Below are 72,089 nucleotides of genomic sequence, written 5' to 3'. Positions count from 1 at the left end.
CGTGTGCAGCCCCGGACATCTGAGGGCATCACACACCTGTTATTGCCCGATCTCGCGATTGATCGTGCAATGTAAGGGGTTATGAAAGCCTCTTGGGTACTGCTGATGCCTACTCCTGGCTGCTCCTGTGTCTTACAGGAACTACTTGCCTTCATGATGCTTCTGGGCTTGAATTTTAGGATTTGTGAAATAGATACATACATGCTTAGTTAAAATGTCAACATGTATGGTGCAATGTATGGGGTTATTAAACCCTCTTGGGTACAGTTTTTTTCAAATTTTCTGATAATTTTCTCAGTAATAAACTTGAATTTTCCAGAATAATAACCATTACACCATTGAACGCTTGTTGTGTGTGATTTTTTAATTACAATTTTCAAAGATAATACGGAGATGGATGAACTCTGCTTCTTTTTTTCAGAAAACATTACTTTAGAGAAGAATGTCTTTTAGTGGTCCACCGTCCTGCATTATAAAGTCTTCTGGACTCTTGGATATGCGCTTGTTCTTAAACAAAGGAACAAAAAAAAAAAAAAAAGGGCCGGTCAGGGCAATGGAGACGTTGCGCCTACATCTCACGGCTACATGAGCCCTGTGGGGGCTTGTTGGATTTGGTCCTTCGTACCCATACGCTGGGGTCCGGGACTCTCAAAGTTTGATTTAAATTTCTAATTAAAACATCAGACATTTCAATGGTCTCCTCATGCATCAGCCAACTCCAGGCTATGTAATTCAGGCAATGTGGGAAGCCTATCAGGCTGAATTTGTGGGAGGGGCTTTGGCTATTTAACATCCATCGGCCCCTCCCTCTGGGCGTATGCTGGGTTGGCGAAATTGCGGGGGTTCTTTCGTTGCGTACGCTGGGTCAGGTGTGTGGTGGTGCAGGTAAGTGCCGGGTGACCAGCAGGTTCCTTTACTGGGGCCCTGGTCTGTTGCTATTGCTCCCCTCGTTTGGCGGGCAGGCTCCGGCACCCAGCGTGTTATGTTAGGCGGCGGTCCGTCGGTGCAGCGCATGCCCGGGCTGGCCGCAGCGCATACGGTCTCTGGGTCCAGCAGCAGCTGGCGGCATGGCAAGCGCGGGGAGACGCGACCCACGTGGGTCTCCCTGTGCCGGCGTCTCACGTGCAACACGGGGCTCTGAACGGGCGGAGTCACAGCATGCCAGTGAGCCGACGGTATAGCTCCACGGATGGCCAGCAGGTGGCGCGAAAAAAAAAAAAAAAAAAAGGTGTGTGTGTGAGGAAATGTTAGGCTTACAGAGAGTATTGGTACCATACAGTAATAGGGGCTGGCTCATGGTGCACCGGTGTCAGGCCACGGTTCCTGACACATGCACTATCACAGACAAGGGGCAGCTTGTAAAGTTTATAATACGATAATTCATATCACTGGGGCTCGGTTTAGGGGGGGGGGGAGGTCATGCATATCGGGGTAACGGGTCAGAAGCGTGGGGTTGGGGGTAGTTTCAGGCATAGGGGGGGGGGGGGGTAAGGGGGGGTCAGCAGGTATGGGGTCAGAGGTAGTAGGTGGCGCGTAAACCATATGGTTAGTACACTATTAGTTTCTCTTGCAGTTTAGGTGGGCTGTATCCAGTTAGGTGGTCGTTACGTTCCTGGTCATTGCAAATTCGGCTACGGTCAGTACCAACCGTACGGCGGTTGTTCATGTTATTTATTCACGTTTCACGGTGGTCATCACTTTCGCTAGCAGACGCTAGTTCACGTCATTTCAGTCAAATGCTTGATACTCCTGTTACATTAGTTAAGGTTACGCACTACTGCTGTTACACATAGGCCCTGAATTACTGTATATCTGACTCGACATGTCAGATAGGGTTCAAGGCGTCATTGCTACTGTCACGCATACAGTGCATTTCGTTTACACAGGTAGTGGTCACTGCGATCTTGACTCTTCTTCAAGGGTGACCACTCGCCTGCGGTGGTTGCTGACACGTCTTCAGAGCCATCGCTAGTTAGTTAGAAACGGTGCACACTGTAATCTTGACTCGCAGTCAGGATGTGTTCACGGTTCAATTATTCATGACTATACGCGTCATGCACACATTCTCGGTCAGACACACGGTCAGGCCTCGTTTCATACTATTCAGGTGGTACTCTGGGGTCGCACTGGCACTACGGTCAGCACTCTTGGGTTCGGCCACATTTCACGGGCAGTCTGCAGCTGTAAGATAACATTAAGTATGTATTCGGTTGTTTGCAGGGTTACAGTCGATTTGCTGTTCGTTCAGACGTCTTACTGTTGTGTTACAGTGGTGGTAAGGTCAGTCAGTACTCAGCGAGGGGGGTACACGTTTCTCATATCTGTCGACTCACGATTACCGTTTTGTTTCCCCGGCACCCGTTACGGCCCGGACAGGTCATGTCTCACGTGTCAGACATAGAGGACCCGATGTCCATCCCTGATACACCAGCTAGAAGCTCCGTGCGAGGGACGCCCTCCTCTGCAGCTTACAGGGCTTGGACGATCCCTAAATTGATGGAGGAGTTGCGCAAGAGAGCAATTCCATTTCCAGCAACCGCCCGAAAAGCAGAGTTGTACAAACTCCTCATGGCGGATCAGGGGGCTGGCGACAGTCAGGAGGGGACCTCGAGCCAGTCCACCCTCTCTGAACTGCATGCAATGATGACTTCCATGTTGGGCAGGCTGGATTCTCTGGAGAGAAGGGGCATTCAGGGGCCTCCAGCTCCAGCAGTATTGCAGGCGCCAACGCCTACACAGATGTCTGCCCCTGTTCCGGTAGGCAACCCAGGTAGGCGCTCTGGGCCACCAAGGGTGTCACCAGTCCATTTTGTCCCAGCGGCCCTGAGGAAAGACATACTGGAAGGGAAGGACATCAATTTGGCGGCCCTGTTGCTATCTGCCTTTGACGTTGAGGACACTAGAACGGTAGCATGCGCTGACTTATCTGTTGTCCTTAAGAGTAAGGACACCAGGCTGAAACGGAAGCTAAATATCCACGAGTTTGTCATTGCCTTCAGCAAATACAGGGAGGTGATATGCTCAGCCAGGCCGGAGCGCAGAGAGGAGCTCGACCTGTATTTGCTGAGGGTTACGGAATACGCTTACAAATACGGTGGTACCCATTTCTACGATTATCATAGAAGTTTCTCAGCCATGGCAGCGGCGGCCTTCAGCCAAGATGGGTATCTCACAGACTGGAGCATCGAAGATTCACAGATGTTCTGCAGCCACTTCGCAAATCTCAAATTCCCCGCATGTGCCGCCTGTCAATCAATCACGCATACTACGGCGTGGTGTGTAGGGCTGGCTCAACAGGGCGAGCAGGGCACTATCAGACCGTCCACTTCCACGGACAGTTTCAGCAGGTCCGCACCTGCCGTGGATAAGTTGGGCCGTCCAGTACACTACCTCGGAGGCTCACAAATTTGTAACAACTATAACATGTCTTCGTGCAACTTCAGCAATTGCAGGTTATTACACGTCTGCTTCTACTGCTTCAGGGCACATCCGGGCTCTGCTTGTAGGCAGAAAGGGCCAGCATGACTAGGCGGGGTACGTACCCCAGTCCTGGCCGCTCTGCTCGCGGATCACCCGGACCCAGATTGGGTCCAATGGTTGATTAATAGTTTTGTTAGAGGCTTCCACGCCGGCATGGTCACACTGCCGCAGGCCACATTTGAATGCGACAATCTGTTATCTGCCGTAAACGATCCCGCTGTGGTCACTGAATTAATAAATGCTGAGCTAATGAAAGGTTATATGATTGGCCCCTTGTTAGTTTCTCCATTCAGGTCTTGGAGGGTCAGTCCGGTAGGGGTGGTAACAGGCAAGTTCAATGGGAAAAAGAGACTGATATTTGACTTGTCGGCTCCTCATGGGTCACGTATTCCCAGTATCAACTCTCTCATTCCATCCGAGGAGTTTAGCATGCATTATTCTTCCATAGACCAGGCTATTCAGGTCATCTTGGCGCTCGGCCCAGGGACTTGGATGGCGAAGGCGGATATCACTGACGCCTTCAAGTTGCTGCCATTGCACAGGGACCAGTGGCAATGGTTTGGGCTCAAATGGCAAGGGGCAGATTACTTTGCTTCCAAGTTGACGTTCGGATGCAAGAGCAGCCCGTGGCTGTTTGACCAACTGGCCCAGGCATTGCACTGGCTGCTGGTTAATGTCTCTGGATGCAGCCAGGTCATCCATTACTTGGATGACTTTCTTCTGCTCAGTCGCCCGAGGGAAGAGCCGGACCAGTTGGTCAGATTGCTAAAACTGTTCACTGATATTGGGGTGCCAGTGTCTCCCAAGAAAACGGTCGGTCCAACTAAGTGTCTCACATTTCTGGGAGTAATCCTAGATTCAGTCGCAATGCAAGTCAGCTTGCCCACTGACAAACTCAACCGTATCAGAGACACTATTCATAAGTACACGGTCTCACAGGTCACGACCAAGGGCGAGTTGCAGAGCTTGCTGGGAATGCTGGCATTTGCTATGCGAGCAATCCCGCAGGGTAGAGCGTTTGTATCCAGAATATTGTCTTTGCTGCATGGTGTCCCTCATCAACACAGTAGGGTTTGGTTAGATCGTGAAGCCCTGGCTGACCTGAACATGTGGGATAGGTTCATGGCACAATGGAATGGGACGGCCATGTTTGTCCCGCCAGCCTCCGAGTTGTCCCCCAAGATCTGCACTGACGCGTCATCTTCCATCGGTTATGGTGCAGTGTGGGGCAGCAGGTGGATGGCGGGCCAATGGTCCAAACAGGTAATGGCTCTGGCAGGCTTCAGCAGCACCTCGGCACTTTTTGAGGTTTTCCCCATGGTAGCAGCTGCAGTGACATGGGGCGACAAATGGTCAGGGCAGACGGTGGAGTTTCAGTGTGACAATCAGGCGACAGTTGCCATAGTCAACAAGGGCAGTTCCGGGCATGCTACTGTTATGTCATTCATGCGCAGACTAGTCTGGGTGTCCTTACAACACAATTTCAATTTTGTAGCCAGACACATACCGGGGGTAGACAACACGGCTGCAGATGCTCTGTCCAGAGCTAATTTCAATCTCTTTTCACAGGTGGCTCCGCAAGCAGACGCAGTAGGAACACAACCCCCTTGCCTGGCACAATTAATCTTGGACTGAATCATTACACACAGGTGGCCCGGGAGTTAATGTCGGACGCCTTAGCCCCCAATACCAGGAAGGCCTATCATGCAGCACACGACACCTTCAAGGCATATCTGTCGCAGCATAGTATCCCCTTTTCTTACGACACCACTATCATTCTATCTTTCATCGGTTTCTGCCACTCTTCTCTGCACCTGTCTCATAGCACTATCAAATCTTACCTTTCGGGCATTCAGCATTTCATTTCTTTATCTCACCCAGACAGGCCATCTATCTTATCATCTCAGGCGGTCAAGGCTGCGCTCAGAGGGGTGGTGGCTCGTAGCGCCACAGCGCCAACTCTCAGGAAACCGATCAGCGGCGAGCTGTTCCGAGCCATGTCTGACGCATTAGCCAATAACCCGTTTGGCTTCGAGCGCAGTCTGATAATCAAATCTGCCATTTATCTAGCCTTCTATGGCTTCCTCCGGCCGGGTGAATTTTCATGTGTCAGGCGGGGAGCGACACATCCACAGAAGGCTCATTTAAGGTGGCAGGGTTCTTGGTTCGAAGTTTCACTGTCTGTCACAAAAACTTGTAGGTGGGGGGCGGTGGTTAAGTATTTTCCTTCAGGTAATAACTGGTGCCCGGTGGCAGTGTTGGCACAACTGGTTGAGTTCCTCCATGATAAGCCTCCGGAGTCGCCACTGTTGCCTTTCGGTGGAGGTGCTCTTACCACTTCTCTTTTCACATCGCATGTCCGCACGCTGCTTGGTAATTTAGGACACAACCCCAGAGAGTTCTCAGGGCACTCATTCCGCATAGGAGCAGCATCGGCGGCCTCCAGGCACAAAGTGCCTGTACATGTCATCCAGAAGTTGGGGAGGTGGCGGTCTGATGCATATACCACTTATGTCCCAGATCCCTCAAGGGAAATGGCAGAAGCATTTCAATTTTTGGCACTATAAATAAATGATACTTAATTACCCTAACTGGTGGTGTATTTTTGCCCTCTATAGGCTGACCCTCGACGCGGTTTTCAGGCACACCTCAACCGCTGTTCTATGTTATAAGCAGAGTTTTGGGTTTAGGTCTTGGTAATCTAGTTTCTTGCAGGTGGCCTTGGCAGGAGATAACAGGTAAGCCCATGCACGGTTCAAAGTCCTGACCACAAGTGGGAAGCCTATCAGGCTGAATTTGTGGGAGGGGCTTTGGCTATTTAACATCCATCGGCCCCTCCCTCTGGGCGTATGCTGGGTTGGCGAAACCCACCCTCCTCACCCTTTTCTTCATCACCATACATAAGGGAATGCCCTCTATAGGCTGACCCTCGACGCGGTTTTCAGGCACACCTCAACCGCTGTTCTATGTTATAAGCAGAGTTTTGGGTTTAGGTCTTGGTAATCTAGTTTCTTGCAGGTGGCCTTGGCAGGAGATAACAGGTAAGCCCATGCACGGTTCAAAGTCCTGACCACAAATATGGTTTACTGATGCTGCTGCTGGGCCTGGGTCTGGGAATTTCAAATGTTCTCATATGTAGCACTCGCTATCCAAAATCTTTTTCAATAATTTCTAAAATGTTTTTGTTTTTTTGGGGGGGATTGTGAAGCCCTGGTGTGTAATCATGCTGCTTCCTGCTACACTCTGTCAGCCCATTGGTCCTGTGACAGTGTGCGACTCCGCCGCCACATCCTCCACTGTGTCCTTAGCCTCCACTGCCCGGACAAGTCTCAGTGGCCCTTCAGCATACCATGTGTTCAGGGCACGGCGATGTCACGCTGTCCTTCACATGCTTTGCCTTGGCAAAAAGTCTAGGAAACAATGGCCGGTCAGGGCAATAGAGACGTTGCGCCTACATCTCACGGCTACATGAGACCTGTGGGGGCTTGTTGGATTTGGTCCTTCGTACCCACACGCTGGGTTCCGGGACACTCAAAGTTTGATTTAAATTTCTAATTAAAAAATCAGACATTTCAATGGTCTCCTCATGCATCAGCCAACTTCAGGCTGTGTCATTCGGGCAATATATGGTTTACTGATGTTGCTGCTGGGCCTGGGTCTGGTAATTTCAAATTTTCTCATAGGTAGCACCCGCTATCCAAAATCTCTTAAAAAAAATTTCAACAATATTTGTGTTTTTGGGGGGGAATTGTGAAGCCCTGGTGTGCACTCATGCATCAGCCAACTCCAGGCTTTGTCATTCAGGCAATATATGGTTTATTGATGCCGCTGCTGGGCCTGGGTCTGGGAATTAAAAATTTTCTCATAGGTAGCACCCGCTATCCAAAATATTTTTCAAAAAGTTCTGAAATTGTTGTGTTTTTTGGAGGGGATTGTGAAGCCCTGGTATGAACTCGTGCATCAGCCAACTCCAGGCTGTGTCATTCAGGCAATATATGGTTTACTGATGCCGCTGTGGGGCCTGGGTGTGGGAATTTCAAATTTTCTCACCCGCTATCCAAAATCTTCTTCAAAAATTGCTAAAGTTGTTGCGTTTTTTTGGGGGGGGGATTGTGAATCCCTGGTGTGTACTCATGCATTAGCCAACTCCAGACTGTGTCAATCAGGCAATACATGTGTTACGCCGAGCGCTCCGGGTCCCCGCTCCTCCCCGGAGCGCTCGCTACACTCTCGCTACTGCAGCGCTCCGGTCAGATCCACTGACCCCGTGCGCTGCGATACCGCCTCCAGCCGGGATGCGATTCGCGATGCGGGTGGCGCCCGCTCGCGATGCGCACCCCGGCTCCCGTACCTGACTCGCTCTCCGTCGGTCCTGTCCCGGCGCGCGCGGCCCCGCTCCCTAGGGCGCGCGCGCGCCGGGTCTCTGCGATTTAAAGGGCCACTGCGCCACTGATTGGCGCAAGTGGTTCTAATTAGTGTGTTCACCTGTGCACTCCCTATGTATACCTCACTTCCCCTGCACTCCCTCGCCGGATCTTGTTGCCATTGTGCCAGTGAAAGCGTTTCCTTGTGTGTTCCTAGCCTGTGTTCCAGACCTCCTGCCGTTGCCCCTGACTACGATCCTTGCTGCCTGCCCCGACATTCTGCTACGTCCGACCTTGCTTCTGTCTACTCCCTTGTACCGCGCCTATCTTCAGCAGTCAGAGAGGTTGAGCCGTTGCTAGTGGATACGACCTGGTCACTACCGCCGCAGCAAGACCATCCCGCTTTGTGGCGGGCTCTGGTGAACACCAGTAGTAACTTAGAACCGGTCCACTAGCACGGTCCACGCCAATCCCTCTCTGACACAGAGGATCCACCTCCTGCCAGCCGGCATCGTGACAGTAGATCCGGCCATGGATCCCGCTGAAGTTCCTCTGCCAGTTGTCGCCGACCTCACCACGGTGGTCGCCCAGCAGTCACAACAGATAGCGCAACAAGGCCACCAGCTGTCTCAACTGACCGTGATGCTACAGCAGCTACTACCACAGCTTCAGCAATCATCTCCTCCGCCAGCTCCTGCACCTCCTCCGCAGCGAGTGGCCGCTTCAGGCCTACGACTATCCTTGCCGGATAAATTTGATGGGGACTCTAAATTTTGCCGTGGCTTTCTTTCTCAATGTTCCCTGCACTTGGAGATGATGTCGGACCAGTTTCCTACTGAAAGGTCTAAGGTGGCTTTCGTAGTCAGCCTTCTGTCTGGAAAAGCTCTGTCATGGGCCACACCGCTCTGGGACCCCAATGACCCCGTCACTGCCTCTGTACACTCCTTCTTCTCGGAAATTCGAAGTGTCTTTGAGGAGCCTGCCCGAGCCTCTTCTGCTGAGACTGCCCTGTTGAACCTGGTCCAGGGTAATTCTTCCGTTGGCGAGTACGCCGTACAATTCCGTACTCTTGCTTCAGAACTATCCTGGAATAATGAGGCCCTCTGCGCGACCTTTAAAAAAGGCCTATCCAGCAACATTAAAGATGTTCTGGCCGCACGAGAAATCCCTGCTAACCTACATGAACTCATTCATCTAGCCACTCGCATTGACATGCGTTTTTCCGAAAGGCGTCAGGAGCTCCGCCAGGATATGGACTTTGTTCGCACGAGGCGTTTTTTCTCCCCGGCTCCTCTCTCCTCTGGTCCCCTGCAATCCGTTCCTGTGCCTCCCGCCGTGGAGGCTATGCAGGTCGACCGGTCTCGCCTGACACCTCAAGAGAGGACACGACGCCGCATGGAGAATCTCTGCCTGTACTGTGCCGGTACCGAACACTTCCTGAAGGATTGTCCTATCCGTCCTCCCCGCCTGGAAAGACGTACGCTGACTCCGCACAAAGGTGAGACAGTCCTTGATGTCAACTCTGCTTCTCCACGTCTTACTGTGCCTGTGCGGATATCTGCCTCTACCTTCTCCTTCTCTACTATGGCCTTCTTGGATTCCGGATCTGCAGGAAATTTTATTTTGGCCTCTCTCATCAACAGGTTCAACATCCCAGTGACCAGTCTCACCAGACCCCTCTACATCAATTGTGTTAACAATGAAAGATTGGACTGTACCATACGTTTCCGCACGGAGCCCCTCCTAATGTGCATCGGACCTCATCACGAAAAAATTGAGTTTTTGGTCCTCCCCAATTGTACTTCCGAAATTCTCCTTGGACTACCCTGGCTTCAACACCATTCCCCAACACTGTATTGGTCCACTGGGGAGATCAAGAGTTGGGGTACCTCTTGTTTCAAGGACTGCCTTAAACCGGTTCCCAGTACTCCTTGCCGTGACCCTGTGGTTTCCCCTGTAACCGGTCTCCCTAAGGCCTATATGGACTTTGCGGATGTATTTTGCAAAAAACAAGCTGAGACTCTACCTCCTCACAGGCCTTATGACTGTCCTATTGACCTCCTCCCGGGCACTACTCCACCCCGGGGCAGAATTTATCCTCTCTCCGCCCCAGAGACTCTTGCTATGTCTGAGTACATCCAGGAAAATTTAAAAAAGGGCTTTATCCGCAAATCCTCCTCTCCTGCCGGAGCCGGATTTTTCTTTGTGTCCAAAAAAGATGGCTCCCTACGTCCTTGCATTGACTACCGCGGTCTTAACAAAATCACGGTAAAGAACCGCTACCCTCTACCTCTTATCTCTGAACTCTTTGATCGCCTCCAAGGTGCCCACATCTTTACCAAACTGGACTTAAGAGGTGCTTATAATCTCATCTGCATCAGAGAGGGGGATGAATGGAAAACGGCATTTAACACTAGAGATGGACACTTTGAGTATCTGGTCATGCCCTTTGGACTGTGCAACGCCCCTGCCGTCTTCCAAGACTTTGTTAATGCAAGAGGTGAAGATCCCCGGGGCTCCGGTTCACGTAAAAAAAGGTGTGTTCGAGCGCTCACTCCTGTAGAATAGCTTGGCTGGGATCGTGGCAGTAAGAAGTAGCCGGACACGGTTAAAGATATAATAACCGGATTTTATTTGTATAGATCACAGAAAACGCGTTTCGAGGGGTGGGACCCCCTCTTCATCAGATCAATGATGTGGCAGATGTGGGAGGCCACTAATTTATGCAAAAAAAGCCCGCGAAATTTAACAGCAATTACCGGGTACAGATTAAAATACAAATATGCATCTGTGCAATACAATTTCCACAGTGTTGAAGATGTCTCAAATCCAAAGCAAAACATAAATTTAAATTAAAATTTAACACATATTACAATTAACATGAATGGTGCTTGGATGGCAGATCAAATAAGGTATTACTGCTATTAGCCTGGCCTTCCGTTCGGGGAGCTGAGCAAGTAGAAAAATCAAAGCGCCGCTCTCCATGTTGCGGCGTCATCTCAAAGATAGAGGCACAACTGGACCCTGGTCTTCCCCTGTATGGGAGACCCCTCATCCAGGTGCTCGGGAGGAAATGTCCCAAATTACAAAAAAGTTCATAGTAGAAGCGCATATCCTGCGCTGGACCGATTTAACAAACACAGGCATCGGCATTGCAATAGAGCATATTCTATGCCGTAGTGTATATTGATGTCATTGATACATACATATATATATATATATATATATACATATACACATGCGCAGTTGTACACACATCCTCCCATGTATTCTTCTTTGGTTGATTGCTGGGCTGGTGGGGGTCATCTTTATTGGTAAGAGGGCAGGATGACACATTCAGTGAATGAGCTCTGTAGCCTCATTCAGCCCATGGGGTTGGAGCGATTCCAGTCTGTAAATCCAATACATCTCTTTCTTTCCCAGAGCTTCCAGGCGATTGGTAACATGTGCTGGGATGTAGTCAATGGGCAGGATGGATGAAATTCCTGTGGCCCCATTGTGTTTGGTCGTGACGTGTCGTGACAAACCTTGAAACATAAATCCCTTTTTTATATTGCATCTGTGCTGGTTGAGTCTTTGGTGTAATTTCTGAGTGGTTCGACCCACGTACTGTTTCCCACAGCAACAGTTGATAAGGTAGATGACGAACTGGGATTGGCATGTCAGATGGAATGGTAGCTCAAAGGTTTCCCCTGTATGATGGCTTCTAAAATCAGTGTTCCGGTCCGCTATGATGTTGCAGCAGAGACATCTCTTCTTGCCGCATTTGAACACACCTTTTTTGAGAGTGGTCTCAGCGGTGATGCGTTTAGCTGGCCTCTGTCTTTTCAAACGGCTTGGAGCCAGCATATTCCTGAGGGAAGGAGCTCTTCTAAATGTTAGTAGGGGTTGGGTAGGTAAAATTTCTTTTAGGTAGGGATCATTCTTGAGGAGACTCCAATGTTTTTGTAGGATTTTCCTTATGTTGTAATGGCCCGTGGAGTACGTTGTCACAAAACTGCTGTTCTTTTTACCCCAGTTGTGTTGTTGTTTCGTGTGTCTTTTGAATTTTTCTTTTTGGTTTGTCTCCTCTTGATCACACGAGGCCTCTTGGACTGAGGGTGATGACCCTGAAGCTATAGTGGCTGATGGCAGCGGTAAGGAGGGTAGACATGATTCCTGGGTGAGTGCAAGCGCTTTTAAAAAAGCATTCTCTACCAGAGTTTTAGGGTATCCTTTCACAGAAAATCTGTTCTTCAGAATTTTGGATTGATCAATGTAGGTACTGGTGTTGGTACAATTTTTCCGAACTCGGCGGAATTGGCCATAGGGTATATTCTGTTTCCATTTAGAGTAGTGTCCACTCAAAAAAGGTACATAACTATTCGAGTCGACAGTTTTGAAGAACGTGGAGGTGATGATTTGGCTATTTTCGTGAGCAATTAGTAGATCAAGAAATTCGATTTCTTTATCGGAAATGTTTGGTGTTAGGGTAATGCCCCAATCGTTGCTGTTTATTTCATGGATCAGTGTATGGATTTGTTCGGCTGTACCCCTCCAAAGAAAGAACAGGTCGTCTATATAACGTTTATATACGACTGTATGTTCCAAAAAAAGTTTGTTCTTATGGAGGAACTCTTCTTCGAATTGCCCCATGAAGAGGTTAGCATACGAGGGGGCGACTCTGGTCCCCATAGCCGTCCCTCTGGTTTGTTGAAATGTCACCCCGTTATAGGTGAAAAAGTTGTTTTTTAGGATTAATTCCAGGCATGTAATCAGGAAGTCCGCCTGATTCTCAGGTATTTTTGTGTCGCTTCTTAGGTAGCAAGCTGTGCTCTTTAGTCCCAGATCGTGTCTGATATTTGAATATAGAGCAGACACATCCATGGTTACAAACATCATGTTTTCCTCCCATGCCAGATCTTTTAGTATAGTAATTAGTTGGTCTGAATTTTTGAGGTAGCTCTGCAGATTCTGGACATAAGGTTGGAGTATTAAATCCAAATACTGTGATAAGTTGCTCGTGATGCTGTCTATCCCAGAAATAATGGGTCTTCCCGGTGGGTGCTCTTGGTCCTTGTGCACCTTTGGTAGATGGTAGTAAAAGGGCATTTTGGGGTTGGAGATCCATAGAAAGTTTTTTTCCTTTTTGGTGATAACACCCTGCTTGACGCCATCTTCCAATATGGAGGAAACTTTCTGTTTTAGTGCAGGGAGAGGGTTACCATTAATCTGTTCATAGTATTGGGTATCTCCTAAAATCTTCCATGCTTCTTGATCATATTCCGTGTAGTTCTGTATTACAATTCCCCCGCCTTTATCTGCGGGGCGAATCACGATATCTTGGTTGTCCTTCAAAGATTTTAGGGCGGCTCGCTCACTGTTTGTGAGGTGGCCCTCTTTTGTTGTGATCTTACAGGTGTCAGGAAGACTTTTGAGGTCCTCGGCTACCAAATCATGAAATGTCTTGAGAAGGTGACCTTGGCTTTCCACGGGGTAAAATTTCGATTTGGCTTTCACCTCCGGGTGCACTCCGGGTATCACCGTTTCCTCCTGTGGATGGTATTTGGAGCTGACATTCGGCAGGGCAAAGTGACGTTGCAATGTGAGACGTCTTGTGAACCTATGAAGGTCCAAGAATAGGTCAAATTTGTTGGGGTGTGATTTAGGGCAATAGGATAAGCCTTTTTGTAAAAGGGATAGTTCCCCTTGGTTTAATAAATGGTCCGATAGATTAAAAATTTTTATCATAGATTCTTTAGAAGATTTTGATTCCATAGAATTCTTTATTCGTGTTTTCTTTTTGGTGTTTTTCCACTGTGCGTTGCGGGCTCCTCCTCTATTTCCTCTTCTAGTTTTCTTTTTGTTGGTTTTCGAGGTTGAAAGTAGTCCCTTATTGACCCGGTCCGGTTGGGACCTACCTCTAAAAAAGAGGAACCTGATTGGTTGGCTGGGATCCCATCCGGATGTGCAGCGGTGGCCACTGGAAGAGGGTAAGTATTTATTTGATCGTTTTTTTCAGAGAGATTTATAAGATCGGGTTCAGTTGGTTGTTTTTGGGGAACCGGATTCCTCTCATGATAATCTCCACAGGGTTGGGAGGATAGAGGATTGCTTTTATGAGAGGATTGATGGATCTCAGCTGTGATGGTAAAAGTGTGAAGGGAATCCCTTACTGTCTTTAGGAAAGGGACCAGGGCGTCTTCACCTGCTGTGGAATTATCTACCAGAACTGGTGTAGGTCCTGAAGGTAGGTGGGGTGGACTGGTATCATGAACTGTCAGTATAGAGAGATTCATGGAATTCTCTTTTAGCGGTGACGGAGACAGTTGTAAAATTGGTGTGATCTCCTCAATGTTATATACCATATCTTCTTTCAGTTTATCTTTCAAGCGTCTGATAGAATGCCTGATGTCCTTCATATGTTCCTCGACTTGATTGTGTGAGATCTTCGGAGTTTCCAAATCTTGTGTTCCCTTCTTTGGCTCAGTAGGGAGAACAGTGGTTTTTGGTGGGGTGATAGATGGAGGAGTAATCCTATTGTTGATATGGGTTATGGTGTTCGGCTTATTAGGGATGTTGGTATTGTTCTGGTATGTTTTCTTATTCTTGTCATTTTTGTTGGGGGTGTGGTGACCTTTGGGGGTGTTAGTTGATGGTTTCCTGGTGGTATAAGCGGAATTCCGCCAGGTAGATGTTCTTTTAGTGTTAGCCCCAGGGTGTTTCTTTTGTTGATGGTCTGTCCCCGTAGTGGTGCGGTTGGAATGGATTTGGGGTCTCCATGTTGTTCTGTTGTAGTTGTGGTAAGGTTTATTAATCCTCCTGGGAGTTGGGGTGATGGTCCTAAGCGTGTTCCTGTGTTCCGTGAGAACAGGTGATGGTGATGTTGGAACCTCTTCTTCTTCTTCTTGTGGGGTTTTACTTCTGTGCCAATTCCGGTATCTATTCCTGGATTTGTCCATTCGATCCCTTTTGAGTTTCTGTGCTTTTTTTGGCTATTATTTCTTGTTGGGCTTTGGAGATGCGTGAAGAGATTTTATTATTGAGTGCCCTATATTCTGTATGTGATGAAAATTGCTCCAGACCTGTTATTAGATCTTGTATTTTGATCATAGCATTTGTTTGCAATTTTGACCTCTTAGTTTTTATGTGATTAATAAGCATTTCAGAACATTTGGTTAATAGACATTCCCATTCATTTTTATACATTACATCATCTTTGAAAGTGGGGTCAAAGGTCAAGCGGAGCCCCCACGGCGCAAGGCATTCATGTAAGTAAATATTCAAAAAATCAATGTCAACACTATGCCTTAATTCGTCTAATAATACATTTTCAAGATTATTAAACATTTCAGTCATTATCATTTTATCCTCAGATGCCAGAGAATCATGGTCACAGTCAATAGCCTGAGGTGTGACCTGTTCCGTATATTCCGCAATAAGTCTGCCACGGTCTGTGTGGCGTCTAGTAAAGTATTCCATGAGTGCAATGTGCTGCTAGTTAGTGTTTCCAGCCCAAACTACGAAAAGGTAGAGGGCTCCCCGACACTTGACTTGCAGGTGCGGTTTTGAGAAGATGCTCGATATGCAGAAAAAATTGGAAACACAAAAGGGAAGCGCAACAATGTGCCGTAAAAGTTTTCAGATATAACAAAGACAAAGAGGTGAAAAAAACTTGCTCACCTTCTGGTGTTGTGCAGTGGGCACAACACCATATCGCGCTTGTATCCCGTTGCAAATGGAATAGTGAAATCAGGGGGTGCAGCTCACACCGTGGCGTCCTGGGATTCCTGGACGTCTGGAGAATGCAAGAGGTGAAGATCCCCGGGGCTCCGGTTCACGTAAAAAAAGGTGTGTTCGAGCGCTCACTCCTGTAGAATAGCTTGGCTGGGATCGTGGCAGTAAGAAGTAGCCGGACACAGACACGGATGAGGGGTCTCCCATACAGGGGAAGACCAGGGTCCAGTTGTGCCTCTATCTTTGAGATGACGCCGCAACATGGAGAGCGGCGCTTTGATTTTTCTACTTGCTCAGCTCCCCGAACGGAAGGCCAGGCTAATAGCAGTAATACCTTATTTGATCTGCCATCCAAGCACCATTCATGTTAATTGTAATATGTGTTAAATTTTAATTTAAATTTATGTTTTGCTTTGGATTTGAGACATCTTCAACACTGTGGAAATTGTATTGCACAGATGCATATTTGTATTTTAATCTGTACCCGGTAATTGCTGTTAAATTTCGCGGGCTTTTTTTGCATAAATTAGTGGCCTCCCACATCTGCCACATCATTGATCTGATGAAGAGGGGGTCCCACCCCTCGAAACGCGTTATCTGTGATCTATACAAATAAAATCCGGTTATTATATCTTTAACCGTGTCCGGCTACTTCTTACTGCCACGATCCCAGCCAAGCTATTCTACAGGAGTGAGCGCTCGAACACACCTTTTTTTACGTGAACCGGAGCCCCGGGGATCTTCACCTCTTGCATTCTCCAGACGTCCAGGAATCCCAGGACGCCACGGTGTGAGCTGCACCCCCTGATTTCACTATTCCCTTTGCAACGGGATACAAGCGCGATATGGTGTTGTGCCCACTGCACAACACCAGAAGGTGAGCAAGTTTTTTTCACCTCTTTGTCTTTGTTATATCTGAAAACTTTTACGGCACATTGTTGCGCTTCCCTTTTGTGTTTCCAATTTTTTATGCATATCGAGCATCTTCTCAAAACCGCACCTGCAAGTCAAGTGTCGGGGAGCCCTCTACCTTTTCGTAGTTTGGGCTGGAAACACTAACTAGCAGCACATTGCACTCATGGAATACTTTACTAGACGCCACACAGACCGTGGCAGACTTATTGCGGAATATACGGAACAGGTCACACCTCAGGCTATTGACTGTGACCATGATTCTCTGGCATCTGAGGATAAAATGATAATGACTGAAATGTTTAATAATCTTGAAAATGTATTATTAGACGAATTAAGGCATAGTGTTGACATTGATTTTTTGAATATTTACTTACATGAATGCCTTGCGCCGAGGGGGCTCCGCTTGACCTTTGACCCCACTTTCAAAGATGATGTAATGTATAAAAATGAATGGGAATGTCTATTAACCAAATGTTCTGAAATGCTTATTAATCACATAAAAACTAAGAGGTCAAAATTGCAAACAAATGCTATGATCAAAATACAAGATCTAATAACAGGTCTGGAGCAATTTTCATCACATACAGAATATAGGGCACTCAATAATAAAATCTCTTCACGCATCTCCAAAGCCCAACAAGAAATAATAGCCAAAAAAGCACAGAAACTCAAAAGGGATCGAATGGACAAATCCAGGAATAGATACCGGAATTGGCACAGAAGTAAAACCCCACAAGAAGAAGAAGAAGAGGTTCCAACATCACCATCACCTGTTCTCACGGAACACAGGAACACGCTTAGGACCATCACCCCAACTCCCAGGAGGATTAATAAACCTTACCACAACTACAACAGAACAACATGGAGACCCCAAATCCATTCCAACCGCACCACTACGGGGACAGACCATCAACAAAAGAAACACCCTGGGGCTAACACTAAAAGAACATCTACCTGGCGGAATTCCGCTTATACCACCAGGAAACCATCAACTAACACCCCCAAAGGTCACCACACCCCCAACAAAAATGACAAGAATAAGAAAACATACCAGAACAATACCAACATCCCTAATAAGCCGAACACCATAACCCATATCAACAATAGGATTACTCCTCCATCTATCACCCCACCAAAAACCACTGTTCTCCCTACTGAGCCAAAGAAGGGAACACAAGATTTGGAAACTCCGAAGATCTCACACAATCAAGTCGAGGAACATATGAAGGACATCAGGCATTCTATCAGACGCTTGAAAGATAAACTGAAAGAAGATATGGTATATAACATTGAGGAGATCACACCAATTTTACAACTGTCTCCGTCACCGCTAAAAGAGAATTCCATGAATCTCTCTATACTGACAGTTCATGATACCAGTCCACCCCACCTACCTTCAGGACCTACACCAGTTCTGGTAGATAATTCCACAGCAGGTGAAGACGCCCTGGTCCCTTTCCTAAAGACAGTAAGGGATTCCCTTCACACTTTTACCATCACAGCTGAGATCCATCAATCCTCTCATAAAAGCAATCCTCTATCCTCCCAACCCTGTGGAGATTATCATGAGAGGAATCCGGTTCCCCAAAAACAACCAACTGAACCCGATCTTATAAATCTCTCTGAAAAAAACGATCAAATAAATACTTACCCTCTTCCAGTGGCCACCGCTGCACATCCGGATGGGATCCCAGCCAACCAATCAGGTTCCTCTTTTTTAGAGGTAGGTCCCAACCGGACCGGGTCAATAAGGGACTACTTTCAACCTCGAAAACCAACAAAAAGAAAACTAGAAGAGGAAATAGAGGAGGAGCCCGCAACGCACAGTGGAAAAACACCAAAAAGAAAACACGAATAAAGAATTCTATGGAATCAAAATCTTCTAAAGAATCTATGATAAAAATTTTTAATCTATCGGACCATTTATTAAACCAAGGGGAACTATCCCTTTTACAAAAAGGCTTATCCTATTGCCCTAAATCACACCCCAACAAATTTGACCTATTCTTGGACCTTCATAGGTTCACAAGACGTCTCACATTGCAACGTCACTTTGCCCTGCCGAATGTCAGCTCCAAATACCATCCACAGGAGGAAACGGTGATACCCGGAGTGCACCCGGAGGTGAAAGCCAAATCGAAATTTTACCCCGTGGAAAGCCAAGGTCACCTTCTCAAGACATTTCATGATTTGGTAGCCGAGGACCTCAAAAGTCTTCCTGACACCTGTAAGATCACAACAAAAGAGGGCCACCTCACAAACAGTGAGCGAGCCGCCCTAAAATCTTTGAAGGACAACCAAGATATCGTGATTCGCCCCGCAGATAAAGGCGGGGGAATTGTAATACAGAACTACACGGAATATGATCAAGAAGCATGGAAGATTTTAGGAGATACCCAATACTATGAACAGATTAATGGTAACCCTCTCCCTGCACTAAAACAGAAAGTTTCCTCCATATTGGAAGATGGCGTCAAGCAGGGTGTTATCACCAAAAAGGAAAAAAACTTTCTATGGATCTCCAACCCCAAAATGCCCTTTTACTACCATCTACCAAAGGTGCACAAGGACCAAGAGCACCCACCGGGAAGACCCATTATTTCTGGGATAGACAGCATCACGAGCAACTTATCACAGTATTTGGATTTAATACTCCAACCTTATGTCCAGAATCTGCAGAGCTACCTCAAAAATTCAGACCAACTAATTACTATACTAAAAGATCTGGCATGGGAGGAAAACATGATGTTTGTAACCATGGATGTGTCTGCTCTATATTCAAATATCAGACACGATCTGGGACTAAAGAGCACAGCTTGCTACCTAAGAAGCGACACAAAAATACCTGAGAATCAGGCGGACTTCCTGATTACATGCCTGGAATTAATCCTAAAAAACAACTTTTTCACCTATAACGGGGTGACATTTCAACAAACCAGAGGGACGGCTATGGGGACCAGAGTCGCCCCCTCGTATGCTAACCTCTTCATGGGGCAATTCGAAGAAGAGTTCCTCCATAAGAACAAACTTTTTTTGGAACATACAGTCGTATATAAACGTTATATAGACGACCTGTTCTTTCTTTGGAGGGGTACAGCCGAACAAATCCATACACTGATCCATGAAATAAACAGCAACGATTGGGGCATTACCCTAACACCAAACATTTTCGATAAAGAAATCGAATTTCTTGATCTACTAATTGCTCACGAAAATAGCCAAATCATCACCTTCACGTTCTTCAAAACTGTCGACTCGAATAGTTATGTACCTTTTTTGAGTGGACACTACTCTAAATGGAAACAGAATATACCCTATGGCCAATTCCGCCGAGTTCGGAAAAATTGTACCAACACCAGTACCTACATTGATCAATCCAAAATTCTGAAGAACAGATTTTCTGTGAAAGGATACCCTAAAACTCTGGTAGAGAATGCTTTTTTAAAAGCGCTTGCACTCACCCAGGAATCATGTCTACCCTCCTTACCGCTGCCATCAGCCACTATAGCTTCAGGGTCATCACCCTCAGTCCAAGAGGCCTCGTGTGATCAAGAGGAGACAAACCAAAAAGAAAAATTCAAAAGACACACGAAACAACAACACAACTGGGGTAAAAAGAACAGCAGTTTTGTGACAACGTACTCCACGGGCCATTACAACATAAGGAAAATCCTACAAAAACATTGGAGTCTCCTCAAGAATGATCCCTACCTAAAAGAAATTTTACCTACCCAACCCCTACTAACATTTAGAAGAGCTCCTTCCCTCAGGAATATGCTGGCTCCAAGCCGTTTGAAAAGACAGAGGCCAGCTAAACGCATCACCGCTGAGACCACTCTCAAAAAAGGTGTGTTCAAATGCGGCAAGAAGAGATGTCTCTGCTGCAACATCATAGCGGACCGGAACACTGATTTTAGAAGCCATCATACAGGGGAAACCTTTGAGCTACCATTCCATCTGACATGCCAATCCCAGTTCGTCATCTACCTTATCAACTGTTGCTGTGGGAAACAGTACGTGGGTCGAACCACTCAGAAATTACACCAAAGACTCAACCAGCACAGATGCAATATAAAAAAGGGATTTATGTTTCAAGGTTTGTCACGACACGTCACGACCAAACACAATGGGGCCACAGGAATTTCATCCATCCTGCCCATTGACTACATCCCAGCACATGTTACCAATCGCCTGGAAGCTCTGGGAAAGAAAGAGATGTATTGGATTTACAGACTGGAATCGCTCCAACCCCATGGGCTGAATGAGGCTACAGAGCTCATTCACTGAATGTGTCATCCTGCCCTCTTACCAATAAAGATGACCCCCACCAGCCCAGCAATCAACCAAAGAAGAATACATGGGAGGATGTGTGTACAACTGCGCATGTGTATATGTATATATATATATATATATGTATGTATCAATGACATCAATATACACTACGGCATAGAATATGCTCTATTGCAATGCCGATGCCTGTGTTTGTTAAATCGGTCCAGCGCAGGATATGCGCTTCTACTATGAACTTTTTTGTAATTTGGGACATTTCCTCCCGAGCACCTGGATGAGGGGTCTCCCATACAGGGGAAGACCAGGGTCCAGTTGTGCCTCTATCTTTGAGATGACGCCGCAACATGGAGAGCGGCGCTTTGATTTTTCTACTTGCTCAGCTCCCCGAACGGAAGGCCAGGCTAATAGCAGTAATACCTTATTTGATCTGCCATCCAAGCACCATTCATGTTAATTGTAATATGTGTTAAATTTTAATTTAAATTTATGTTTTGCTTTGGATTTGAGACATCTTCAACACTGTGGAAATTGTATTGCACAGATGCATATTTGTATTTTAATCTGTACCCGGTAATTGCTGTTAAATTTCGCGGGCTTTTTTTGCATAAATTAGTGGCCTCCCACATCTGCCACATCATTGATCTGATGAAGAGGGGGTCCCACCCCTCGAAACGCGTTATCTGTGATCTATACAAATAAAATCCGGTTATTATATCTTTAACCGTGTCCGGCTACTTCTTACTGCCACGATCCCAGCCAAGCTATTCTACAGGAGTGAGCGCTCGAACACACCTTTTTTTACGTGAACCGGAGCCCCGGGGATCTTCACCTCTTGCATTCTCCAGACGTCCAGGAATCCCAGAACACCACGGTGTGAGCTGCACCCCCTGATTTCACTATTCCCTTTGCAACGGGATACAAGCGCGATATGGTGTTGTGCCCACTCCACAACACCAGAAGGTGAGCAAGTTTTTTTCACCTCTTTGTCTTTGTTATATCTGAAAACTTTTACGGCACATTGTTGCGCTTCCCTTTTGTGTTTCCAATTTTTTCTGCATATCGAGCAAGACTTTGTTAATGAAATTTTTCGTGATCTCTTATATTCCTGTGTTGTTGTGTATCTGGACGATATCCTGATTTTTTCTGCCAACCTAGAAGAACACCGCCAGCATGTCCGCATGGTTCTTCAGAGACTTCGTGACAATCAACTTTATGCCAAGATGGAGAAATGTCTGTTTGAATGTCAATCTCTTCCTTTCCTAGGATACTTGGTCTCTGGCCAGGGACTACAAATGGATCCAGACAAACTCTCTGCCGTCTTAGATTGGCCACGCCCCTCCGGACTCCGTGCTATCCAACGTTTTTTGGGGTTCGCCAATTATTACAGACAATTTATTCCACATTTTTCCACCATTGTGGCTCCTATCGTGGCTTTAACCAAAAAGAATGCCAATCCTAAGTCATGGCCTCCTCAAGCGGAAGACGCCTTTAAACAGCTCAAGTCTGCCTTTTCTTCTGCTCCCGTGCTCTCCAGACCTGACCCATCTAAACCCTTCCTATTGGAGGTAGATGCCTCCTCAGTAGGAGCGGGAGCGGTCCTTCTACAAAAAAATTCTTCCGGGCATGCTGTTACTTGTGGTTTTTTTTCTAGGACCTTCTCTCCGGCGGAGAGGAACTACTCCATCGGGGATCGAGAGCTACTAGCCATTAAATTAGCACTTGAGGAATGGAGACATCTGCTGGAGGGATCAAGATTTCCAGTTATTATTTACACCGATCACAAGAATCTCTCCTATCTCCAGTCTGCCCAACGGCTGAATCCTCGCCAGGCCAGGTGGTCTCTGTTCTTTGCCCGATTTAATTTTGAAATTCACTTTCGGCCTGCCGATAAGAACATTAGGGCCGATGCTCTCTCTCGTTCCTCGGATGCCTCGGAAGTAGAGCTCTCTCCGCAACACATCATTCCTCCTGACTGCCTGATCTCCACTTCTCCAGCCTCCATCAGGCAAACTCCTCCAGGGAAGACCTTCGTCACTCCACGCCAACGCCTCGGAATCCTCAAATGGGGTCACTCCTCCCATCTCGCAGGCCATGCGGGCATCAAGAAATCCGTGCAACTCATCTCTCGTTTCTATTGGTGGCCGACTCTGGAGACGGATGTTGTTGATTTTGTGCGGGCCTGCACTGTCTGTGCCCGGGATAAGACTCCTCGCCAGAAGCCCGCTGGTCTTCTTCATCCTCTGCCTGTCCCCGAACAGCCTTGGTCTCTGATTGGTATGGACTTTATTACAGACTTACCCCCATCCCGTGGCAACACTGTTGTTTGGGTGGTCGTTGATCGATTCTCCAAGATGGCACATTTCATCCCTCTTCCTGGTCTTCCTTCAGCGCCTCAGTTGGCAAAACAATTTTTTGTACACATTTTTCGTCTTCACGGGTTGCCCACGCAGATCGTCTCGGATAGAGGCGTCCAATTCGTGTCAAAATTCTGGAGGGCTCTCTGTAAACAACTCAAGATTAAATTAAACTTTTCTTCTGCTTATCATCCTCAATCCAATGGGCAAGTAGAAAGAATTAACCAGGTCCTGGGTGATTATTTACGGCATTTTGTTTCCTCCCGCCAGGATGACTGGGCAGATCTTCTACCATGGGCCGAATTCTCGTATAACTTCAGAGTCTCTGAATCTTCTTCCAAATCCCCATTTTTCGTGGTGTACGGCCGTCACCCTCTTCCCCCCCTCCCTACTCCCTTGCCCTCTGGTTTGCCCGCTGTGGATGAGATAACTCGTGATCTTACCACCATATGGAAAGAGACCCAAAATTCTCTCTTACAGGCTTCATCACGCATGAAGAAGTTTGCTGATAAGAAAAGAAGAGCTCCCCCCATTTTTTCTCCAGGAGACAAGGTATGGCTCTCCGCTAAATATGTCCGCTTCCGTGTTCCTAGCTACAAATTGGGACCACGCTATCTTGGTCCTTTCAAAATTTTGTGCCAGATTAATCCTGTCTCTTACAAACTTCTTCTTCCTCCTTCTCTTCGTATTCCTAATGCCTTTCACGTTTCTCTTCTTAAACCACTCATCATCAACCGTTTCTCTCCTAAACTTGTTTCTCCCACTCCTGTTTCCGGCTCCTCGGACATCTTCTCAGTAAAGGAGATACTGGCCTCCAAGAAGGTCAGAGGGAAAACCTTTTTCTTGGTCGATTGGGAGGGCTGTGGTCCTGAAGAGAGATCCTGGGAACCTGAGGACAATATCCTAGACAAAAGTCTGCTCCTCAGGTTCTCAGGCTCTAAGAAGAGGGGGAGACCCAAGGGGGGGGGTACTGTTACGCCGAGTGCTCCGGGTCCCCGCTCCTCCCCGGAGCGCTCGCTACACTCTCGCTACTGCAGCGCTCCGGTCAGATCCACTGACCCGGTGCTCTGCGATACCGCCTCCAGCCGGGATGCGATTCGCGATGCGGGTGGCGCCCGCTCGCGATGCGCACCCCGGCTCCCGTACCTGACTCGCTCTCCGTCGGTCCTGTCCCGGCGCGCACGGCCCCGCTCCCTAGGGCGCGCGCGCGCCGGGTCTCTGCGATTTAAAGGGCCACTGCGCCACTGATTGGCGCAAGTGGTTCTAATTAGTGTGCTCACCTGTGCACTCCCTATGTATACCTCACTTCCCCTGCACTCCCTCGCCGGATCTTGTTGCCATTGTGCCAGTGAAAGCGTTTCCTTGTGTGTTCCTAGCCTGTGTTCCAGACCTCCTGCCGTTGCCCCTGACTACGATCCTTGCTGCCTGCCCCGACCTTCTGCTACGTCCGACCTTGCTTCTGTCTACTCCCTTGTACCGCGCCTATCTTCAGCAGTCAGAGAGGTTGAGCCGTTGCTAGTGGATACGACCTGGTCACTACCGCCGCAGCAAGACCATCCCGCTTTGCGGCGGGCTCTGGTGAACACCAGTAGTAACTTAGAACCGGTCCACTAGCACGGTCCACGCCAATCCCTCTCTGGCACAGAGGATCCACCTCCTGCCAGCCGGCATCGTGACAATATGGTTTACTGATGCCGCTGCTGGGCCTGGGAAATTCAAATTTTAACATAGGTAGCACCCTTTATCCAAAATCTTCGGTGTAAATTTCTAAATTCATCTTTTAATCTTAGGGATTGTGAAGACCTAGTGCCTACTCATGCTGCTAGCAACTCCGGTTTGTGCCATTCATCCACTATACGGTCTCCTTATGCTGCCAACACCTCCACGCTGTGTCATTCAGCCACTATATGGTCTCCTCATGCTTCAGCCTCATCCAAGCTGTGTCATTCAGCCACTATATGGTGTCCTCATGCTGCCAACACCTCCACGCTGTGTCATTCAGCCACTATATGGTCTCCTCATGCTGCCAACACCTCCACGCTGTTTCATTCAGCCACTATATGGTGTCCTCATGCTGGCAACACCTCCACGCTGTGTCATTCAGTCCCTATATGGTCTCCTCATGCTGCTAACACCTCCACACTGTGTCATTCAGCCAATATATGATCTCCTCATGCTGCCAACACCTCCACGCTGTGTCATTCAGCCACTATATGGTCTCCTCATGCTTCCAACACCTCCACGCTGAGTCATTTACAGTCACTATATGGTCTCCTCACACTGATGCCACCTCCAGGCTCTGTCATTGTTCTGCTGTGCAGCAGTGATTCTAAGAGCGATGCCGGTAATCTGCATGTTATTCTGAATAACAGTATTATTGCACTACCCCAGCACACTCCATATGCGTTTTAGAACACAGCAAAGTGTTCTATACCCCTATTGAGGATGTCTGTAAGCTAGGAATAGCCTTTTTAAATATAGATTTGGCGCCCAAAAATTCGGATCAAAACAATTTTTTTGGGAAAATTTATGCCAAGATGGAGAAATGTCTGTTTGAATGTCAATCTCTTCCTTTCCTAGGATACTTGGTCTCTGGCCAGAATCAAATTTTTCAAAAGTTCGCTCATCGCTAGTTATATTCCTGCCTAGCTATACTCTGACCTATTTGTTATACCCGTAGATACCCCACAGCCACTTTCTATCAGTATCACATTTCTGATAATACACCTTGTAATTAAAATACCCCACCTTCTTAGCAACACAATATCACCCCTAGTGACTACCAACGACACCTCCCATACCTTCCTGAGCCAGAGAGGACACCCTGAGCCTCATTATGACCCAATGCCTTTACTCCTATACGGTCCCCCGCCTGACCCACTTTCCTACTGTGATACAAACCTGGACCTCCACACTCTGACTTCAATAATAGCCCACCCTTCCAGTAATGACAACTTTTCTACTGTTTATCTGCTATACCTTGTGCTTAAGCACTTGCCCTGTCAGCTCTGGCTCGCCTTCCATGCTGACCCCCACAAGTGTACGGACGGGGCTGGTCCCAATCCTATTCTTGGGCTTCCTGGCCTCCCTCCATAGGCCCCTTGTATCCGTTCCCTTACAGTTCAAGGATTCAATACGGCTGAAAAATGAGCCAAACTGCTATATGGCTACCACAAACAAAAGGCGCACATTATATCCTTACAGGAAACCCATTTTAAAACTGGGCACATTCTCAACATCCCCTCACGATACTACCCGACATGGTTGCATAGTTCGAATCCCGAATCCCGATCCAAGGGTGTATCCATGGCATTTCACAAATCCCTCCCAATAAAAATAACATCCTCTCTCATTGATCCGCATGCTAGGTTTATATTCATCAACTGTGAGATAGCCCAACACCCACTTACCATAACCTCTATCTATGCGCCCAATACAACCCAGATACCATTCCTGATCAAAACTCTGTCAACATTGTCACTCTTTGCCACACACCCTATTCTTCTCAGTGGGGACTTTAACCTGCCACTGTTTCCACATGTAGACACATCCTCAGGCTTTTCCTCTTTATCACACGCCAATCTACGCGCTTTGCGAAAAAAGCTGCATGCCATGCAGTTGTGCAACGTGTGGAGGTCTTTACATCCTCTGGATAAAGATTTCACATTTTATTCCTCCCCGAGACATTCCAATAGTCAGATAGACTACATCTTTTGTCCACACTTCATGCTTCCCTCTATCTCCCATTTAGGAATAGGCACACGGATTCTATCAGATCATGCACCGGTTAGTTGCTCGCAGGTGCTTCCCTCTTTGACCAAACCCCAATCCACCTGGAGACTCAATGAGTCACAATTGCAAGACCCGCTGTGCTTCCAAGACTTGAAGGACACTCCCTGCTTATATCCACGATTAAACCTCGTACCGACCCCCCTTGCTTTTCCACACCAGACATCCTGGAAGCCTTTAGAAACTACTACGAATCTCTATACAATTTACCAACCTCCCCTTCCCCAACCAACTCGGATCCCGCATCTTCTCCCCTGGCCCAATATATGGAACGGACAGCACTCCCGCTCCTTGCCCCCTCCGTCATACAAGACATAGAACTCCCGTTCACCTCTGTGGAAATGGAGACCGCCGTCTCTTCCATGCCAGTGGGGAAAAGCCCGGGACCAGATGGCTACACAGCTACATTTTATGAATCCCTACATCCGACCCTGGCTCCTATCTTGCTGGCGGCCTTCAACTCCATAGTGGTAGATGCCCCCCACTCCCTCCTTCCTCCGAGCCTACATCTATGTGATCCCTAAAGACGGTAATGATACGATGTTTGGCCCCAGCTATCGACCAATCTCACTGTTGAACTCTGATACCAAACTCTTCGCTAAACTAATAGCAAATAGACTATCGGTGCACATGCCAGCCCTAATCCACACTGACCTAGTAGGTTTCATTAAAGGCAGAGAAGCAAGAGACCATACTCTTCATACATTCTCAGCTGTGCATTATGCCACTTCTCATAACTCACCGCTCTTCCTCCTCTCTTTCGAGGTTGAAAATGCTTTTGACAGGGTGGATTAGGGCTTCTTGTCTGCCACACTCTCTCAGATTGGCTTAGGTACGACTATGCTCTCCCGTATTTTAGCTCTCTACTCCTCACCGCATGCCTAAGTTAGAATCAACGGTCGTCTCTCAAGGTATTTCAACATTTGTAATGGCACGCGCCAAGGATGTCCCCTCTCCCCTCTCTTGTATGTTCTTTGCATGGAACATCTATGAAATGACATTAGACTCAACCCTGATACTAAAGGCCTCAAATTTTGACCTTGCCATTATAAATGTTCGGCCTTTGCAGATGACCTGTTGTTGTATCTCTCCTCCCCACTTACCTCTATCCTGTCCCTGATGTCCTCAATTCGCTCCTTCTCGATCCTTAGCAATTATAAATTGAACCAGACTAAATGCGAGGCATTAAACCTGACCTTGCCCACTCAACTGCTACAACTCTTACAATCCATATACCCCTTCAGATGGTGCACATCCTCACTCCAATACCTAGGGATCCACGTACCGGCCAAATTTTCAGATACCTACAAACTAAATTTTCCCCCATTGCTACGCTCCCTGAGGATGGATCTCTCCTGATGGGACAGAAAAGATTTCTCTTGGATTGGTAGGGTCAATATCATGAAAATGAATACCTTACCCAGACTTCTTTATCTTTTTGCCTGTATACCTACCCATCTCCCCCGACCCATCTTCAGGGAGCTATTGTTACTCCAATCAGAGTTTGGGCCAAGAAACATTCTAGATTGGCCAGACATGTTCTGATTCGGAGGAAAGCTGAGGGAGGACTGGCCCTACCTGACTATTTATCATACTACCTAGCTGCAGTCCTCACCAGAACCCTAAACTGTTGTCTTCACCACCACGACAAACAATGGGTGAAGTTGGAAGGTCAATTTGTACAGTGTGATTTGAAGGCATACTTATGGCGCTTGCGTTCTGTACCCGTACCTGTATCGAACGCTGTACCTTCGCAAAATCGACATTTTCCATTTTGAAGGGCCTTTAACTCTGCTCTTCGATGACCTCACCTTTCCGCCTACTCTCTCCAGAAATCATTTCTTAACTTACCACGGAGACCAAGGAACCACATTTGCAGATATCTTGACCCGGTCGTCCGTGAAACCCCTAGCGGAAATTATGCCATATCCCGGCCGTCTCCTGTCCACTATTTTCAATATGCGCAAGCCCACCATTACTATCGGACAATGAAAGACCAATTACTTTTACGCCTCTTAACCAAATTTGTGTTACGCCGAGCGCTCCGAGTCCCCGCTCCTCCCCGGAGCGCTCACAGCGTTCTCCTATTAGCAGCGCCCCGGTCGGACCTGCCGACCGGGTGCGCTGCGATAATGTTCCCAGCCGGGATGCGATTCGCGATGTGGGAATTTCTAAGAGATGCTAGAGTGGGGATCAAAAGTTTGGGCACCCCAGGTATAAATTTGTATTAACGTGCACAAAGAAGCCAAGGAAATATGGAAACATTTCCAAAAGGCATCAAATTACAGGTTAGACATTCTTATAATATGTCAACAAAAGTTAGATTTTATTTCCATCATTTACACTTTCAAAATAACAGGAAAAAAAAAGGCGTCTGCAAAAGTTTGGGCACCCTGCAGAGTTAATATCTTGTACTGCCCCCTTTGGCAAGTATCACAGCTTGTAAACGCTTTTTGTAGCCAGCCAAGAGTCTTTCAATTCTTGTTTGAGGTATCTTTGCCCATTCTTCCTTACAAAAGTCTTCCAGTTCTTTGAGATTTCTGGGCTGTCTGTCATGCACTGCTCTTTTAAGGTCTATCCATAGATTTTCAATTATGTTGAGGTCATGAGATTGTGAAGGCCATGGCAAAACCTTCAGTTTACTCCTCTTGATGTAATCCCCTGTGGATTTCGAGGTGTGTTTAGGATCATTATCCATTTGTAGAAGCCATCCTCTTTCTAACTTCAGCTTTTTCACAGCTTTTTCACGTGTTAGCATCCAAAATTTGCTGAAATTTATTGAATCCATTTTTCGTTCTACTCGTGAGATGTTCCCTGTGCTACTGGCTGCAATACAACCCCAAAGCATGATTGATCCACCCCCATGCTTAACAGTTGGACAGAGGTTCTTTTTTTATTAAATTCTGTTCCCCTTCTTCTCCAAAAGTACCTTTGCTCATTCCAGCCAAAAAGTTCAATTTTAACCTCATCGGTCCACAGAACTTGTTTTCAAAATGCATCAGGCTTGCCTATATGTTAATTTGCAAAGATCAAACGCTGATTTTTGTGGTGAGGACGTAGAAGAGGTTTTCTTCTGATGACTCTTCCATGAAGACCATATTTGTACAAGTATCTCTTTATAGTGGAAAGTATACCACAACTCCAGTGTCTGCCAGATCTTTCTGGAGGGATTGTGCAGTCAAATGTGGGTTTTGAATTGTTTTTCTCACAATCCTGCGAGCTATTCTGTCTGATATTTTTCTTGGTCTTCCAGATCTTGCTTTAACTTCCACTGTTCCTGATGACTGCCATTTCTTAATTAAATTCCGAACAGAGGATATTGACATCTGAAAACGTTTTGCTATCTTCTCATAGCCTTCTCCAGCTTTGTGAGCGTCAACTATTTTCAGTTTCAGATTTCTAGACAACTGCTTAGAAGAACCCATGGTGCTGATTGTTGGGGAAAGGTCAGATGAATTTGGGCATTTAAAACCTTTGAGATTGACATTACCTGGTCTTCCCAGATGATGATTGAGAACAATCCATGACACTGGCAGGTCTCAGCTTTGCAAAGGGGGCAGTGCATGTTGTAAATTCTGCAGTGTGCCCAAACTTTTGCAGACGCCAAATTTTTGTTTTCTGTTATTTTGAAAGTGTAAATGATGGAAAAAAAATCTAACTTTTGGCGACATATTATAAGAATGTCTAATCTGTAATTTGATGCCTTTTGGACATTTTTCCATCTTTTCTTGGCTTCTTTGTGCACATTAATACACATTTTTATCTGGGGTGCCCAAACTTTTGATCCCCACTGTATTTTGGAGTATCTTGATAAAAGTAAATGTGTTTCCCCATATCAGCATGGCTTTATGAGGGATCGGTCCTGTCACCTGATCAGCTTTTATGAGGAGGTGAGCTCCAGACTGGACCAGGGGCAATCGCTGGATGTCATATATCTCGATTTTTCCAAAGTATTTTATACGGTTCCACAAAAAAGGTTGGTGCATAAAATGAGAAGGATTGGGCTAGGGGGAGAATGTGTGCAAGTGGGTTAGTACCTGGCTCAGTGATAGGAAACAGAGGGTGGTTATTAATGGTACTTATTCTGAATGGGTGACTGTTACTAGTGGGGACCACAGAGATCAGTCTTGGGTCCTGTTCTATTTAATATATTTATTAATGACCTTGTAGAGGGGGTGAATAGTAAAGTAGCAATCTTTGCAGATGATACTAAACTTTGCAAAGCAATAAACACTATAGAGGACAGTGCACTGTGTATAGTAGATAACAGCATAGAGGACTGTGCATTGTTACAAATGGATCTGGATAGGTTGGAGGTTTGGGCTGGGAAGTGGCAGATGAGGTTCAACACTGATAAATGTAAGGTAATGCACATGGGGAAGAAAAATCCGGGCTGGGATTATGTATTAAATGGGAGAACACTTGGGATGACTGACATGGAAAAGGACTTGATAGTCTTAATTAACAGTAACTTTAGCTGTAGTGACCAGTGTCGGCAGCTGCTGCCAAGGCAAATAATGTTATGGGGAGCATCAATAGGGGTATAGATGTCCACGACAAGGAAATAATTCTACCGCTGTACAAATCACTAGTCAGACCACACATGGAATACTGTGTACAGTACTGGTCAGACCACACATAGAATACTGTGTACAGTACTGGTGAGATGACACATAGAATACTGTGTAAAGTACTGGTCAGACCACACATGGAATACTGTGTACAGTACTGGTCAGACCACGCATGGAATACTGTGTACAGTACTGGTCAGACCACACATAGAATACTGTGTACAGTACTGGTCAGACCACACATAGAATACTGTGAACAGTACTGGTCAGACCACACATAGAATACTGTGTACAGTACTGGTCAGACCACAAATAGAATACTGTGTACAGTACTGGTCAGATCACACATAGAATACTGTGTACAGTACTGGTCAGACCACACATTGAATACTGTGTACAGTATTGGTCAGACCACAAATAGAATACTGTGTACAGTACTAATCAGACCGCACATAGAATACTGTGTACAGTACTGGTCAGACCACACATAGAATACTGTGTACACTACTGGTCAGACCACACATGGAATACTGTGTACAGTACTGGTCAGACCACACATAGAATACTGTGTACAGTACTGGTCAGACCACACATAGAATACTATGTACAGTACTGGTCAGATCACACATAGAATACTGTGTACAGTACTTGTCAGACAACATAGATTAGTGTGTACAATTCTGGTCAGACCACGCATGGAATACTGTGTACAGTACTGGTAAGACCACACATAGAATACTGTGTACAGTACTGGTCAGACCACATATAGAATACTGTTTACAGTACTGGTCAGACCACACATGGAATACTTTGTACAGTACTGGTCAGACCACACATAGAATACTGTGTACAGTACTGGTCAGACCGCACATAGAATACTGTGTACAGTACTGGTCAGATGACACATAGAATACTGTGTACAGTACTGGTCAGACCACATATAGAATACTGTTTACAGTACTGGTCAGACCACACATGGAATACTGTGTACAGTACTGGTCAGACCGCACATAGAATACTGTGTACAGTACTGGTCAGACCACACATAGAATACTGTGTACAGTACTGGTCAGACCACACATAGAATACAGTGTACAGTACTGGTCAGACCACACATAGAATACTGTGTACAGTACTGGTCAGAACGCACATAGAATACTGTGTACAGTACTGGTCAGACCACACATAGAATACTGTGTACAGTACTGGTCAGACCACACATGGAATACTGTGTACAGTACTGGTCAGACCACACATGGAATACTGTGTATAGTACAAGTCAAACCACACATGGAATAATGTGTACAGTACTAGTCAGACCACACATAGAATACTGTCTACAGTACTGGTCAGACCGCACATAGAATACTGTGTACAGTACTGGTCAGATGACACATAGAATACTGTGTACAGTACTGGTCAGACCACACATGGAATACTGTGTACAGTACTGGTCAGACCACATATAGAATACTGTTTACAGTACTGGTCAGACCACACATGGAATACTGTGTACAGTACTGGTCAGACCACACATAGAATACTGTGTACAGTACTGGTCAGACCACACATAGAATACTGTGTACAGTACTGGTCAGACCGCACATAGAATACTGTGTACAGTACTGGTCAGACCACACATAGAATACTGTGTACAGTACTGGTCAGACCACACATAGAATACTGTGTACAGTACTGGTCAGATCACACATAGAATACTGTGTACAGTACTTGTCAGACAACATAGAGTAGTGTGTACAATACTGGTCAGACCACGCATGGAATACTGTGTACAGTACTGGTAAGACCACACATAGAATACTGTGTACAGTACTGGTCAGACCACATATAGAATACTGTTTACAGTACTGGTCAGACCACACATGGAATACTGTGTACAGTACTGGTCAGACCACACATAGAATACTGTGTACACTACTGTTCAGACCGCACATAGAATACTGTGTACAGTACTGGTCAGATGACACATATAATACTGTGTACAGTACTGGTCAGACCACATATAGAATACTGTTTACAGTACTGGTCAGACCACACATGGAATACTGTGTACAGTACTGGTCAGACCGCACATAGAATACTGTGTACAATACTGGTCAGACCACACATAGAATACTGTGTACAGTACTGGTCAGACCACACATAGAATACTGTGTACAGTACTGGTCAGACCACACATATAATACTGTGTACAGTACTGGTCAGACCGCACATAGAATACTGTGTACAGTACTGGTCAGACCACACATAGAATACTGTGTACAGTACTGGTCAGACCACACATGGAATACTGTGTACAGTACTGGTCAGACCACACATGGAATACTGTGTACAGTACTGGTCAGACCACACATGGAATAATGTGTACAGTATTAGTCAGACCACACATAGAATACTGTCTACAGTACTGGTCAGACCGCACATAGAATACTGTGTACAGTACTGGTCAGATGACACATAGAATACTGTGTACAGTACTGGTCAGACCACACATGGAATACTGTGTACAGTACTGGTCAGACCACATATAGAATACTGTTTACAGTACTGGTCAGACCACACATGGAATACTGTGTACAGTACTGGTCAGACCACACATAGAATACTGTGTACAGTACTGGTCAGACCACACATAGAATACTGTGTACAGTACTGGTCAGACCACACATAGAATACTGTGTACAGTACTGGTCAGATGACACATAGAATACTGTGTACAGTACTGGTCAGACCACACATGGAATACTGTGTACAGTACTAGTCAGATCACACTTAGAATACTGTGTACAGTACTGGACAGACCACACATAGAATACTGTGTACAGTACTGGTCAGACCACACATAGAATACTGTGTACAGTACTGGTCAGACCACGCATGGAATACTGTGTACAGTACTGGTCAGACCACACATAGAATACTGTGTACAGTACTGGTCAGACCACACATAGAATACTGTGTACAGTACTGGTCAGACCACACATAGAATACTGTGTACAGTACTGGTCAGACCACACATAGAATACTGTGTACAATACTGGTCAGACCACACATAGAATACTGTGTACAGTACTGGTCAGACCACACATAGAATATTGTGTACAGTACTGGTCAGACCACACATAGAATACTGTGTACAGTACTAGTCAGATCACACTTAGAACACTGTGTACAGTACTGGTCAGACAACATCGAATAGTGTGTACAATACTGGTCAGACCATGCATGGAATAATGTGTACAGTACTGGTCAGACCACACATAGAATACTGTGTACAGTACTGGTCAGACCACACATAGAATACTGTGTACAGTACTGGTCAGACCACGCATGGAATACTGTGTACAGTACTGGTCAGACCACACATAGAATACTGTGTACAGTTCTGGTGAGACCGCACATAGAATACTGTGTACAGTACTGGTCAGTCCACACATAGAATACTGTGTACAGTACTGGTCAGACCACACATAGAATACTGTGTACATTACTAGTCAGACCACACATAGAATACTGTGTACAGTACTGGTCAGACCGCACATAGAATACTGTGTACAGTACTGGGGAGACCACACATAGAATACTGTGTACAGTACTGGGCAGACCACACATAGAATACTGTGTACAGTACTGGTCAGACCACACATAGAATACTGTGTACAGTACTGGTCAGACCACATATAGAATACTGTTTACAGTACTGGTCAGAACCAACATAGAATACTGTGTACAGTACTGGTCAGACCACACATGGAATACTGTGTACAGTACTGGGCACCAGTGTAAAAGAAAGATATAGTTGAGCTGGAGAGGGTTCAAAGATGGGCAACCAGTGTAATACGGGGAATGGGAGGACCACAGTACCCAGAAATATTATCAGAATTAGGGTTATTTAGTTTAGAAAAAAGAGGGCTTAGGAGACCTAATAACTATGTATAAATATATCAGGGACCTTACAGAGATCTCTCCATGATCTATTTATACCCAGGAGTGTATCTATAACAAGGGGGCATCCTCTACGTTTAGAGGAAAGAAGGTTTCTACACCAGCACAGACCGGGGTTCTTTACTGTAAGAGCAGTGAGACTGTGGAATTCTCTCCCAGAGGAGGTGTCATGGTGAACTCTGTAAAATAATTCAAAAGGGGTCTCAATGCATTTTTGGAGAATAATAACATTACAGGTTGTGTATACTAGATTTATAGGGACAGAATGTTGATCCAGGGATTTATTCTGATGCCATATTTGGAGTCAGGAAATTGTTTTTACCTCTAGCTATGAGGGGTTTTGCCTCCTCTGGATCAACTCAGTAGGGACTCATTAGGGTTGTAGGTTGAACTTGATGGACTCTGGTCTTTTTTCAACCTTATGAACTATGTTACTATTTTACTATGTATATATGTGCATACTTGAAAACTTTATTATAATAAATATACCCATAATGAAAGTATATAGGCTAAGGCTATGTTCACACCTCAGAATTTCCATGCAAAATTCTGCTTGGAATTCTGCAAGGAAATCCAGCTGCAGCAGAGTCCCATTGAATTCAACAGGATTCTGCAGCACTGTGCACACGGTGGATGTTTCTGGCACTGAAATTCCGAATTCTGTGTCCGCAAAAAGAGTGAACCTGTTCATTCTTTCTGTGGACTCCACATGGAACGCATTGCCGTCTATGGGACAGCGCATTTCTGGGCGGTCCTAGTGCTGACATATTATGCCGGCACTCGCAGTCTCCAAAATGTCTGCACAGAGATTATCCATGTGGCCATTCTGTAGTGTGCACATAGCCTTAGACATGAGGACTCTTAGGAGACACCAGACAGGAGCATAGTAGAAAAAGCACCAGGTCCTTCACAAGAAGTGATCAGATAATGGGGTCTCCCAAGATATTTAGCCCAATAACTAATCTCAATGTAACCCCTTTCAAATAACGGACTCTTCACTGAGGACTTCACTTTTGTTTATTTCTGCAATTTCTACAATTTTTCAAGTCAACTGCAATAAATCTCCAGTTATATAAATAAAACATTTTGAAGTCCTTCCACTATGGTGACTCGATCCTAGAGATTTTATAGAATTACATTTTTTATTACCTAAAGTTCATTCAGACATTGGGCCTCATTTACTAAGGCTTTTCCGAGTAAATTTTGTAGTTTTTTTTTACGTCAAATATGTCTTGTGTCAGACTTTTTTGACCAAAAATCCCCCAAAAACTACTAACTCTCCAACACTCAGAGAAAACCCAAAAAAGGGACGTGGTCATCGGGGAAAAGGGGCCTGTCTCGAAAAAACCCTACATTTTCGGAAAAAACTAACTAACTATTGTTACTATATGTAGTCGATTTGAGTTCTGGAAAACCCGTCAGCTCAGAACTGGTGTGAAAAGAGTAAAAACATTGTGAAAATCGCCAAATACAAAATACAATAGTAAATACCATTGAAAAATACCTGTTGGAAACAAAAGCCCACAAAGAAAACGACAAACCCCATGTCCAGGGAGGCTTCCTCCACCGGGCGGCATTAGACCGTTTTCTGCCTTCTGGAGGAGACCAAATTCTCATCTTTTTTCCCCATGGAGCGTTGTCTGTGAGACTCCATATACTAACCGGATCTCCCCAATGAGAACCAACCCCCCGGAGTTCCCCCCGCAGTGTAATACATGGACCCTCTATGACGCCCATATGTCCTAATACTGAATGATCATTAAACCACTCGACACACAAGTCAATATGCAGGAAATTTATTGATTTAAAGTTTGATTAGAAGAAAATTAATTTTCTGATATAAGATTTGATTAGAAGAGAGAAAATTTGGTAACAATCAACGATAAAGAATTAGAGAAATCTGTAAAGAGACGATTGAGAGAATTTTCAGAAAATCGTCATGTGATCCATTTCTTCGGTGTCGGACTCATCGGTGTTGGGATCCTGAGTTCCTGTAGAATATAAAGGAGCAGATGTTGGATTATAGAGATAACATGGAGTCCGGAGTCATGTACAAAGCTGAAGCTGATGACAAAGTCACCGGGAAAAGATTCAGAATACAGAGATTTCACCTCCGGCTCTATTCACACTGCGCTTCTCCTGTGTGTTTGCTGTATGAGCCTGGAACGTTCTCAGCACATAGGTTATATATACACATAGACTCCTGTTCACTGGATGGAGACAAAAGAGCGTCCTCCTGACCTCCGGGGCCCGGTATATGTTGGGTTTATCCAGTCGTAGAAAAACTCCCGGCACCGGCTTCTTTTCAAATGCTTTATTGTGCATTTAACTTATAAATGCAAGACGCATTTCCGCTGCTTAGCCTTTTTCAATTGCAATTGAAAAAGGCTAAGCAGCCGAAATGCGTCTTGCGTTTATAAGTTACATGCACAATAAAGCATTTGAAAAGAAGCCGGTGCCGGGAGTTTTTCTATGACTGGATTTGCTATTATCCACGTGCACGCCGAATATCCAGTGCCGCCCTCCTACCTTTGTTTGCTTAAGTTGGGTTTATAGCTGTACGGAATAGTGCAGTCTACAGTGTTACTCCATACAGAGGTATACAGCAGAAAATGTACACAGAGTGACACCGGGAAATATATATATACACAGTAACCCCCCGACATGCAATGGCCCCGACATACGATCAAATCGACATCCGATGCTTTTATATGTCGGGGCCATCGCATTAGCTGCTATCCGACAGCGCAAAATGCTTAAGCTGCTGCCGGATAGCAGTTTAAGCATCCCGGACAGGTCCACTTCGCGATCCTCTGGCGTCTTCTGTATCTTCTCGTGCGTCCGGACCTTGCTTTCCGGCGTTGTTATTACGTCCTGCACACAAAATAACGTCACCAGAAAGCGAGACCCGGACACCGGAGAACATGCAGAAGATGACGGAGGATCGCGAAGTGGACCCGGAGCAGTGGGACAGCATCGGGAGCCCCTGGGACAGCATCGGGGACGCGGACAGCTACATTCCGGGCAGTGGTGACGAGCGGTGACGGTCCGGAGCGGCGGGACAGGTACAACTTTCTCTAACAGTGGTCTTCAACTTGCGGGCCTCCAGATGTTGCAAAACTACAACTCCCAGAAGGCATGATGGGAGTTGTGTTTTTGCAACATCTGGAGGTCCGCAGGTTGAAGACCACTGGCTTAGTAGCTCACTCACGTGGCGGAGTCGTTAACCCCTCACCCGGCGGCAGTGTTAATGCTGCCGCGGGGTGAGGTGTTAACGCTACCGCTGCCATGGGGTGAGGGGTTAACTTAACCCCTCACCCAATGGCAGCGGCAGTGATAACCCCCTCTCCCCAGGACATAACAGCAAAGACTCCCAGGCCTGGGCAAAATACCCCCGGGCCTGGGCATAAAGTCCCCCACCCCAGGCCTGGGCCAAAACTCCCCAGGCCTGGGCAAAGGACCCCCAGGCCTGGGCAAAGAACCCCCCAGGCCTGGGCACAAATCCCCCCCACCCCAGGCCTGGGCACTAATTCCCCCCACCCCAGGCCTGGGCACAAATTCTGCCCACCCCCGGCCTGAGCACAAAGCCCCCCAACCCAGGCCTGGGCACAAATCTCCCCCACCCCAGGCCTGGGAACAAATTTCCCCCACCCCAGGCCTGGGCACAAATCCCCCCCACCCCAGGCCTGGGCACAAATTCCCCCCACCCCAGGCCTGGGCACAAAGCCCCCCACCCCAGGCCTGGGCACAAATCTCCCCCACCCCAGGCCTGGGCACAAATCTCCCTAACCCCAGGTCTGGGCACAAAGCACCCCAGGCCTGGGCACAAAGCCCCCCACCCCATCTGTACTTTGTGTGGTTATTTTTACTTACTTTGGGTTGAGATTTCACGGACTCAGGAACCAATTTCCAGTTTTCCATAGACATATGTTGAGGGACCACTATATATATATATCAGGGGCACCCTACATATACCTCTAATGGACACCATGAGACGCAGTGTGAATAGAGCCATACAGAACTGTTTTATGATGAACACCGGACATTGTGAAGATATTAATGATGTTGTAGTAAGTGTCATCGATATAAAAATACTGAGGCCCCAATTATTTTTGAATATGATGGGATAAGAGAAAAATCACTTATTCTAGGTGTTTCTTGGGTAAATGCCCCATAAATACAGGACAACATCCGCCTTACTGAATGGAGACGATTTGTGTTTTGATGTTCAGTCAGGAGGGAAATATAATTGACAATAATCTGAGGCTACACGAGGGATTTCTGTCTCTTTTTTCCCACATTTTTTTCAACTGTTTAAAAAAAATCCATCATGTGAACAATTCCCTAACACAGTAAATTTCTTCTCCTGGAGCGGATCCTGTTCCTTACTGTTTCATGGAGGAATTATTTAGGAGATAAATTGCAGCATTTGTTTCATACTCACCAAAACTATGTGAAGGTTTGTTTGCCCGACCTAGCGCCTGCGACCAATACTACCAAGAAGACCACCACCATTACCGCCTCCTCCAAGAAGACCACCACCATTACCGCCTCCTCCAAGAAGATTATCAAGAAGACCTCCATCATCATCATCATCACCTCCTCCAAGAAGACCACCAAGATCAAGAGGACTACTATCACCGCCATTCACTATATCATCCACAAGTTTTCCCTGTTAAATAAATAAAGATTTTATTAAAATAAAAGATGAAAATCTCTTGTCTATGACATTGTGGAATATTCCTTTATTTCTATTCCTCACAATCTACAAACTTTCCGCTGCTTCTAGTGAATGTTCTTGTTTATAGAGATATATCCCCTGTTCTGCTCATCTCTAACCGACTACTGATCTATTCTCTATGACCAAAAGTATCTGAACCCCCTCCTCATTGTTCAGGTGTTTCAGCCACTCCTGTTACATACAGGTGAATACAATCATGCACACAGCCATGCCCTGGTATTAGGATAGGGCTACACAATGACTTTGGTCAGAGAAACAGCAAATCCTATCTAAGTCATGTGACTAAAATAATTTGTGTCTTGACTGTCCCCTTCTTCACTGTTGACTTTATTACAGCCGTGCAGCCCCGACCTTAGTACTGAAGACCTCAATGGGGCAATTTATCAATATTTTTATACAAGTTTTTAGCATAAACCATTAGAAAAATTATTGGAAATCATCACAAACACCAAAGTTGGGCAGAAAAGTCACCTACAGGAAGTGAGGTCTATATTGCTTAGACAGACGTATAAATAATAAAGCAGGTAAATGGATGGATCAGAAATGCTGATAAATTTGAACTTATGTCTCATTTCACTGTCCGACCATGAATGAGAAGTCGTCCTTCTGAGTGTGACCAGCCGAAGGTCAAACTATCATAGACTTTCCGAAGCAAAAACACATAGAGATGTCTGTATACGATCCCTGCATGAGATTTCTATGGATCAGTCACACAACAAATACATCAATACAGATTCACACGTGTGTATTATGGCCAAGTGTCCCGTCTTGACTGCAGCTTTACTGACCTGGACTCAGCATCATTGGGGTCTGCAATGTGTGAGATCAGGTAAGTCACCCCTCTGGTCAGGGTGGGACACTTTGGTGTAATTACCTGTTGTGTAAGTGACCTAAGACAGACAGCACCTACCCCATAAGATGTCCCCATGTATTGCCAAAATGATTCCAACCACATAGACCATACTTACCACTGGGCATAATACATTCACAACGCTACCAGTAAGGTGGTTATCCTGCATTATTAAAATATATAGAATTAATTTCAGCATCAGTGTCGGGATTATTATAATATAACAAGACTATAGATTATAATAAACTACGATAGATGTTCTACTAATCTAGGAAACATTACCTTCATAGTCCTCACAACGCCCTTCACTGCTGGAGCAACAGCTTCACCAACATCTTCGGTCAGATCTTCCTAGAAAATGTTACATTATAGATGACGGTATATACTCCAATCAGATATATAAAAAGATAGGTAGATACATAGATAGACAAAAATATATATTTTTTTATAACAAATTAAAACAATCCATAAAGATTTCCATACTCCCTCCTGGAGGTCTATGAACTCCACTGACTTCTCTGGGAAGAATCCTGATCCTAGAATCTAATGTTACTCATACACGGAGCGCTGAGAACTCTTCCCTCACCCCTACGAGCAGGGATCATGTGGAAACGAATAGACGGGATCTATAAGGGGATCGTCCGCATTATTCTTTGGTTGTTACATAGTCTCCAATGTGGTTGAGGATATAGAGGATGTATAATAATTCTAATATTCTGTACAATAATCTGATATAGTGATGGAGCGCATCGATAAGATGGAGGATGATCATATCTAAGACTCTTTTATATAATCATTTCTATAGATATTTATGTTATGGACTGAAGACTCTTACCAATGTATCGTCAGTTCCCAGCCCGTCATCCAGCAGACAGCCGACATTTTTCTAATAAAAACAGATGGAAAAGTCAACCATTAGTTTTGATAAGTTTATATTCTTCTGGTCACATGGTCTGAGTGTTCTGAGGTTTCTGTCGCTATTGATGGGATCAGGTAATGACAGTAAATTATAAAGATTGTTTCTTCTATTTCATGTGATCAGATAATGTGACCTACAGGGCGGAATCCATTGTGACCTCTACTGGTAACCATCAGCCTGTTCTCCTGTCAGACACCCTGATGTCATGTAGAGGTGACGGCCGCTCCATTCTATCCCTGTTATCACGTAGTATCAGCCATACTGTGCCCCTACATGATGGCGCCTCACACTGGACGGCCTCGGTGTAGGCTCATCCGGCTCCTCAATGCTCACAGTCTTGTTTATTGGTCATGTCTGGGGACAATCTGGGGCCACTTATCAATGGTGACAACTTTTATCTCAAATAAACTTTTCTACTAAAACCATTTGGAATCGGAATCGTTATCATTGTAGAATATATTGTGTTTAATCTTTATTTTTAACAAAAGAAGAAATTTTTTCTTACCAGTAATCCTATAGTCAGTTTAACATCCAGATCTTCTTCTTTCTACAATAAAAGAATAATAAACAGGAATGAGCTATAGCGATAAAACGTCAGGAAATTCACCTCCTATCGTTATGGTGGGAAGAGGTGACAAGGGGCTGAAGTGACCTTGTATGATGGCGCCTGGGGCTGAGCCGTCCATCAGATCATCACCCCCACTATGGGTGAACCAGATGGATCTCTGTCATACGGGATGTAGCTAAGAAGAAAATTTTCCAATTTTTTATATAAGGACAAAAATATGAAAGGGAAGTCTGGTTATTCTGTTTTAATGCCATCAGCCTGGGAACATGTAACACCACATAAACCCTTAAGCACCAAGACAAGGCTGCATCAGTAAAGTCTTAAATGGTTTATTTTTTGGACAATAGAAAATGCTCCACACTTGTCCATCTCCTATACTAGAGGTTCTGGCAACCAGGTTTCTAATTGTTACCGGTCACCTCATGGTGCCATTTTTATATTAATAGCGCAGATGGTCTGTAGATGGAAGTGGATACTGGTGGCACTGTTATAGATGTGACCACCCAAAACTCTCTCTAGTCTTCCTTAAGGACACTTTTCCCACAACACTAATTCAATACATTATTATTGTGACGGGCTGGAAATCCCTTGACAGGCTGCAAACCACATCACAACCACTGGGGGGCCTCTTATCCACACATATAGCACAAACATCTCTGGACGGAGCATTGTGGGATGATATGTGTCATGGAGCTCCTCATCTCGGGATATGTCCAGATAAGGTGAAAGGTGAGGAACATCTGGAGATCTTTAATGTCGATTTGGAGGCGACACATGACCCAGTATATAACACTCTAGTATTAATAAATATTTCAGTAGATTCATTGTAGTTTTTACCTTGCATAATAAGTTCTTCACATTTTCGGTCACAGCTGAAACGTCGTTCTGAAATAAAGCGCACCATCAGGTTAGGTGTAAGATTTAAATTAAAAAGGAAGTAAACAGTCCTCAAAAGCGATAAAGACCTGACTCAGGTCTTTACCACAAGGGTAATGAGATTATGGAAATACAAATAGTATAGCTTAAAATAATGTATAGGTTTATTACATATAAACAATAAAGTAGGCAAAAGGTAAAGAATTCGGGGTTTTAACTACAAGCCCTTGTGGTCAAACAAGGTTCGATTAAAATTAGTAAAATGTTAAAAATAGATATTATCCACTATGTAGGATCAAAAGGTTATAAATAAATATATATTATTGGTTAGAACACAAAGGTAATTATCATCTGCTGAAGTGTTCCCTACAAGAAGGGATTGATGACTTAAAGGGGTACTCCAGTGGAAAACTTTTTTTTTTTTTTTTTATCAACTGGTGCCAAAAAGTTAAACAGATTTGTAAATTACTTCTATTAAAAAATCTTAATGCTTCCATTATTTATTAGTGGCTGTATACTACAGAGGAAATTCTTTTATTTTTGGATATATTTTCTGTCTGATCACAGTGCTCTCTGCTGACACCTCTTTCCATTTTAGGAATTGTCCTGAGCAGCATATGTTTGCTATGGGGAGTTTCTCCTGCTCTGGACAGTTCTCCTGTTCTGGGATTTTCTCCTGCTCTGGACAGTGTCAGCAAAGAGCACTGAGGACAGACAGAAAAGAAATCCAAGAAGAAAAGAATTTCCTCTGTAGTACACAGCCGCTAATAAGTACCGGAAGGAATAAGATTTTTTTTTTTTATAGAAGTAATTTACAAATCTGTTTAAGTCTTTGGAACCAGTTGATTTGAGTGCGCCTTTAACATAAAACAGCGCTGTAAATGAAAAATATATAAAACAATTGTCAAAGCATAAAGTGAGATGATAGCTCAGTCAATGTCCCGTGCTAGCATTGGTTACGGAGCGCTAATAGATATTGTAAAGCGCTAAGTATAGAATCTCAGGAGCGCTGTGTTTATGAGCGCATGCAGCGCTTATACTACGTGTCCTGCAAAAGAAAAAAATTCTAAATCCAAGTCCATGAATTGTAAAAGAAAATTCAAGTCAGTAGCACTGGCTGCGATGTTCTGCTGTCCTGTGGAAGAAACAGAGCTCCTATGTATTGCTATGCTGTGGATGATAGAATTTTCACTGCGTACATAAACAGTCTCCTGCAGTGATTCCTATGGATAGAAGGGTTGGTACGCAGTACCACTTACTCCTCCGATGATGGGGGTGCACAGTGTCTACTTCATCCCTGGGATCGGTCACTAAGGAGCGAGTGGACATCCAGAAGGTGCACGGCTGGGATCCTTGGCATCCACAAGGGGCTGAGCGCGCGCTCAGAAAGTGATGTGTTTGAGTAGTGCAGATGAGATGTGAGATCCTAGATTGGGGTTTGTACTAAAAGGTGGTGTACCTTGTTGGGGGTACACAAAGAAATGCTATATGCGATTTGGGGTGCAATACTGACCCCGTCTTCAGTAGCTAATGGTGGTGGTAATTTTAGTGCTTCTATATATCCCAAATCAAGATCCTGTTAACATGTGAAATGGATCAGGAATAGGGCTATCCTTCCAGTGTAGTATGGAAAACACGGTATGGAGTTATCAATGGAAACTGAATGTTCTATTGGAAATCATACACCTCAGAAATTTAAGAGTCACCAAATGAGGTACATAGAGAACATTGAAAAAATGTATACAAGTATAAATAAGTGTGGTAATACACTGTGGTTAAATGGAAAAAACAGAAATAGAAAAAAAATTGCAAACAATGAAAATAAAATAAAAAACACAGATAACAAAAGGAAACATGATGAAATAGGATAAAGTAATGATTAAAATAAAAAACATAAAAATAGAAATGCAAATAAAAAGTAAGATAAAATAAAAATAATAGAAAAAAAATGAAAACATGAAAAAATAATGAAAAATAATAAAAGAAATAAAAAGAAAAAAAGAAAATAAAGGGGGGGGGGTGGATCATGTTATACGAACGTGTGTTATGGTGGTACTTCAAGTATACTAGTGAAAGTCTAGAAAGTGTGGGAAGGGATCCCTCCTGGGACCAGTCTCGACGCTGGGTATGTGGTCTACCCGATACGGGTCATAGGCTGGGAGCCCACGACAAAGGGATTATAAAATCCAAACTACTCAAAATTGGAATTAAGGCCTTTAGGTTCTAGGCTTTCAAACTAATGTTTCCTTTCTGCTCTGGACAGCTGTAGTAATTGGCTACCTCCTCTCCAATTTTCCTTAATAGACTGTAAGCCTACGAAAGAGAAGCTGGCAGGATCGTTATTGTGATGAAGTGTGAAATGTGTTGAAGGAGGGTGTTTTGTATTCCCTTTACGGATATTGTAAATGTGTTCTGAAATCCTGGCCTCGAGTCGTATTTTTGTGTGTCTGATGTGCTGTTTGTTGCATTTGCACTGTATAAGATATATCACTCCTTTAGTGTTACATGTGAGAAATTGGTTGATATTCCATTTAAAGCTATTAGAAGTAGATGTCATTTGGTTGGTTTTGTTAGGACATTTGGTAATTTAACAATTGGAACAAGTACCGCACCTAAAAATCCTTTTAGATTCCGCCATGTGTCTGGAGCCCTGTCTTGATTGGGTTCCCTAATCCAAGGTGCCACTGTGATACCCAGATTGGGTGCTTTGGTGTAAATGATTGGAGGACAGGTGGGTGGAGTTGGGCCAAGTAATTTATCCTGTTTGATGAGGTGCCAAGATTAGATTTAAGATTTACCTTTCGGGTAATTACTCCTGACCCCCCATTAATGGAGACATCACATGGAGCTTTGTGACCTTCAGAAGATTCTTATCGCCACATTCACATATTTCCCCTGCACTGAGTGCGCAAATCCTAAAGGTGAAGCTTTTATATCTACCATTTCTTTTCAGATACATCAGTATTATGGAGTATACTTACGCCGATGAGCTTCTTTACACATTCTGAGGCAAATAGTGGACCGAGCTGTGAAATAAAATAGATATCAGTGACTTGTGCAACAAAACATGGCTCCAGTGCTGCAAAAATAATGTCCTATAGATTTATATTTCCTATCGATTCACTGATAGTGTTGAGCGACATAGGCCATATTCGAATTCGCGAATATTCGCGAATATACGGACGAACATTCGTCATATATTCGCGAATATTCGCATATTCGTAATATTCTCGTTTTATTTTCGCATATGTGAAAAATTTGCGTATGCGAAAATTAACATATGCGAAAATTTGCATATACAAAAAATAGCATAAGTTAAAATTCGCAAATGCGAAAGTTACCATATGCAAATTTTCGAATATGCGAAAATTCGCACACCGGTCTCACACAGTAGTATTAGAGCCTTCTTTACACCACACAAGCTGGAAGCAGAGAGGGGTGATCACTGTGATGTGTACTGTGAAAAAAAACAACGAATATTCGTAATTACGAATATATAGTGCTATATTCGCGAATATTCATGAATTTGCGAATATGCAATATTCGCAAATAAAATTTGCATTGCGAATATTCGCGAGCAACACTATTCACTGATCATAATGTTTATCAGACACCAATGGAGATGAAATAAATGTAATAATATGAGGAGTCTGACGCTCTGCGGGGATAAAGGTCATCGCTAGTAATCTCTGACCCTACAAGAAGGTCATGTGTTCTGTCTGTATCACCAGGTACTGACTCCTAGGATTACACAGGGACATGATGGGGAGGATCCAGAACTTCTCATGATAGGGTCAATGAATTATAGATTATACATATCCATAGAAAACAATCTGTTCTTACCATGGGGCAGAGAATGTTAAGAACAGGTTTAACCAGACCCAAGTTATCCTGAAAAATAAAGGAATAAATCATCATTAGCGAAAAAGGTTAACAAAAAACTGATGACAATAGACGAGAGAAGGACCTGAGCCCAATCCCCAATGATAAGACGTCTCCGCTCCTTAGTGACTGTCGGATGTTTCTTACTATAGGATTTTGTGCGCCATTTTTATAGGTTCTATCTTTACAATTACATCAGCTGTAGTGGTTGAAGCTTCCGTCGTATGATGTTCGGGCCGTTTCTCTATTTTAACCATCTGTAGCACGAGCATAAATACAAGGATGGACTTAGTCTGAGCCTTAGCCTTATGTTTGGCCTGAAGACTCCTGACATATAAGATAAACTCCTCCATAGGCTTCCACTGTTGGGCAGAGGTCAGGGGTCGTATTTGCCTCTCTCTGGTTGGAATATGATACAATACGACTGAGAAAGAGGATGGAATATCTACGAGAGTACATTATCCCATCAGATAGATCCTTTCAAGAAATGGATATGTGAAATGCAAATGAATGGGAGGCGATGGGTGACGGATAGCTTTGTATGGCGCCCAACTCAGACCCTAAAAAAGCTCTAACAATGTATCTGCTCATTGGTGAAGACAATAAGTGGAGACTCTCCAAGCAGAGACTGGGACAGTTGGGGCACGTACATTGATGCTCTCCTCCCCTTTGCCAGTGTCTGTCACCGTCATCAGCGTCACCGCTCTGGTGGGAGCTCAGGAGGTGGAGAGGATGTCTGGCTGCAAAGAACAACTACTAAAGTGACCCGCTAAATATGGGCAATCCCCTCTTGAGAACTTCCTTCTGGGAGTGAGCGGCAGGGGGCGCTATTTACAGGGTAGTTGATTATTTTATCACTTTCATGTTTCCCCTTAATGTTAGACCGAGCTTTTTTTTTAAACTTACCGCAAGTTTTTCAACGGCTTCGACTAATTCTGACCCAGTAGTACCGACTCCAAATCCCAGCTCTCCCTAGAATAAATGTAACATTGAAATTTTCAGTGTTATTCTCAGTTCACACCTGCGAATATTATACAGATGAAACTCCAAAAATGTGAATATTGTGCAAAGTTCATTTCTTTCAGTAAAGCAACTTAAATGGTGAAACTAATATATGAGAAAGACAGTTCAAGCCGTGATTTGTCATAATTGTGATGATTATGGTTACAGCTCATGAAAACCCCAAAGCCCCCCCAATGACTATGATTTGGGGGCCATGTCATTTGCTGGGGTTGGTCACTGCGCTTCATTAAGTCCAGGGTCCGCACACCCATCACCAGGAGATTTTGGAGCACTTCATGCTTCCTTTCCTCTTACGTAGCATTAATGAAATACAGTGGACTTTTACACGATATTCTCATTTTTCGAGTGTTTCCAGATCTGTTCCATGTCAGTAGATGGGGCTTTATGTTCTTGTGGGATCAGATTCACTTTCTGTAGGGGCCATGTTTTGGAGTAGATGCCCATTACCATTAATTTTTCATTCATGTATCTTTCTTTTTTACATTGAGCAACAAACAAAAAAGCTATTTTGCTGTAATTTTTTTAAGCTACTAAGTGTATGATATTTAAAGAAAAAAGTATTTATAATGAAAATCTATCCTGATTGTATATATGGCATTTATAATCTGAATGAACTTACCAATGGTTTTTGTAAACCAATGACATGACCGACACCACAGCCTGTGCATCCCTGCCGGGAGGATCAACATTGATAGTCAGATATCATTATTATCATTAGTCATAGTCAGATATCATTATTATCATTAGTCATAGTCAGATATCATTGTTATCATTAGTCATAGTCAGATATCATTGTTATCATTAGTCATAGTCAGATTTTATTCTTATCATTAGTCATAGTCAGATGCCATTGTTATCATTAGTCATAGTCAGATGTCATTATTATCATTAGTCATAGTCAGATGTCATTGTTATCATTAGTCATAGTCAGATGTCATTGTTATCATTAGTCATAGTCAAATATCATTGTTATCATTAGTCATAGTCAGATGCCATTGTTATCATTAGTCATAGTCAGATGTCATTATTATCATTAGTCATAGTCAGATGTCATTGTTATCATTAGTCATAGTCAGATGTCATTGTTATCATTAGTCATAGTCAGATGTCATTGTTATCATTAGTCATAGTCAGATATCATTGTTATCATTAGTCATAGTCAGATGTCATTGTTATCATTAGTCATAGTCAGATGCGATTGTTATCATTAGTCATAGTCAGATGTCATTATTATCATTAGTCATAGTCAGATGTCATTGTTATCATTAGTCATAGTCAGATGTAATTATTATCATTAGTCATAGTCAGATCTCATTGTTATCATTAGTCATAGTCAGATGTCATTGTTATCATTAGTCATAGTCAGATGTTATTGGTATCATTAGTCATAGTCAGATGTCATTGTTATCATTAGTCATAGTCAGATGTCATTGTTATCATTAGTCATAGTCAGATGTCATTATTATCATTAGTCATAGTCAGATATCATTGTTATCATTAGTCATAGTCAGATGTCATTGTTATCATTAGTCATAGTCAGATGTCATTGTTATCATTAGTCATAGTCAGATGTCATTGTTATCATTAGTCATAGTCAGATGTCATTGTTATCATTAGTCATAGTCAGATGTCATTGTTATCATTAGTCATAGTCAGATGTCATTGTTATCATTAGTCATAGTCAGATATCATTGTTATCATTAGTCATAGTCAGATATCATTGTTATCATTAGTCATAGTCAGATATCATTATTATCATTAGTCATAGTCAGATATCATTGTTATCATTAGTCATAGTCAGATGTCATTATTATCATTAGTCATAGTCAGATATCATTGTTATCATTAGTCATAGTCAGATGTCATTATTATCATTAGTCATAGTCAGATATCATTGTTATCATTAGTCATAGTCAGATATCATTATTATCATTAGTCATTGTCAGATGTCATTGTTATCATTAGTCATAGTCAGATGTCATTATTATCATTAGTCATAGTCAGATATCATTGTTATCATTAGTCATAGTCAGATATCATTGTTATCATTAGTCATAGTCAGATGTCATTATTATCATTAGTCATAGTCAGATGTCATTGTTATCATTAGTGATAGTCAGATGTCATTGTTATCATTAGTCATAGTCAGATGTCATTATAATCATTAGTCATAGTCAGATGTCATTATTATCATTAGTCATAGTCAGATATCATTATTATCATTAGTCATAGTCAGATATCATTGTTATCATTAGTCATAGTCAGATGTCATTGTTATCATTAGTCATAGTCAGATGTCATTATTATCATTAGTCATAGTCAGATATCATTATTATCATTAGTCATAGTCAGATATCATTGTTATCATTAGTCATAGTCAGATGTCATTGTTATCATTAGTCATAGTCAGATGTTATTCTTACCACAAAGTTTCCTAATTCATCCTTCAATTCATTGAAATATTCCTTTGTCATATTTTCCTGAAAAAATAAATAAAAAGTAACAATAAGTAGACGACCTGGAAATCTCCAGTAAGTTGGGAGAAGAAGATCCTTCTATAATGTATCATTCTAATATTCGCAATGACAATTATTCTTATCTATATATGCAAATTTTCGCATGGGAAAAAAAGTGAACAAGCATAGCGAATATGCGAATTTCGCGAACATAGGACGAATGATCGTCAATATATTCGCGAAATATTGCAAATCTGAATATGGCCCCTGCCGCACATAACTATCAGCCACTGCTAAGTGGGATTTATTTATAAAGCATTTCATCCTGGGGTAAATTTGTCTCAATATTTTGGCGCAGTGTGTTTTTTGCAACTTTTCCTGTGACTTTTCATTTACCTGTTGTTGTTGCTGTGGTAGACGTGTTTTTGGTAGATTTTTTGCAGTGGTCAGGGATTTATGAATATTAGACTTTTTTAAAAAGCCACAGACTTTGGCGCAACCCACCAAAATGGGCGCTAATCACCACCAGATAATAAAGCACTAACAAACTAACTGTGCGCAGCGTTATTAAAAAGTCAAATAATTGTCGCACGGATTAAAACGTCGCACAAAAAGTCGCACAAAAAGACCATCTAAAGTGGAGTACTGACGTAAGAAATGTGATAATTTAGGTGCAGGTACACAGTTTCCACTACATGAATTAATGGAGTAAAAAGACGTTCACCTACTCCACTATTGATAATTACCCCCCCAGTGTCCCTCACAAGGGGGCATTTATTATTGTCTTTAAAGGGGTACTGCACTGCTCAGCGTTTAGAACAAACTGTTCCCAGAGATGGTGCGGGTGCCGGGAGCTTGTGACATCATAGCCCAGCCCCCTCGTGATGTCACACCCCGCCCCTCAATGCAAGTTCATGTAAGGGGGTGTGACAGCGTCACACCCCCTCCCATAGACTTGCATTGAGGGTGTGTGATGTGATGTTGTGAGTGGGCGGGGCTATGACGTCACCAGCTTTCGGCTCCAGCTCCAGCGTTCAGAACACTTTGTTCCAAACACTGAGCAGTGGAGTACCCTTTAACCCCTTAAGGACGCAGGACGTAAATGTACGTCCTGGTGAGGTGGTACTTAACGCACCAGGACGTACATTTACGTCCTAAGCATAACCGCGGGCATCGGAGCGATGCCCGTGTCATGCGCGGCTGATCCCGGCTGCTGATCGCAGCCAGGGACCCGCCGGCAATGGCCGACGCCCGCGATCTCGCGGGCGTCCGCCATTAACCCCTCAGGTGCCGGGATCAATACAGATCCCGGCATCTGCGGGAGTTCGCGATTAAAATGAACGATCGGATCGCCCGCAGCGCTGCTGCGGGGATCCGATCATTCATAACGCCGCACGGAGGTCCCCTCACCTTCCTCCGTGCGGCTCCCGGCGTCTCCTGCTCTGGTCTGTGATCGAGCAGACCAGAGCAGGAGATGACCGATAATACTGATCTGTTCTATGTCCTATACATAGAACAGATCAGTATTAGCAATCATGATATTGCTATAAATAGTCCCCTATGGGGACTATTCAAGTGTAAAAAAAAATGTAAAAAAATGTAAAAGTAAAAGTAAAAAAAAAATGAAAAATCCCCTCCCCCAATAAAAAAGTAAAACGTCCGTTTTTTCCTATTTTACCCCCAAAAAGCGTAAAAAACATTTTTTATAGACATATTTGGTATCGCCGCGTGCGTAAATGTCCGAACTATTAAAATAAAATGTTAATGATCCCGTACGGTGAACGGCGTGAACGAAAAAAAATTTAAAAAGTCCAAAATTCCTACTTTTTTAATCCATTTTATTAAAAAAAAATTATAAAAAATGTATTAAAAGTTTTTTATATACAAATGTGGTATCAAAAAAAAGTACAGATCATGGCGCATAAAATGAGCCCCCATACCGCCACTTATACGGAAAAATAAAAAAGTAATAGGTCATCAAAATAAAGGGATTATAAACGTACTAATTTGGTTAAAAAGTTTGTGATTTTTTTTAAGCGCAACGATAATATAAAAGTATATAATAATGGGTATCATTTTAATCGTATTGACCCTCAGAATAAAGAACACATGTCATTTTTACCAGAAATTGTACGGCGTGAAAACAAAACCTTTCAAAATTAGCAAAATTGCGTTTTTCGTTTTAATTTCCCCACAAAAATAGTGTTTTTTGGTTGCGCCATACATTTTATGATATAATGAGTGATGTCATTACAAAGGACAACTGGTTGCGCAAAAAACAAGCCCTCATACTAGTCTGTGGATGAAAATATAAAAGAGTTATGATTTTTAGAAGGCGAGGAGGAAAAAATGAAAACGTAAAAATTAAATTGTCTGAGTCCTTAAGGCCAAAATGGGCTGAGTCCTTAAGGGGTTAAAGGAGTACTCCACTGAAAAAAATTATTGTTATTTTTTTTATTAAATTATCTGGTGCCAGAAAGTTAAACATATGGGTAAATTACTTCTATTTAAAAATCTTAATCCTTCTAGTACTTTTTAGCTGCTATGTGCTCCACAGGAAGTTCTTTTCTTTTTGGATTTCTTTTCTGTCTGTCCACAGTGCTCTCTGCTGACACCTCTTTCCATGTCAGGAACTGTACAGAGTAGGAGCAAATCCGCATAGCAAACCTATCCGGGCACAAGTTGATAATAAAAAAATTTCCAGTGGAGCACCTCTTTAAGCACTTTTTTGCGTGTAGATTTGTATTCATTTTGGTTTACACTTTTTTTTTTTAAAGGAGTGTACAGAGCAGCTGTTAATGTTAGTCTTGTGCAGTAGAGACTAATGAATTTATCAACAGAAATCTTTTTTTTTTTTAAGTCACAAAACTACACCAGGTCAGACTTAGGTTAGCTTTTTGGTTTATGTGATGAGTAAAATTCGAGAAAATGTTGTATACTTCAGAAAATGTATCAAATGCCATGTGGCAATTTAATAAATTTTGCTCAGTCACGCAAAAAAATAAATAAAAACACAATAATAAAGAACCTAAAAAATGAACTGCATCACATATACATACATCTCAGTAAATGCCCCCACCAGAGATCTTCATCTAACATCTGCTATTTCTACAATGGCTGCTAAAGCTATGTGCATATGCTTTCATAGTGACTCTGAAATCGCCTATATACTGTCTCCTGGTTGGCTGGGAGAGCTGTTTGAAAGGCCTCATGTGATTCCCTGAGGTCATGTGATCCTTCCTCCTTCTTCTGCTTTCTGCTATGTTGCTGTTGTTATAGTAGCAAGTTCTGCCGAACTAAACTTGAGTTTTAGCCGAAAGGCAAATAAAGTACAAGTGTTAGAGTTGAAACATACTACCGATCCTGTCTGATCCTCTACATTGGTGTTTATCAACCAATGCGCTTCCTGTATTTGCAAAACTACAACTCCCCGCATGCCCAGAAAGCCAAAGGCTGTCTGGGCATGCTGGAAATTGTAGCTTTGTAACAGCTGGAAGCACCCTGGTTGAATCTCTAATGATCTTTTGACATTTGGGTGATTTTTTTATTCATTATCATCATCATCATTTTCTTTTTTGGTAATGTAATTAACTTTTTTTATAACAAAAAAAAAAACAAAAAAAAAAAAAAACACCAAAACATAAAGAATAAAATGAAGCATTTACTGTACCTTATGTTCTTTAACTTTACAGATGATCTTTTGGCCAACTTTTCCAAGATTATCGACGTTCTGTGAATACAACACAATACAGAGTGATCACTGTCAAGTTTAATTTAAAATAGTTTATAAACAGTAAAACAGTAAATGTGTCACAATAATTCTTCTACAATCATTTACAAAATACTTCACTCTATAGCAGGATGTCCAGATTGTGTCTCACAAGCCACATGTGGCATTTTCTAGGTATCATGCTAGTCGCAAACTCTCCTCTCCGCCCCCTCTGTTTAGCTGCTGCCACTTGATATCAGCAACCATATGGTCTGTGACTTTAAGATAGCAGGGACTGCTGGTAGCAGATGCACCGCACGTAGGCACATCTGTTTAAAGACTCTGGCCAGCGGTATCAGCCGACAACACCAGGGGCGGACACAGACAGCATAGGCCCCTGTGCAAAGAACATGCCTGCCCCCCCCCCCCCCTTATACATCAATTGTTCAGGTAGGAGATAAATATGAGATATGAGATAGATAGATATGAGATAGATAGATATGAGATAGATAGATAGGAGATAGATAGATATGAGATAGATAGATAGATATGAGATAGATAGATAGATAGATATGAGATAAATAGATAGATAGATAGAAGAGAGATTCAGTAGATATATAGATAGATGATAGATAGATAGATAGAAGATAGATACAGCAGATACAGTAGATGGATAGATAGATAGATAGATAGATAGATAGATAGATGATAGATAGGACATGGGTATCTTTTTACCAACCAGGGTGCCTCCAGATGTTGCAAAACTAAAAAACTACAACTCCTGGGCCTTTGGCTGTTGAGGTATGCTGGGAGTTGTAGTTTTGCAACATCTGGAGGCACCCTGTGGGATGGATAGATCGATAGGTAGGTAGATAGTGTTTTCCAACCAGGGTGTCTCCAGCTGATGCAAAACTACAACTCCCAGCATGCTCGGACAGTCTTTAGCTGTCCGGAAGTTGTAGTTTTGCAACATCTGGAGGCTCCCTGGTTGGGAAACACTGCCTTAATGGATTAATGATTAATAAACAAGCAGTGTGTCCACATGTTGTTGCCCCAGTGGGGTCACTTTCCCTCCTCCGGGGTCCACAGGTCACCTACAGGTCACATTACAAGAACAATTTTTTGAAAAATCGCGGAAAAAATGGCTCAGTTTTACCACTATTTCGAAAAATCGTGGTAAAACCGCGCTATTTTTGCACAATTTTTCCCAAAAAATTGTTCTTGTAATTTGACCTGTAGGTGACCTGCGGACCCCGGAGGAGGGAAAGTGACCCCACTGGGCTGCTACTCCAGCCCGAGGTATACTGCTAGTGAGAAGAGAGGCAGGACAGGGGACATAACTTACCCTCACAGCCGCTGTGCTCCTGGGAGGCCTGTCAGCTCTCGGCCTCTGTCCTCTTCCTGTGCTGGGGGCGGAGCCATGAATCAGGTGCCTTCATCCCTGCGCTACTGCCTGTTTCCCTAATGATACCGGAGCAGGAGCAGCACAGGGATTGTAAAAAAAAAAATAGCGCTTGTCTGAGTGGGGATCGGGACAACTGTCCTGGATCCTCACCAGCTGCACCTCTCTCTCAAGGGGGCCCTTGGCCAGTGCTTGAGGGCCCATGTGTAGTGGCGGGCCCCTGTGCAGCTGAACATGCTGCACATGTGATTTGTCCGCCCCTGGACAGCACCATCTCTCTCCCTGTTTCCCCCAAAAAAGGAAAGCATAAGATAGGTAGATAGGGGGCTACTGCTACTACTACCTCTACTATTATTGTGGGGCTTCTGCTTCTACTACAAGGGGGCTGCTACAACAGGGGGACCACTTCTACACCAGGGGGCCGCTAATACTACTACAGGGCTACTACTACAGAGGAGGTTGTTGCTACCCTTACAAGAGGACTGCTTCTATTACTACTACAGGGGGCTACTGCTACAACACAGGGAGCTGTTGTTACTATTATGGGGGGGGGATGCTACTACCTATAGGGTCCTGCTTCTACATACAGCTGGGCTGCTGCTACAACACGGGGAGTTGCTGTTACTACTATTGGGTGGCTGCCGCAACTATTTCAGGGGGGTGCCACTACATACAGGGGCCTGCTTCTACATACAGCTTGGCTACTGCATGCATTTCTTATTCTCTAAGTACATGTCTTGCCACACTTAAACATATGAAGTTTATTGAATGTGGTGCTTATGTTGAGTAAGTTCAGCCACCCCTGCTCTATAGTGTTACATCGTAAGTTACAATAGTGTGACACCTGGGTTCCTAGGTTCTTAGGTTTCCCCATTACAGGAATTCACATAGAAGACCCGTGTGAAGCTAAAGTTGAGCGGATATCGTGGCCACTTTTTGGCTAATTTTGGGTCTGATTTATGGGGTTTGGTCTGAAATCTGATTTAGTGGTTGGAGCCATGCTTGAGGAGGCCCCCGCTTAAGAGTTTGGCAGGGGACCGAGCATTCTCTGGTTATGTCTCTGAGTGCTAGAAACCATATATTTTAGTATAATCCAAACCAGGAGTTCCTAATCCTTCTTATCTCACCAGGCAACTTTCAACTTTGGTTATTAAAAGGAAGAAAACTTATGAAAGGCTGAGTTGTAGTTTTGCAATGCTCTCTGCTTCTTTACTACAATTATAATGCAGTATGTGTGGCTCCTACTCCTTTATGTGTTAGTCACTGCTCAGTGTCCCTCACTGAGATCTTCATCTAACACCTGCTATTTCTACAATGGCTGCATAGCTTTGCCACACCTGGAGACACATTATTGGAAATCACTGCACTAGAGATATGCTTTAAAGGGGTACTCCATTGGAAAAAAAAATTATCAACTGGTGCCAGAAAGTTAAACAGATTTGTCAATTACTTTTATTCAAAAATCTTAATCATTCCAGTACTTATCAGCTGCTGTTATGATCCACAGGAAGTTATTTTCTTTTTGAATTTCTTTTCTGCCTGACCACAGTGCTCTCTGCTGAGACATCTGTCCATTTTAGGAACTGTCCAGAGTAGGAGCAAATCCCCATAGAAAACCTCTCCTGCTCTGGACAGTTCCTAAAATGGACAGAGGTGTCAGCAGAGAGCACTGTGGTCAGGCAGAAAGTTAAAGAAAAGAACTTGCAGCAGCTGATAAGTACCGGAAGGATTAAGATTTTTTAATAAAAGTAATTTACAAAACTGTTTAACTTTCTTGCACCAGTTGATTATTATTTTTTTTTCCTGTGGAGTACCCCTTTAAGTAAAAAAAGACACTGAATCCCATTCCCATTAATTGAAGCTGAATCCCACACTGGGACAAGGCTCTTCATGAGATCAGAGGAAGTCTATGGATCACATGGCCTCTAATATATCTGACATGTGGTCATATTAGAACTATTAAAAGTAAAATTGGATACATCTAATATATTTTACACTGGAGTTCGGAGTTTTAGTATAATTATACTTGAAGATAACATAGAAATGTAAGTGATATACTATTACAGTTTCCCCCTCATGTATAGATATATTGTACATTAATATGTAGGAATATAATTTTAAAAATTTTCATTACCTCCAACGCATGTTTCAGGCACTTGTCATCATTGGCAAAGTCATTTTTGTATTTTGAATCACACTGGAAAGATGATGATGAGGAGGAAGATGATGACCAAGATGACCATGAAGACCAAGAACCTCCACCACCATGGCCTGATAATTCTCCGCTGTGACCTGAGGAACCTCCACCATGGCCTGATAATTCTCCGCTGTGATCTGGGGAACCTCCACCACCATGGACTGATAATTCTCCGCTGTGATCTGCGGAACCTCCACCACCATGGACTGATAATTCTTGGCTGTGACCTGAGAAACGTCCACCACCATTACCTGATTGCCAAGATCCACCACCCTGACCTGATGAGCCATATCCACCAGGCCCACACATTATTGGTGGTTGATAGTTTCCGCCATAATCTAAAACACAGAAAACAACACACGTAAACAACAATCATGGACAGTCTATAGGGAATACTACAAATATGTCTATAGACAGTACGTACCATTACAGACACTGACACCAACCAGAGCCAAGAGTATGAAGATCTTCATTGTGCAGACAGTGAAGTTCAGCACTGATGTGGATCTCCAGCAGTTGTGTCCTCACTTTTATAGTGTTAGGACCACAGACAGCCCAGTATGGGCTCCACCGTCACGGAAACTTGATTTACCCTCTGGCAAGTTCAAGATGTAAAGGTATCAAAGATCTTGGCAGAATAACATTTAGAATCTGCCAATGTTTTGTTCCCTCTTTATGAGTAAACATCCGTCTGCTCATCAGTCATTATTTTGTACTTTTCCAATGTGATGATTTTAATTAAAATGCTTTGATCACTTGGAGTCTCCTCTAATGCCCCAAGTGCTCGGGTTTATTGCATTTGCAGAATGTTTTGGGATTTTAACTCTCTGAGGGTTAATAATCAAGTAAAATTGATGTTATTTAGTTCTGCTCCAAAGAGAAGAAAATGACCAGCTCCATAGGGAGGATACACTCATCTGAGGACCCCTTGTCAGCACAGAGCAGAGGGCTGAGATTAAAGGGTTGTCTTCTATGCAGATCAGAGGAGAAATATGTTACAAACTTTTTCCCCCCAATTTTTAACATTGGCAGAAAATAATCCTTTATACAGTATGTCATCTTCAACAAGAAACAGGATGTCTCCAGAGCTGCCCCCGCCCCCCATATTCCTCTTAGACATCTACTTATTACTACGTAATTCTACTTAACTCCTGATGATGTGCAGTATCACACACATTTACTAAAATATAACTTAAAGGGTACAGGTTTGGATTTAGCAGAAGAGTTCAGTTACTGTCAGATAATTTATATGAATAAATTTAGAATGTGTACGTAGAACCTAAACCTTCCTCAGATGATTTGTTCTTTTTGTATTATTGTTATTTTAATAAAGGTGTGATTTGTGCTGCACTCTCTCTCTGGTTTTGTGGTTCCTGACATGTGCCATCTTTGTTTTTCCCTGGTGCCCAAGGTTACACCTATTTTAGGGCATTAACCATACCTCCCAACCAACTCACACCCAGCGGGACAGTCACATTTTTGGGGTCATGTCCCACCATCCTGCAATGGCCCCTTCATGTCCAGCTTTTGTTTTAAAGATGCAGACGATGCCCACTTCTCTTGCTACTCTTCCCCAACCTACTTTTCTACTGACTTTACTTTATGGGACACCAAAAGGGGGACAATTTTATTGTTTGGGGCACAAGAAAACTAACCGAAAATGTTCTACAGTTAAGTTGTAGCTGGAAGAAATAACCATTAGGTGTAACTCAGATCCGGACCTATGTTAGGGTAATGTCATGCATGTGCTTTATATAGGGGGATCCCTTTAGAGGGACGTATTGTAGTCAATGGTTTAGAGTAAACAATGCATATTAAGTGGTGAATACATGACATATGTTTAGTAGGAACGGACCTAATACAAAAGAGTAGACATAAACATGATAAACCCCACTAAACATTTTTTTCAAGGTTTTTGTTTAGAACATTAGACCATATGGGGGTGCGGCTGATTACCCTAAAAATCCAGAATATCTCCCTATTTTATGGTAAAATCTTCGGGGATCATGTGTTTGGATATTATCAATAAGTATTATAGTATAGACTGAGATGAGACAATTATGTAAGTCTAAGCCGTGATTACATACACTGAGATCCAGGAAACCATTTGTAATGTCTAATTAGTCTATATCCGACCTTTAGACATTGGGTGGTGCGTCCTATGTAGTGTAGGTCACATGTGTGGAATTATAAATAAATAACAATGGATAGAAAATGTAACAATAACCTGACAGAGTAGCTTAGAGAGGAGACACCAGAACTATGTGATCCTTATGTCCCCTCAGAGAAGACACCAGAACCATGTGATCCTTATGTCCCCTCAGAGAAGACTCAGAACCATGTGATCCTTATGTCCCCTCAGAGAAGACACCAGAACCATGTGATCCTTATGTCCCCTCAGAGAAGACACCAGAACCATGTGATCCTTATGTCCCCTCAGAGAAGACTCAGAACCATGTGATCCTTATGTCCCCTCAGAGAAGACACCAGAACCATGTGATCCTTATGTCCCCTCAGAGAAGACTCAGAACCATGTGATCCTTATGTCCCCTCAGAGAAGACACCAGAACCATGTGATGCTTATGTCCCCTCAGAGAAGACTCAGAACCATGTGATCCTTATGTCCACTAAGAGAAGACACCAGAACCATGTGATCCTTGTCTCCTCAGAGAAGACATCAGAAGCATGTGATCCTTATGTCCCCTCAGGGAAGACACCAGAACAATGTGATCCTTATGTCCCCTCAGAGAAGACACCAGAACCATGTGATCCTTATGTCTCCTCAGTGAAGACATCAGAATCATGTGATCCTTATGTCCCCTCAGAGAAGATACCTGACCATGTGATCCTTATGTCCCCTCAAATAAGATACCAGAACCATGTGATCCTTATGTCCCCTCAGAGAAGACACCAGAACCATGTGATCCTTATGTCCCCTCAGAGAAGACACCAGAACCATGTGATCCTTATGTCCCCTCAGAGAAGACTCAGAACCATGTGATCCTTATGTCCCCTCAGAGAAGACACCAGAACCATGTGATCCTTATGTCCCCTCAGAGACGACACCAGAACCATGTGATCTTTATGTCCCCTCAGAGAAGACACCAGAACCATGTGATCCTTATGTCCCCTCAGAGAAGACACCAGAACCATGTGATCCTTATGTCCCCTCAGAGAAGACTCAGAACCATGTGATCCTTATGTCCCCTCAGAGAAGACACCAGAACCATGTGATCCTTATGTCCCCTCAGAGAAGACACCAGAACCATGTGATCCTTATGTCCCCTCAGAGAAGACTCAGAACCATGTGATCCTTATGTCCCCTCAGAGAAGACACCAGAACCATGTGATCCTTATGTCCCCTCAGAGAAGACTCAGAACCATGTGATCCTTATGTCCCCTCAGAGAAGACACCAGAACTATGTGATGCTTATGTCCCCTCAGAGAAGACTCAGAACCATGTGATCCTTATGTCCACTCAGAGAAGACACCAGAACCATGTGATCCTTGTCTCCTCAGAGAAGACATCAGAACCATGTGATCCTTATGTCCCCTCAGGGAAGACACCAGAACAATGTGATCCTTATGTCCCCTCAGAGAAGACACCAGAACCATGTGATCCTTATGTCTCCTCAGTGAAGACATCAGAACCATTTGATCCTTATGTCCCCTCAGAGAAGACACCAGAATCATGTGATCCTTATGTCCCCTCAGAGAAGATACCTGACCATGTGATCCTTATGTCCCCTCAAATAAGATACCAGAACCATGTGATCCTTATGTCCCCTCAGAGAAGACACCAGAACCATGTGATCCTTATGTCCCCTCAGAGAAGACACCAGAACCATGTGACCCTTATGTCCCCTCAGAGAAGACACCAGAACCATGTGATCCTTATGTCCCCTCAGAGAAGACACCAGAACCATGTGATCCTTATGTCCCCTCTGAGAAGACACCACTCACCTTTGGTCCATGTTACCTCGGAACATAATCTGGTTTATTGAGGTAAACAACAGTTTTTATATCCCCCTCACCAAGACATGAGGTAATCAACAGTTTAGAGTACCCAACCCCCCCCCCCTCGTCCCTCCAGGAAGGTCACATGACATGCTCACATTCCATTGCCCTTATAAGGCTTTATTAGGAGTTCTGAACCTGTTGTTGCCGGGCAGAGTCTCCTCAGGGGATGGTGGGTAAACACTGTTATGGCACAACCATGGCACACCATCTCCTGATGCCATGTCACGGAGAACAATTCCTGAAGGTCTTGATATAAAGAAGCCGCCGGCCACTTTACTGGTAAGGGTTCCCCTTTATGTGGCCATAACATTTACATTCCCTATCTCAGCCCACGCTTGTTGATCTTTGCTGAACGTTTCTTATGTAGGATATGTGGGTCACCAAATAAATGATGGAGTGGGACCTCCTAAATGTAATGCTGGGAAGACTTTTTCCTTTCGGTAGGGATTCTATATTCCTCCTGAGGTTTCTTACCCTGCGGTCTCCACCGCCCTCTTCAGGAAGACTTTGGACCCTTCAGGTTTGTGCTCTGCGGCAGATATTCCTGAACATTACAGCATTTTCTGTGTTTTCTCTTACACAGTCTAAAGGGTTAACGTTGTTTGTCATTTATGCTCAACATATAGGGGAGATTGATCAGAACCTTTACAGAGGAAATGTTAACCAGCCACCTATAGCAACCAATCAGATCGCTTCTTTCATTTTTGAAAAGGACTCTGAAAAGGAAAAAAGGTCATCTGATTGGTTGCTATGAGCAATTGGTCAATTTTCCTCAGAAACTGTCTACTGGGGTGACACACTGTAACAAACCTCCTCCTCATGTAATCTCCTTACTACTGTGGTGACACACTGTAACAAACCTCCTCCTCATGTAATCTCCTTACTACTGGGGTGACACACTGTAACAAACCTCCTCCCCATGTAATCTCCTTACTACTGGGGTGACACACTGTAACAAATCTACTCCTCATGTAATCTTACTACTGGAGTGACACACTGTAACAAACCTCCTCTTCATGTAATCTCCTTACTACTGGGGTGACACACTGTAAAAAACCTCCTCCTCATGTAATCTCCTTACTACTAGGGTGACACACTGTAACAAACCTCCTCCTCATGTAATCTATTTACTACTGGGATGACACACTGTAACAAACCTAATCCTTGTGTAATCTCCTGACTACTGGGGTGACACACTGTTACAATCCTCCTCCTCATGTAATATTTTTACTACTGGGGTGACACACTGTAACAAACCTCCTCCTGATTTAATCTTCTTGCTACTGGGGTGACACACTGTAACAAACCTCCTCCTCATGTAATCTGCTTACTACTAGAGGTGACACACTGTAACAAACCTCCTCCTCATGTAATTTCCTTCCTATTTTATTGCTCATCCCTAATATGGCTCCAATCTTTTTCCTGGTCCACTTTCAGTCCCATTCCAAGTCACCACAATGGTTCTTCTTTCATTGCTGTCCTCAGTACGGTTGCCCATTTCTCTCCTTGTCCCACAAATAACTTCCCATTATATTCCTGAGCCCCATCATGGCTCTCGTTTCATTCCCGGTCCCTACCTTGGATTGTATCTTATTCCTGGTCCTTATCTTGAATTGTATCTTATTCCTGGTCCCTACCTTGGATTGTATCTTATTCCTGGTCCCTACCTTGGATTGTATCTTATTCCTGGTCCCTACCTTGGATTGTATCTTATTCCTGGTCCCTACCTTGGATTGTATCTTATTCCTGGTCCCTACCTTGGATTGTATCTTATTCCTGGTCCTTACCTTGGATTGTATCTTATTCCTTGTCCCTACCTTGGATTGTATCTTATTCCTGGTCCCTACCTTGGATTGTATCTTATTCCTGATCCCTACCTTGGATTGTATCTTATTCCTGGTCCCTACCTCGGATTGTATCTTATTCCTGGTCCCTACCGGGGATTGTATTATTCCGGGTCCCTATCTTGGATTGTATATTATTCCTGGTCCCTACCTTGGATTGTATCTTATTCCTGGTCCCTACCTTGGATTGTATCTTATTCCTGGTCCCTACCTTGGATTGTATTATTCCTGGTCCCTGCCTTGGATTGTATCTTATTCCTGGTCCCTACCTTGGATTGTATCTTATTCCTGGTCCCTACCTTGGATTGTATCTTATTCCTGGTTCCTACCTTGGATTGTATTATTCCTGGTCCCTACCTTGGATTGTATTTTTCCTGGTCCCTACCTTGGATTGTATCTTATTACTGGTCCTTTCCTTGGATTGTATCTTATTCCTGGTCCCTACCTTGGATTGTATCTTATTCCTGGTCCCTACCTTGGATTGGATCTTATCCCTGGTCCTTACCTTAGATTGTATCTTATTCCTTGTCACTACCTTGGATTGTATCTTATTCCCGGTCCCTACCTTGGATTGTATCTTATTCCTGGTCCCTACCTTGGATTGTATCTTATTCCTGGTCCCTAACTTGCATTGCATCTTATTCCTGGTCCCTACCTTGGATTGTATATTATTCCTGGTCCCTACCTCGGATTGTATCTTATTCCTGGTCCCTACCTTGGATTGTATCTTATTCCTGGTCCCTACCTTGGATTGTATTATTCCTGGTCCCTACCTTGGATTGTATCTTATTCCTGGTCCCTACCTTGGATTGTATCTTATTCCTGGTCCCTACCTTGGATTGTATCTTATTCCTGGTTCCTACCTTGGATTGTATCTTATTCCTGGTCCCTACCTTGGATTGTATCTTATTCCTGGTCCCTAACTTGGATTGTATCTTATTCCTGGTCCCTAACTTGCATTGTATCTTATTCCGGGTTCCTACCTTGGATTGTATATTATTCCTGGTCCCTACCTCGGATTGTATCTTATTCCTGGTCCCTACCTTGGATTGCATCTTATTCCTGGTTCCTACCTTGGATTGTATTATTCCTGGTCCCTACCTTGGATTGTATATTATTCCTGGTCCCTACCTTAGATTGTATTTTTCCTGGTCCCTACCTTGGATTGTATCTTATTACTGGTCCTTACCTTGGATTGTATCTTATTCCTGGTCCCTACAATGGATTGTATCTTATTCCTGGTCCCTACCTTGGATTGCATATTATTCCTGGTCCCTACCTTGGATTTGATCTTATCCTTGGTCCTTACCTTAGATTGTATCTTATTCCTGGTCCTTACCTTGGATTGTATCTTATTCCTTGTCACTACCTTGGATTGGATCTTATTCCCGGTCCCTACCTTGGATTGTATCTTATTCCTGGTCCCTACCTTGGATTGTATCTTATTCCTGGTCCCTACCTTGGATTGTATCTTATTCCTGGTCCCTACTTTGATTGTATCTTATTCCTGGTCCCTACCTTGGATTGTATCTTATTCCTGGTCCCTAACTTGGATTGTATCTTATTCCTGGTCCCTAACTTGCATTGTATCTTATTCCGGTTCCCTACCTTGGATTGTATATTATTCCTGGTCCCTACCTCGGATTGTATCTTATTCCTGGTCCCTACCTTGGATTGTATCTTATTCCTGGTCCCTACCTTGGATTGTATTATTCCTGGTCCCTACCTTGGATTGTATCTTATTCCTGGTCCTACCTTGGATTGTATCTTATTCCTGGTCCCTACCTTGGATTGTATCTTATTCCTGGTCCCTACCTTGGATTGTATCTTATTCCTGGTCCCTACCTTGGATTGTATCTTATTCCTGGTCCCTACCTTGGATTGTATCTTATTCCTGGTCCCTACCTTGGATTGTATCTTATTCCTGGTCCCTACCTTTCATTGTATGTTATTCCTGGTCCCTACCTTGGATTGTATATTATTCCTGGTCACCAAATTGGATTGTATATTATTCCTGGTCCCTACCTTGGATTGTATCATTCCTGGTCCCTACCTTGGATTGTATGTTATTCCTGGTCCCTACCTTGGACTGTGTATTATTCCAGGTCCCTACCTTGGATTGTATCTTATTCCTGGTCCCTACCTTGGATTGTATTATTCCTGGTCCCTACCTTGGATTGTATCTTATTCCTGGTCCCTACCTTGGATTGTATCTTATTCCTGGTCCCTACCTTGGATTGAATATTATTCCTGGTCCCTACTTTGGATTGAATATTATTTCTGGTCCCTACCTTGGATTGTATATTATTCCTGGCCCCTACCTTGGATTGTATTATTCCTGGTCCCTTCCTTGAACTGTATATTATTCCTGGTCCCTACCTTGGATTGTATATTATTCCTGGTCCCTACATTGGATTGTATCTTATTCCTGGTCCCTACCTTGGATTGTATTATTCCTGGTCCCTACCTTGGATTGTATCTTATTCCTGGTCCCTACCTTGGATTGTATTATTCCGGGTCCCTATCTTGGATTGTATATTATTCCTGGTCCCTACCTTGGATTGTATCTTATTCCTGGTCCCTACCTTGGATTGTATCTTATTCCTGGTCCCTACCTTGGATTGTATTATTCCTGGTCCCTGCCTTGGATTGTATCTTATTCCTGGTCCCTACCTTGGATTGTATCTTATTCCTGGTCCCTACCTTGGATTGTATCTTATTCCTGGTCCCTACCTTTGATTGTATTATTCCTGGTCCCTACCTTGGATTTTATATTATTCCTGGTCCGTACCTTAGATTGTATTTTTCCTGGTCCCTACCTTGGATTGCATCTAATTACTGGTCCTTACCTTGGATTGTATTTTATTCCTGGTCCCTACCTTGGATTGTATATTATTCCTGGTCCCTACCTTGGATTGCATCTTATCCCTGGTCCTTACCTTAGATTGGATCTTATTCCTGGTCCTTACCTTGGATTGGATCTTATTCCCGGTCCCTACCTTGGATTGTATCTTATTCCTGGTCCCTACCTTGGATTGTATCTTATTCCTGGTCCCTAACTTGCATTGTATCTTATTCCTGGTCCCTACCTTGGATTGTATATTATTCCTGGTCCCTACCTCGGATTGTATCTTATTCCTGGTCCCTACCTTGGATTGTATCTTATTCCTGGTCCCTACCTTGGATTGTATTATTCCTGGTCCCTACCTTGGATTGTATCTTATTCCTGGTCCCTACCTTGGATTGTATCTTATTCCTGGTCCCTACCTTGGATTGTATCTTATTCCTGGTCCCTACCTTGGATTGTATCTTATTCCTGGTCCCTACCTTGGATTGTATCTTATTCCTGGTCCCTACCTTGGATTGTATCTTATTCCTGGTCCCTAACTTGCATTGTATCTTATTCCTGGTCCCTACCTTGGATTGTATATTATTCCTGGTCCCTACCTCGGATTGTATCTTATTCCTGGCCCCTACCTTGGATTGTATCTTATTCCTGGTCCCTACCTTGGATTGTATCTTATTCCTGGTCCCTACCTTGGATTGTATCTTATTCCTGGTCCCTAACTTGGATTGTATCTTATTCCTGGTCCCTAACTTGCATTGTATCTTATTCCTGGTCCCTACCTTGGATTGTATATTATTCCTGGTCCCTAACTTGCATTGTATCTTATCCCTGGTCCCTACCTTGGATTGTATTATTCCTGGTCCCTGCCTTGGATTGTATCTTATTCCTGGTCCCTACCTTGAATTGTATTATTCCTGGTCCCTACCTTGGATTGTATCTTATTCCTGGTCCCTACCTTGGATTGTATCTTATTCCTGGTCCCTACTTTGGATTGTATCTTATTCCTGGTCCCTACTTTGGATTGTATCTTATTCCTGGTACCTCCCTTGGATTGTATATTATTCCTGGTCCCTACCTTGGATTGTATATTATTCCTGGTCCCTACCTTGGATTGTATATTATTCCTGGTCCCTACCTTGGATTGTATCTTATTCCTGGTCCCTACCTTGGATTGTATTATTCCTGGTACCTCCCTTGGATTGTATATTATTCCTGGTCCCTACCTTGGATTGTATATTATTCCTGGTCCCTACCTTGGATTGTATATTATTCCTGGTCCCTACCTTGGATTGTATCTTATTCCTGGTCCCTACCTTGGATTGTATCTTATTCCTGGTCCTTACCTTGGATTGTATCTTATTCCTGGTCCCTACCTTGGATTGTATCTTATTCCTGGTCCCTACCTTGGATTGTATCTTATTCCTGGTCCCTACCTTGGATTGTATTTTATTCATGGTCCCTACCTTGGATTATATCTTATTCCTGGTCCCTACCTTGGATTGTATCTTATTCCTGGTCCTTACCTTGGATTGTATCTTATTCCTGGTCCCTACCTTGGATTCTATATTATTCCTGGTCCCTACCTTGCATTCCATATTATTCCTGGTCCCTACCTTGTATCTTATTCCTGGTCCCTACCTTGGATTCTATATTATTCCTGGTCCCTACCTTGAATTTTATTATTCCTGGTCCCTACTTTGGATTGGATCAACTCCCAGCATGCCCAGACATACAAAGGCCCTCTGGGCATGCTGGGAGATTTAGATTTGCAACATCTGTAGGCACCCAGGCTTGGTAACACTGCCAAACACTCAGTGATGTCACAGTACAGGGATAATACACACAGTGATGTCACAGTACAGGGATAATACACACAGTTATGTCACAGTAAATGGATAATACACAGTGATGTCACAGTAAAGGGATAATACACAGTGATGTCACAGTACAGAGATAATACACACAGTGATGTCACAGTACAGGGATAATACACACAGTGATGTTACAGTACAGGGATAATACACAGTGATGTCACAGTACAGGGATAATACACACAGTGATGTCACAGTACAGGGATAATACACAGTGATGTCACAGTACAGGGATAATACACAGTGATGTCACAGTACAGGGATAATACACAGTGATGTCACAGTACAGGGATAATACACAGTGATGTCACGGTACAGGGATAATACACACAGTGATGTCATAGTACAGGGATATTACACAGTGATGTCACAGTACAGGGATAATACACACAGTGATGTCACAGTACAGGGATAATACACAGTGATGTCACAGTACAGGAATAACATAGACAGTGATGTCATAGTACATGGATAATACATAGTGATGTCACAGTACAGGGATAATACACACAGTGATGTCACAGTACAGGGATAATACACACAGTGATGTCACAGTACCGGGATAATACACAGTGATGTCACAGTACAGGGATAATACACAGTGATGTCACAGTACAGGGATAATACACACAGTGATGTCATAGTACAGGGATAATACACAGTGATGTCACAGTACAGGGATAATACACACAGTGATGTCACAGTACAGGGATAATACACAGTGATGTCACAGTACAGGAATAACATACACAGTGATGTCATAGTACATGGATAATACATAGTGATGTCACAGTACAGGGATAATACACAGTGATGTCACAGTACAGGGATAATGCACACAGTGATGTCACAGTACAGGGATAATACACAGTGATGTCACAGTACAGGGATAATACACACAGTGATGTCACAGTACAGGGATAATACACAGTGATGTCATAGTACAGGGATAATACACAGTGATGTCACAGTACAGGGATAATACACACAGTGATGTCACAGTACAGGGATAATACACAGTGATGTCACAGTACAGGGATAATACACAGTAATGTCACAGTACAGGGATAATACACAGTGATTTCACAGTACAGGAATAATACACAGTGATGTCACAGTACAGGGATAATACACAGTGATGTCACAGTACAGGGATAATACACAGTGATGTCACAGTACAGGGATAATACACAGTGATGTCACAGTACAGGGATTATACACAGTGATGTCACAGTACAGGGATAATACACAGTGATGTCACAGTACAGGGATAATACACACAGTGATGTCACAGTACAGGGATAATACACAGTGATGTCACAGTACAGGGATAATACACAGTAATGTCATAGTACATGGATAATACATAGTGATGTCACAGTACAGGGATAATACACACAGTGATGTCACAGTACAGGGATAATACACAGTGATGTCACAGTACCGGGATAATACACAGTGATGTCACAGTACAGGGATAATACACAGTGATGTCACAGTACAGGGATAATACACAGTGATGTCACAGTACAGGGATAGTACACACAGTGATGTCACAGTACAGGGATAATACACACAGTGATGTCAGTACAGGGATAATACACAGTGATGTCATAGTACAGAGATAATACACAGTGATGTCATAGTACAGGGATAATACACTCAGTGATGTCACAGTACAGAGATAATACACAGTGATGTCACAGTACAGAGATAATACACAGTGATATCACAGTACAGGTATAATACACAGTGATGTGACAGTACAGAGATAATACACACAGTGATGTCATAGTACAGGAATAATACACAGTGATGTCACAGTACAGGGATAATACACAGTGATGTCACAGTACAGGGATAATACACAGTGATGTCACAGTACAGGGATAATACACAGTGATGTCATAGTACAGGGATAATACACAGTGATGTCACAGTACAGGGATAATACACAGTGATGTCACAGTACAGGGATAATACACAGTGATGTCACAGTACAGGGATAATACACAGTGTTGTCACAGTACAGGGATAATACACAGTGATGTCACAGTACAGGGATAATACACAGTGATGTCACAGTACAGGGATTATACACATTGATGTCACAGTACAGGGATAATACACAGTGATGTCACAGTACAGGGATAATACACACAGTGATGTCACAGTACAGGGATAATACACAGTGATGTCACAGTACAGGGATAATACACAGTGATGTCATAGTACATGGATAATACATAGTGATGTCACAGTACAGGGATAATACACACAGTGATGTCACAGTACAGGGATAATACACAGTGATGTCACAGTACAGGGATAATACACAGTGATGTCACAGTACAGGGATAATACACACAGTGATGTCAGTACAGGGATAATACACAGTGATGTCTCAGTACAGTATGTTGACTTGTGAAAGTCCATGCCCAAGGTGTTTTAGGCCCTAAAAATGCTTTCGGTTTCATGGATTGTTCCCAGAAAAGTTCCTGTCTATAGATAAGTGATCCTAAATACACTGCTCCAAAAACTAAAGGGAACAATAAGATAACACATCCTAGGTCTGAATGAACTAATCGAACAAAATACTTTCCTCTTTACATAGTTGAATGTGCTGAGAACAAAATCACACAGAAATTACTAATGGAAATCAAATGTATCAACCCTGGTCTGGATATGGTGTCACCCTCAAAATCACAGTGGAAAACCCCACTACAGGCTGATCTAACTTTATGTAATGTCCTTAAAAAAAGTCCCAATTGAGGCTCAGTAGTGTGTGTGGCCTCCACATACCCGTATGACCTCCCTACAACGCCTGGGCATGCTCCTGATGAGGTGGAGGATGGTCTCCTGGGGGATGTCCTCCCAGACCTGGACTAAAGCATCCGCCAACTCCTGGACAGTCTGTGGTGGATGGAGCGAGACGTCCCAGATGTGCTCAATCGGATTCAGGGGAACGGGCGGGCCAGTCCATAGAATCAATGCCTTTCTCTTGCAGGAACTGCTGACACACTCCAGCCACATGAGGTCTAGCATTGTCTTGTATTAGGAGGAACCCAGGGCCAACCGCACCAGCACAAGGGTCTGAGGATCTCATCTTGTTACCTAATGGCAGTCAGGCTACCTCTGGCAAGCACATGGAGGGCTGTGCGGCCCCCCAAAGAAATGCCACCCGACACCATTACTGACCCACCACCAAACCGGTCATGCTAGAGGATGTTGCAGGCAGCAGAACGTTCTCCACGGCGTCTCCAGACTCTGTCACGTCTATCACATGTGTTCCATGTGAACCTACTTTCATCTGTGAAGAGCACAGGGCGCCAGTGGCGAATTTGCCAATCTTGGTGTTCTCTGGCAAAGGCCAAACGTCCTGCATGGTGTTGGGCTGTAAGCACAATCCCCACCTGTGGACGTCGGGCCCTCATACTA

The 72,089-nt window shown here is 43.8% G+C and overlaps 1 protein-coding gene across 2 annotated transcripts; it reads right to left on the bottom strand.

The window, feature by feature from the left end:
• Window positions 1-37,232: 37,232 nt before the first annotated feature.
• On the bottom strand, window positions 37,233-58,631 carry LOC130281870 (uncharacterized). 2 transcript variants are annotated; one of them, XM_056529602.1, is made up of 16 exons: window positions 58,493-58,631; window positions 58,215-58,406; window positions 58,006-58,172; window positions 54,431-54,490; window positions 50,728-50,784; window positions 48,924-48,974; window positions 48,188-48,253; window positions 47,243-47,290; window positions 46,381-46,425; window positions 43,361-43,408; window positions 42,461-42,502; window positions 41,872-41,922; window positions 41,319-41,387; window positions 41,155-41,199; window positions 39,890-40,117; window positions 37,233-37,436 (listed from the first exon to the last, which is right to left on the bottom strand). In XM_056529602.1, the coding sequence occupies exons 1-15, from the start codon at window positions 58,539-58,541 to the stop codon at window positions 39,920-39,922; spliced, it is 1,188 nt and encodes a 395-aa protein (XP_056385577.1). In that variant the 5' UTR covers window positions 58,542-58,631; the 3' UTR covers window positions 37,233-37,436; window positions 39,890-39,919. The 2 variants fall into 2 exon arrangements, with proteins under 2 accessions (XP_056385577.1, XP_056385576.1); XM_056529601.1 differs by having other exon boundaries at window positions 58,006-58,406.
• Between the last annotated feature and the right edge of the window lie 13,458 nt (window positions 58,632-72,089).

Source organism: Hyla sarda, chromosome 7 (assembly GCF_029499605.1).
Source record: "Hyla sarda isolate aHylSar1 chromosome 7, aHylSar1.hap1, whole genome shotgun sequence".
Taxonomy (NCBI): Eukaryota; Metazoa; Chordata; class Amphibia; order Anura; family Hylidae; genus Hyla; species Hyla sarda.
Note: the sequence above shows the minus strand (reverse complement) of the source record. Positions and strands in the feature narration are given on the sequence as shown.

Excerpts from the sequence above, each read along its gene's own strand:
- LOC130281870 (XM_056529601.1), bottom strand. The coding sequence starts at position 58,541 with ATGAAGATCTTCATACTCTTGGCTCTGGTTGGTGTCAGTGTCTGTAAT. Across the intron at positions 48,254-48,923 it reads TTGGTTTACAAAAACCATTG|GGAGAGCTGGGATTTGGAGT; the intron begins GTAAGTTCATTC and ends CATTTATTCTAG. Across the intron at positions 42,503-43,360 it reads TGAAGAACTTATTATGCAAG|AAAGAAGAAGATCTGGATGT; the intron begins GTAAAAACTACA and ends CTTTTATTGTAG.